The following is a 70,861-nucleotide window of genomic DNA, read 5'->3' as shown; positions in this document are numbered from 1 at the left end:
ACAAGGTCTCTCATGTTCCAGCCTGTTCTACTTTCTGTTCCTCTGGCCAGTCCCAGGCCCTCTGCACTCCTTTTGTGCCTAGTCCACCTCTTCCTTCTGGTCCCAGGCTCTTTTGTCCCCTACCTTGTTGTCTGTGGCTGTCAGTCAAGGGATGACCACTGGCCGTTACTCTGCTCCCTGCTCTATTGGCTAATATCAAATCTCAGAACAATGCTCCAATTAGCTTCTCCTATATCTCTGTCAAGGCCAGTGCTAACCAGAAGGACCTATAGCTTTTCTGGTGTAACCTAAGGACCTCTAGCCTCTGGTCCTAATTCTTATTGATGTTCCTGGAGGAGGGATACAGTGGTGTATTGGTGTGAAATTTGAGAGCTGATTATTAGTTTTCAGTATGAGCATTTATACCTCAGAAATTGTCAAATGCTACAAATCAGAGGCTGATTTATGGTTTTGTTAAATATCTAGAGTTAAGAAAGTAAGGGAGAAGATGTTTCTAATTTAGATAAACTTAAACCTGTGTCTTTTATACTATTTTTTCCCCAGAGAACTGGTCGTTAAACATTTACCAGCACTCCTGGTAACATAATTATTATGTTCAAAATGTGTTTGAGAGGGGAAAAAAGAGATTATCTTTCTAGCTAAGTAGGAAAGGGAAGAGATTAGAAGAAACCTAAGAAAGCAGGAGGATAACAACTGAGTCCTCATTTGGGGACTTTGGGAGAATGGATTTCTATTCGTTTGAGTGGAAGCATTAGGCAGGGTTAAGAAGCCTACTATTCTCTTTCTCTTGGTGAAAGAGGTTTATCAGGAAGAAGCAGCTGAGACCCCAAAGAGAGAAATCAAATGAGTCTTAAATAGAGGGGTGCAAGCCCAGAGATGGGCTCAGAGCTTGGTCTATTTCTAGAGGAGGCATATATGGAGTAGGAGGTAGGTGTGCGGTTAAGTCAGGGAATGAATAGTAGTCAAGAAAATGTTATTTAATTTTTTTTTGGGGGGGGGGTCTTGAGTTGTGGTTTAATCAATGTATGGGAATTTCCCTGTGAGAAAATTTACTCTCCCAATGCAGATCTGCAACTGTTCTTTCTGCAATTTGAAACTTAGACAATTTGCCTGGGGGCATTGAGAAGTTATTAATAATATTTTTTACATGTAAATAAGCTTTCTTTTTAGCATTCATTTAAAATTTTTTTTGAGTTCCAAATTCTTTTCTCCTTCTAATCCTCTCTCCACTCATTGAGAGGGCAAGCAATATGATACTCATTATACTCATTAGACATGTTAAATCATGCAAATTATATTTCTACATTAGCCATGTAGAAAAGATAAGAAAGAAGGAAAAAATATGCTTCAATCTATACTCAGAGTTCATCAGTTCTCTCTGAAGATAGATAGCATTTTTCAACATGAGTCCTTTGGAATTGTCTTGTATCATCCTATTGAGCAGAATAACTTTTTCACAGTTGCTCATCCTTATAATATTACTGTTACAGTGTACAATATTCTCCTGGTCCTACTTACTTCATTTCACATCAGTTCATATAAGTCTCCTTAGGTTTTTCTGAAACCATTTCCCCTTGTCATTTCTTAAAGCACAATAGTATTCTCTCACCAACATATACTATAACTTATTCAGCCATTCCCCAATTGATGGGCATCTCTTGAATTTCCAATTCTTTACCATTAGTAATAATAATATTTGAAAATAATTTTGAAAATATCTTATTTTACAACAATCTTGGAAGGAAGGCATTATTATTTCTTTCTTTCTTTTTTTTTTTTTTTACAAATGAGGAAACTAAGGTCCAAGAGAGGTTAAAGCACTTTGTTCATTTATGCACTGGGGTCTTCCTGACTCACTCTATTCATTCAGCTGCCCAGTTTAAATGACTTGCCTAGACGCACCCAGCTTCAGAGGAGATATTTGAAACCAGATTGTCTCTAAGGCCTATCTCTACTCCAAGTTGACTCACCAGAAATAGACTCGCTGAATTGAGGGTGGGGATTGAATTATTTCTGCTATTTCCTGATAGTCAAACACCAGCCTTATTAGGTTCCTGTGAGAACAGGAAAGAAACATGAGGTCCAGGGATGGGGTAAGACTATGACACAAGCGAAATAGAGCAGGGGCATTATATGACTTCACTCTTTCTTCCATCAACACATTCAAAGACTAGACACCCTCTCCTAGGTGTCTTATTCCCACTCTCTCCCCTTCCCAAAACTGGTTGCCACCATCTAGCTTCGATTGTAGGAGACACAGTGGCCTGTTACCTCTCTCTCTTCCCTAGTGAGCCTGCCTGTAGGTGTCTGAGATATTTTTAAGGGCTTTATGACCAGGCACTTCAGATGGTATAAGGTTATTTTTAAAATATCTTTATTTTAATAATGAATTTACACACAAGTTTTCCAAAGTTATATGATTCATCCTGACTTCCATCCCATCTTTCCCCTCCCCTCCCTGAGTTGACAAGCAATTCATTCTGGGTTATCCATGTATTATCACTCAAAATCCATTTCCATATTATCCATTTTTGTAAGTGAATAATCTTAAACCAAAATCCCAAATCATATACCCAAATAAACAAGTGATAAATAATATTTTTTTCATCTGCATTTCTACTCCAACAGTTCTTTCTCTGGAGGCAGGTAGCATTCTCTTTCATAAGTCCCTCAGAATTGTTCCAGATCATTGTATTGCTGTTAGTAGCAAAGTCTATCACATTTGATCATCCCACAATATTTCAGTTACTGTGTATAATGATCTCCTGGTTCTGCTTATTTCATTCTATATCAGTTCATGTAGGGCTTTCCAGTTCTTTCTGAAGTCATTCTGTTCATCATTCCTTATAGCACAATAATATTCCATCACTGAGATGGTGTAAGGTTTGAGGAAGATCAGAGGACTGGTGTTTTCAAGCCTCCTTGTAGAGAAACAGAGGTTGCCAGGACTAGGCAGTTAAAATGAAATAAGACCAAATCCCAAACTCTTACTGGGGCTTACAGTTCCTTCAGTTTAGTTGTATATTCATTATTGATGACTTTCCATCTTGCCTGCTATCTCCCTGCTCCTTCCACCAGATCTCAACTTTTGTGTGAATGTGACAGAGCAGACTCTGTGGGAGACAATGGACAAGCAGAGCAGAGGCAGTTTTGCCAGAGTAGAAAGAGAACTGGATTTGGAGACGGAACAGCTGCATTGAAATCTGGACCCTGCCATTTATTAGCTGGGTGATTTTGAGCAAGTTGTTTCCTTTTTCTCATTCTTGGTTTCCTTGTCTGTAAAATGGGTCCAAAGATACCTGTACTACCTATCTCACAGGGTTGTTATAGATGTGCACAAAATATTTCTTTAGGATGTAGTCCCAAAGATTTTTATTTATTAATTTAAAAAAACCAAAACAACTTACCTTCCATCTTAGAATCAAGACTGTGTTTTGGTTCCAAGGCAAGAGAGTAATAAGGGATAGGTGATGGGGGTTAAGTGACTCACCCAAAGTCACACAATTAAGAAGTGTCTGAAGCCAAATTTGAACCTGGGACCTCTCATTTCTAGACCTAACTTCCAATCCACTGAACTACCTAGTTACCCTTAATTGGCTATTAAAATGAGTATCAGTTATAAAGTATATTTTTATTCAAATAAACTAAAACTAAAACTTTAAAAAAAAATCTTATGGCCTAAGCAAATACCAAAGAAGATGAGCAAAGCAGAATTAAAAAAGATGGCATGTGAGATCATGAATCTCCCTCCAAGCACATTTGATACAAAGTAAACTAAAACATAACTAAGCTTAACTTTAAAAAAATGAACAATTAAGCTTTAAATTAAAAAATGAGAAAAAATACCAAATTCTCTTTAAGGCATTAGGGTATGCATGGGTACACCTAAAACACCTATTTACACATTTATAGTTTTTGGAAGGTATTCTGCAACTCATTAAACATGGTAAAATTATGAATTATTATTGTTTGCCCATGGTTGCTTGATAAGGGACTCTCTAGTCATCACCTAAGTCTGACAACATCCCTTTCTTTCCTCATGTAGCCTGTTTAGGAGGCTGGACCAGCCTTATATCTAACAACCAATGAGTTCACTCCTCATTATGCTCTGTGACTGGCTTACAGAACTATCTATCTATCTATCTATCTATCTATCTATCTATCTATCTATCTATCTATCTAGCTAGCTAGCTAGCTAGCTATCTAGCTATCTATCTATCCTTCCATTCATCTATGTATCTATGTATCTATCTAGCTATCTATTCTTTCATCCATTTATCTATCTATCTAGCCATCTATCTATCCTTCCATTCATCTATGTGCCTATGTATGTATGTATGTATGTATGTATGTATGTATCTATCTATCTATCTATCTATCTATCTATTCTTCCATCCATTTTCTATCTATCTATCTACCCATCTATCTATCCTTCCATTCATCTATATGTCTATCTATGTATCTATCTATCTATCCTTCCATCCATTCATCTATCTATCATCTGTCTATCTATCTATCTATCTATCTATCTATCTATCTATCTATCTATCTATCTATCTATCTATCTATTGCCCAGTGTTCCCGGAGAAGTTTCTACTAATTGGATTGGTCTAGATCACATAAACCACACTTTTCCCCTAACTCTGACTCATATAGATGAGGCCAGATTGATTAGAGGAGTTCACTAATGTTTGCTACATGCTGCTCCCCTTAACATTCTAGCCTACTGGATATTCTTCACTCTTAATAGTTACTAGCTGTCTTCCATGTCTAAAATGGTTTTTTTCTTCATATTTGTGTCTTACAATCTCTTCTAGACAGCTCAAAAGCAGGAGGTTTTACCTGATCATCCCTTCACTCCACCTCATCCCAGTTGCTAGTGCCTTTCTCTATAAGGTTTCTTCCATTTATTCTGTTTTTATTTTGTTGTTGTTCAGTTGTATCTGACTCTTCATGATCCCATTTGGGGTTTTCTTGGCAAAACTACTGGAGTGGTTTGCCATTTCCTTCTCCAGCTCATTTTACAGATGAGGAACTGAAGCAAGCAGGATTAAATGATTTGTCCTGAGTTGCACAGTTAGTGTCTGAGACCAGATTTGTACTCAGGAAGATGAGCTTTCCTGATTCCAGGTCCAGCACTCTTTCCACTGTTCCACCTAGCTGCCCCTTGTATCTTGTACCTATTTATTTATCTGTCATCTAGCCCATTAACATGTAAGGTCCTTGAAGGGATGGACTGTTTCTGGTTTTTTTTTTTTTTTTGTATCACCAGTGCCTGGCACATAATAAACATTCAATAAATACTTGTTGATTAATAATTAATTTCAAGAACTTACTAAGAATTGAGTCTTTGTTTGAAACTTACTTCTCCCAATAGGCATAGACATGTTCAATGACTCCTAACAAAGTTCAAAAGACACCTCTGGATTCAGCTTCAGTCTCTGGGGCTACCCTGAGATGAAATGATTGGCATGAAACTGCTCATTGGTTCCTCTTAGGGATCAGTTTCAGCAATTTGGGGCTGCCCCCACAGGGACTTCCTTAGTTAGTACTTTTATCTAAGTTCTCTGTGTTGGTCTAGAAAAGATTTCTAGGCTTCCATTTTTAGGATTTGCTTTCTAGTCTTCTAGAAATTTAAGGTGGTTCTGATATAGGAGCTAACTAATCAACATCGTTGCATTTATTTATTTTTATCTTTAAAGTTTTATTGATTGCTTTCAAAATTATATCACATTCATTTCTAAATATATCTCCATTTCCCCTTATCTCACCTCTCCAGTAAGCTTTCTCTATTGGTATTAGAATGGGAGCTCCTTGGGCATAGGGAGCTGATGTTTTAGTTTTTCTTTTTTGTCCTCAGCTCTTAGTGTGGTACTTGGTGCATAATAAACACCAGAAATGCACGTTGATTTTGCCCTCAAACATATAAAATTGGTGAAGTTGACAGAAAAAAAAAAGAAAGAAAAATGACAAAAGTTGGACCAGCAGGAGAAAAACAGGTAACAGTAATATGCTGCTGATGGAGCTGTGAATTAATCCAGCCACTCTGGACAGCAATTTGGAATTATGTCCAAAAGTTACTAAACTGTACATATCCATTGCCCCAAACATATGCAGCTATTTTTGTGGTGGCAAAGAACTGGCAACTAAGAGAGTGTCCTCTTATTGGGGGATAACTGAAGCAATTATGTTATATAAGTATAATGGAATACTCTTTTGTTTAAGTAATTAATTTAGAATATTTTTCCATGGTTCCATGATTCATGTTCTTTCCCTCCCCTCCTCTTTTCCCCCTCCCATAACCGACAAGAAATTCCACTGAGTTTTACATGTGTCACTGATCAAGACCTATTTCCATATTATTAATATTTGCAATAGAGTGATCATTTAGAGTCTATATCCAGTGGAATACTCTTATTCCAGAAATGATAGGGATGGTTTCAGAGAGAACCGGAAAGACCTTTATGAATGGATATAGAGTGAAACAAGAAGAACCAGGAGAATAATTTATAAAATACCAACATTGTAAGGACAGTAAACTTTTTAAAACCCAAATTCCATCTGTATTTTTTTTAGAATTTATGTATAATTTTTTCCTTTCAAAAAGATCTCTTTAAGGTGGGTGATCTAAAGTTGGTCCAATGTTATTTCTAGAGCTCCTGAATTTTCTGAACCTCCACCCTTGCAAATCTTTCACACTTATTTCATAAATACTTTCTAATGCATGGGTGAAGAATTGCTTTTTCTTCCCTTCTTAATTTATTTTCAATAGACCTTCAAATCAAATACCTGTTGCCTTCAATCGTTGATAATAGAGATAATTAATTCTGGTTTTGTGTATATGTGGAACAAAGATATCTCTCAGTGCAATTATTATTTTGTATTTGTATTGTGGTTCATATGTTTCCAAAACACATCTAGTTTGCAATGTGTTTTTACATACTTAAATCCTTCTGACACATAGGAAAGGTAATGTCATTAGTATGATTTGAAGTAGTGGTTTTATTCAAACTGCATTCTTTCCTTTGGGCTAGACCCAATGACTGCATTTTACAAATTATAACTCTAAATAGTGAGAATTCAGACACATGCAACCTCTTCAGGGGATTTATTATTCATTCTCACTGACAAGGATCTGGCTATGTTATTTTCCCTCTTTGACAGTATGAAAGGCAATTCTTGGTTCTCTTTGAGTTCACACTTGTGAAAAGGGAATCCTTTATTCTCTTTGCTTAGTTGGAGTTAACACTTTGGTTAACAATAACTCAAGTACCCCTACTTAGTACCTCACTAGATTGTGAGGACAGGATTAACTCTCCTTTGTCTATCTTTTTTTTTTTTTTTAAACCCTTGTACTTCGGTGTATTGTCTCATAGATGGAAGAGTGGTAAGGGTGGGCAATGGGGGTCAAGTGACCTGCCCAGGGTCACACAGCTGGGAAGTGGCTGAGGCCAGGTTTGAACCTAGGACCTCCTGTCTCTAGGCCTGACTCTCACTCCACTGAGCTTCCCAGCTGCCCCCTTTGTCTATCTTTTGATTGAATCAACACAGGCTTGAACTAGGTGGAGGAACTCACAAACCACTTAGTGAATTCACACCTTACTTAATGCTAGGTGAGAAGCCAGTGAGATATTTGGAGAGTTCCACCCTTTTTTACCAACTCAAACAGTCAGAGACTTGAATTCTTTTAAGAGTTCACACACTCAGAACTGTGTGAATCCAAAGGTGACAACTGAGACAATTTGGAAACTGTGATTGGTCCCTCTGAAAAGGGGCAGGGATAGGAAACCACCATAAAAGCCATGAAAATCCCTGAGCAGGGAGGCTGGTGAAGTTGACTCTAATGGAGAGTGTCTCCTGAAGATAGTCTTCGAGGGAACGTCACTGGAGACTATGACTTTGATTGTGGCATCAGCTTCATTGGGTGAGTGAAAAAGGGCTCACTACTTTCGTAGTTTCCTAAGAGACTAGTTTTCATATTGGAGGAGACCTCATAGTTAACTCACTACTGGCCCTCCTGGTTGAGGACTAATATAAGTATTTTCTCTAACCTCTCTCACGTTTCTCTACTTTATTGTTTCCACTCTGTTTTGTAAACAAACTTATAATAAAACCATCAACCATGTTATTTCACATAATTTAAGTCCAACCACTAAATTTAACCCTTACAACAGAGAAGGAAGTAAAGTCTAAAGATGTAGAAAAAAATTTAAGCCTTACCTTCTGCCTTAGAGTTGTATATATTCTAAGGCAGAAGAGAGGTAAGGGCCAGGCACTATGGGGTAAGTGTGCCCAGGGTCACACAGCTAGGAAGTGTCTGTGGCCAAATTTGAACCCAGGACATCTTGCCTCCAGGTCTGTTGCTCTATCTATTGTGCTAGCTGGCTAGTTGTCCCTGAAGATGTGAAATTTAAATTAGTTCATACATCTTAGAGCTAGGACTTCAGAAGTCATCTAGTTCAACCTGTTCTTTTTACAGATAAAGAAATAAGACCAAAAGAAAATAAATGACTTATTCAAGGATACATAACTAGTAAGAGGAAAGGCCAGGACTTAAAACTTGTCCTTGAAGCCACATCACAGTTCTGTCCATGATAAATAAAGCAGTATTTTTTATTTTTTTATTTTATAAAGATATTTTACTTTTTATCATATAATAAACAAAAGTTTTCCAAAGTGATATGATCCATATTGTCTCCCTTCCTCCCTTCACTACTCCCTCCAAGAACTGGCAAACAATTCAATCTGGGTTATACATGTATTATTAAAAAAAAACTGTGATTTAAAAAAAACAAATGAATAAAAATGATATTAAATTAGTTGAGTTTTTTAAAAGAGAGAAAACCGAAGTTAAAAAAAATTAGAAAGGATAAAGAATAGATGAGAAGGATTGAAGATAACGTATTTTAATCATGTGGGGAACACATTTATACTCCTCCCTTGTTTCTCTTTCTCCTTTTTCCTTTCCCTATCTCTACCCATGTAAACAAAGCCCTGGGAAGACATTTCCAAAAACTCCTTGATCTGGAAGGACCCTCACAGATAACTAGATTGATCATCACCTAAAACATAATTTTATACCCTTTCACAACATATCCAACAAATGATCATTCAGCCTCTCCTCAATGTCCTCTAGTGATAAACTGATTATCTCACCAAGGCAGTGCCCTTCATAACTGGACATTGTTTTCCCTCTTAGCAGAGCCAAAATCTGCTTCTCTAAATCTTCCCCTTACTGGGTCTAGTTCTGCTTGCATGGGATATTTTTTTTTTAAACCCACAAATAATCCCTATGTTACACAAATTGTTTCTAAACATAGGAAAAGATGGAATGCTGCCTGATTTTTTTAAGAGGAAAATGTGGTCTTGATTCCAAAACCCAACAAAGACACTACTGAAAATGAAAATTAGAGGGCAGTCTTTCTTTATGAATACAGATGCAAAAATGTTAAATAAAATTATAGCAAAAAAAAAAAATACAAGGACGCCTCAAAAGACTTATTCATCATGATCAAGTAAAGTTTTGACTCAGGGACAGTTCTTCAGAAGGGACAAGAACAGTTCTTCAGAAGGAAAAATATGACATTAAAAAAATTAACATAAATAAGAATTAAAGTATGTTCAATAAAAATTGTATATATATATATATACATAAACTTTTGCCATCCATCTTAGAAACAATACTATATATTAGATCTAAGGCAAAAGAGTGGTAAGGGTTAGGCAATGGAGGTTAAGTGATTTGCTCAGGGTCACCCAGCCAGGAAATGTCTGTGGTCAGATTTGAACCCAAGACCTATCTTTAATCCACTTAACCACCTAGCTGCCCACCACCCACCCAAATACACATATTTTTTAAATGCATGATTCTATGAATCATAAAATCAAGATCTTCAGAGTTGGAAGGACCTCAGGTTCCAACCCCTTACCTGAATAGCACTTCCTTCTATAATATCAGGGGTGAGTGGTCATCCAAAGTGTGGTTGAAGACCGCTAATAACAGGATAACCCGTACCACTTTTAGACTGCTGTCATTGTTAAACATTTTCCAAATACTGAACACAAATCTGACTTTTCTGTTCATTGTCCCTGGCCCTCATCTCTGGAGTCAATCATATCAATATCAGTAATATCAATATCAGGTAATTGGGAATCATTCAGTAGAACTAAACATTTATTCATAATTCAATTTTTTAACTGAAAAGAGGGCAGCCAGGTAGCACAGTAGAGTGCCAGGCTTGGAATCAGGAGGACCTGAATTCAAATCTGACCTCAGATACTTCCTAGCTGTATGACCCCCGGGGAAGTCACAATCCTGGTTGTCTATCCCTTACAGATCTTTTGCCTTAAAATTGATACTTGGTAAGAGAGAATGTAAAGAATTTTTTTTTTAATGAAAAGAATGAGATTATAGAATTCAGAACTGGAAAGGATCTCAGAGATTATTTAGTACAATTCATCTAACAGATGGGGAAACTAAGAAATTCTGCCTTAACAAGTTCAAAACAAAGGAATACATAGGAATAACACAGAAATATGGGGAAAATAAGGATGTCACTTTCACAACCTTGCCAAAACTTTGTCACTATGGAGGAATTTCCATCCTGGGTCCCCTCTGATAGTATAGCTTGAAGGATGTCTTTGCCAACCTACTGTGTTCTCCTGCCAGGTCAGTTCAGGAATCATGATCTGAGATCAAATTAAATATGCCATTGTTCCTGGATGATGTGTGTTTGTCTGTTCTAAGGATGGCCACACCCAGCTTCCCCAAACCTTCTAAGCCAGTGTATACCTCCCTTGCCACCCCTGCTCTAGGTGTGTCGGTCTTTCCTCCTTGAAAGTACTATTTCCTTTGCATCCTCTGCCTTAGCACAATGCAAGATTAATGAATGCTTTTTTTTCATTCATTTGTTGATGGATGGAAATGGATTGATTGATTCATTCATTCATTTATATCATCGATCCTTTCCTACTCTCCTGAGTGTTAGAACTGTCATCAATTGTAATTACCTTTTTTAAAAAGATTATTTATTTAATTAATTTATTTAGAATATTTTTCCATGGTTACATGATTCATGTTCTTTCCCTCCTCTCCTCCTGTAGCCAAGGAGCAATTCCACTGGGTTTTACATGTGTTGTTGATCCAGACCTATTTCCATATTATTAACCTTGCACTAGGGTGATCCTTTAGTCTACATCCCCAATCATATCCCCATTGAACCATGTGATCAAGTAATTATCTTTTTTTTTTTTTCTTTTTCTTTTTTTAATTTTAAACCCTTAACTTCTGTGTATTGACTTATCGGTGGAAGATTGGCAAGGGTAGGCAATGGGGGTCAAGTGACTTGCCCAGGGTCACACAGCTGGGAAGTGTCTGAGGCCGGATTTGAACCTAGGACCTCCTGTCTCTAGGCCTGGCTCTCAAACCACTGAGCTACCCAGCTGCCCCCTAAGTAATTATCTTTTAAAATAAGAATTATTTTGTTTTTATATGATTCATTTCTTGGTATCACCCCCATCCCTTCTACCATTCAGGAACTGAACCCTCCCTTGAAACAAAGAAAAGAATTAAATGAAAACAGATTGTGACTTTGTCTAAATTACATATGCAACATTCTGTTACTTTTGTACTTTGTGTCTGTGGGGAGGAGATCTGTATGCTTCATTATCTGCTCTATGGGACTGATTGGTTATTACATTTACTCAGAATTTAGCTTCATTTTAGTGTTTTTTTTTTAATTTAATGTGTGTGTGTGTGTGTGTGTGTGTGTGTGTGTGTGTAGGAATAGATATATCTATTTTTCTTTTGGTTTCCTCTCTTTGTTTCAGTTCATATAAATATTTCCATGTTTCTCTGAAATATCTGTTGTTTCTTACTAATAATTACATTGGAAAACATTCAAAGATTACTATCTGCAGGCTACCTGTTGCCATAACTAGAGAAGCCAAGGACTTGATTCAACAGAAATATTCATTAATCACATTCCTACATATATGGATACACGATCATCCAGCTTCATCCATTGGTTCCAGGAAATCAGGCTATTAAGCAAAACACTATGTTACAAGGAAACGGGGTTCAAGGGACTTTCCTTGATGAGTTTGATCTGATGAGTTTGTAAAGCAGAAGATCTTTGTTTGGGGCTTTGGAAGTCACCTCTTTGGGGACTTTATGAACACACACGCTTTATGGGAGTTGAAGACCTGTTTGTCTCAGTGACTGAGTTTACCCCCAATATGAATTGGTTGGCTCATATTCTTAGAGGACAGAATCCTGGAGAAGCAGCCTCTTCTTTATCACAGCCTGTGCAAGGGAGCTGATGCTCATTTTGGCCTTTTTTCCTTCCAAAGCATCAGGGTCGGAGTGTGTATGTGTGTGTGTGGAGGGTGTTTGCATGTGGGCATGCTTGCACACCCTTGGAAAGAGGGTTAGTTCCACAGATATAATGTTTATGAGAATTGGTGAAGCATATTGGAAAGTAAAGGAGACAGACTTGAAATCAGGAAGATTGTATCCAAATCCTAGTTATGTGACTCAGAGCATGTGATTTAGCCTTTCCATCTATAAAATGGGGATAATGAAGTGTATACAATGTGAGTTGTTATTATTTATATGTGATATCTGTGTGAGCAGCCCCACTAAAAATATACAATGGCAATACTCAGTCCTCCTTGGAATGGACAAAGGATCTTGACTAACAATTCTCAAAAGAAAGAAGCATCTGAAAAATATTTATCTGGGCTGATAAGTAAAGAATTGCTGATATATTAGTGATATATTATTGTGAATGGATAGAGATTAGAGGTCCTTTGTTCAATTCAGCATCAGATACCTCCTAGCTGTGTGACCCTGGGCAAGTCATTTGACCCCCATTGCCTAGCCTTGACCACTCTTCTGCCTTGGAACCAATGCACAGGATTGATTCTAAGAAGGAAGGTAAGCGTTTAAAAGAAAAACAAACCAAAACACCTGAAGGTCTTACTTTCTCACTTCCATTAATTAGATAGAAATGAATTTTAAAAAGCAAAACCAGATTATGGTTGACATTGTGGTGAAACAAGTATGTCCATTGCTGCTGGTAAAATTGTAGATGAGAGCCTTGTCTGATTTGAGTGGGGTGTAGTAGAAAGAAAGTTGGCCTGTAGGTTAGGAAAACTGTTCAAAAGCTGGATCTGTCACTGATGCAAGGGGTATCTTTTGGTAAGTCACTTCATCTTGTCAGAACTTAATTTCCCCATGTGTAAAATGGGTAGATTTAACTAGTATCTTTAAAGTACCTTCTAGACATTGCTCTGATTCTATCTGAAGGAAACAATTAAAAAACAAACAAAACCTATTTGTACAGGTATTTATTAGTAGAGTGTGGGCCTTTGGGACACTGAATGAGATCAAAACAGACTCGACTTTGAGTAGCTGATCTTCAGAAGTTGTCCCTATGTTAAGAGGAATAATCACCAGCCCTCCCTCCAGTGATTTGACCCTCCCTACTTAGTTAGGCTCTTCTTCCCCGGATAAGAGCTGCTGAGTTGAGACCAGAATTCTTTCCAGCTTGGTAGTACCTGCCCCAACTTGTTCTCCACTTGTAAAATCTTTGAACATCCAGGGTCGCTTCTATACCATGATGAGGCACTGGACAAGGATGTCAGTACAAATAGCTGTGCTATATAATACCCCCAAATAGAAACAACCTAAGGGCCCTGGGGTTGAGGAATGTCTAAGTGAAACTGTTATACTCTAATGCTGTGGAAATTCTTATCAACATTTTAAGGAAGATAAATAGATTAAGCAATCTTGGAAGTTTTCAAGAGTTCATCCTCTTCATAATAGCAATTCTACTGAAGCCCAGAGAGGTTAAGGGACTTGCTCACAGAGGGAGTAAATAGCAGAACTAGGATATGAATCAGATCTGATTCTCAATGACTTTCTTTAATTTTTTTTTTTTTTACCAATTACATGTAATTGGTAAAATTCCACATAAGTTTTCTGAAGTTATATGATCCAAATTGTTTCCTTCCTTCCTCCCCCATCTCAGAGCTGGCAAGCAATTCAGTCTGGATTATACATGTATTATCATGCAAAGCACTTCCATATTATTCATTTTTTTAAAGTGAATAATCTTATAAAACTAAAACCCGGAAACATAAACCCAAATAAACAAGTGAAAATTTTTCGCAGGTTTTCATCTGCATTTCTACTCCAATAGTTTTTGGGTTTTTTCTGGAGGTAGAAAGCATTATTTTCCATAAATCCCTCAGAACTGTCCTGAATCATTAGATAGTCCCACCATATTGCTGTTAACTATATACAATGTTCTCCTGGTTCTGCTTATTTCACTCTGCATCAGTTCATGGAAGTCTTTCCAGCTCTTTCTGAAACCATACTGCTCATCATTCCTTATAGCACAATAGTATTCCATCACCATCATATGCCACAATTTGCTCAGCCTTTTCCCAAATGATGGACACCCTTTTAATTTCCAATTCTTTGCCATCACAAAAAGAACTGCTATAAATATTTTTGTACAAATAGGTCATTCTCCACCCCCACCCCCTTTTTTAAATTTCTGGGATACAGACCTAGTAGTGGGATTACTGGATCAAATGGTATGCATTGTTTTGTAGCCCTTTGGGCATAATTCCAAATTGTCCTCTAGAATGGTTGGATAAATTCACAACTCCACCAGCAATGCATTAGTATCCCAATTTTGCCATATCCCCTCCATTAAAACATTTATTGTTTTCTTTTGCTGATTGGCCACTCTGATAGGTGGTACCTCAGACTTGTTTTAATTTCTCAATGACTTCAAATCCAATACAGAAGGTATAGAATCATCAAACTGTAGAGCTGGAAGAAACCTTAGAATACAGAACTCAATGTCAGAGTTAGAAGAGTCAGCAGAACATAAAATAGAACATAGAATCACAGGCTCAGAGATAGAAAGGAAACTTAGAGACTAGCTAGTCTAAGTGCCTCTTTTCATAGGTGACACCTCAACTCTCTGATCATCCAGTGGGATGACAGTAAAGAGAGACAAGAACACTGGAGCAAAAGCCAGAGTACCTGGATTTGAATCTTGGCTCTGTTTCATATTTTCTGTATGACCTTCAATGAGTCACTCATACCATTTTTGGTCACAGATTTCTCATCTATAAATTAAGGGGGTTGAATTAGGACACTGGTTCTCAAAATGTGATCCAAGTATTGGTTTCAAGGCAGAAGAGTAGTTAGGGCTAGGCAAGTAGGCTTAAGTGACTTGCCTAGGGTCACAGAGCTAGGAGATAAATGAGGCCAAATTTGAACCCAGGACTTCCTGTCTCTAGTCTTGGTTCTCTATCCACTCTTTGATCCTTCTTCTTTTTTTTTTTTTTCTAAACCCTTACCTTCTACCTTAGAATCAATATTGTGTATTGGTTCCAAGGCAAAAGAGTGGTAAGGGAGGCAATGGGAGTTAAGTGACTTGCCCAGGGTCACACAGCTGGGAAGTGTCTGAGGCCAGATTTGAACCTAGGACCTCCCATCTCTAGGCCTGACTCTCAATCCACTGAGCTACCCAGCTGCCCCCCATCCTTATTCTTCCACTGTATCCAAATAAAATAGACTCCAGTTACCCAGCCCATCTCTCTCATCAGAGCCTGCTAAACATTCTCTTCATCCCTTGGGGGATCAGCCTCTCTCCTTGACCTCTACTCAGCTAGCTCCCTACTCAATCTTTTTCTGAAATCAGCATCTAAGTGGCTAAGTGGATAGAATGCCAAACCTGGAGTCAAAAAGATTCCTCTTCCTGAGTTCAAATCTGATCTCTGACACTTGCTGGGTGACCCTGGGCAAGTCACAACCCTCTTAGCCTCAGTTTCCTCATCTATAAAAGGACCTGGAAAAGGAAATGGAAAATGGCTCCAATATATTTGTCAAGAAAACTCCAAATGGGGTCACAGAGTCAGACAGGACTGAATAACAAAATCAAGACTAACAAACAATAGCCTTGGACTAACATACAACTAGTTCTCTAGAAATTCAATACGGCCCTAAAAGCAATTATGGCAACAAAACAAAACAACTTGTTCTGGCTTATTTAGTTTTAAGATTAAAATTTATATCGTGTATTTACATATTTACTGCAGGTGGGAGACCCTGGGATGTGCTTAGGAAAGGGCGAATCATCTATTTGGCTGGAATATAACAAAAATGAGGATCAGTGATATGAGAGAAGGCTAAAAGGGTAGGTTGGAGGCAGTTTCTCGAGAGCCATCCAATCCATGTTTATATTCTTCCACCCTTCTGGATGTTTGACAAAGCTCTGTCAGCCCTCTCTGATTAAAGCTGTTCAATGAACAATATTAGTCTTTGGTCTGGTTCTTATAACACTCTGCCCTCTCTATTCTTACTTCCTTTTAGAGTCTTAACTATCCCACCCAGCCCTTGCTGCTTCTAGTCTGCTCTTAGTAGGCTTGAAAAACCCTCCTTAATCTCATCTCTACTTGGTGAAATCATACTCATTTTCAAAAGTCACCTCCTCCTTGGAGTCTTCCAAGATCTGATTACATCCTCTGAATCTCCCTTCCCCAAGCTTGCCAGCACTTTGCTTATACCTTTCTCATGACTCTGATTTGTTCAGTCTTCTATTCTGTGATACTCTGAGAGCCACTTATCTTATCTCTGTATCCCAAAAAAGCTTAGTGCAGAACTGGGAACATAATAGGGACATAAAAATAAGGGTATAAAAGATTTGTAAGACTGAATGGTTTCTTCTCAATTATGATCATCCAGGTATTTTTACTGCAAACTTCAGCAGCTACTTACCTATGCCCCACATAAAACAGTAATTAAACAAGCATGGTCTCTGCCCTGTGGACTTTGCAATCAAAAGAAGAACATTGATACACAGAGACAGAAAGCTCCCTCACACACTGGAGCTGAACCAAGAGGAAACTCAACAATCCCTCACTGTGCAAATGAAATAAAGGGCCCCTGTCCAACCAGAGGGATGAGGGGAAGGGTGTGTGCTGTTTGGGCAGGGTAGCTACCAAGGGAATTTCTCCACTCTGTTAGGGAGGGCTTCTTGGACAGGACAGGATGGGCTTTCTATTAACCCCTACAGAATAGGGATGACTTCTAGATTTGTCCTGATTGCTCTAAGCATACCCTCTCCCATTTTTTCTGTTATTTTTTCCAATCCCTTCATCATCCAGAATTTCCATATCTGGGATCCATGCACTCCCAAGGGACACTGGGAAATTGGATGGTGAAAATTGCATCCTTATTTTCACTTACCCCTAAATGAAACAAACATTTCCTTCCAATATAAACAATGAACACTCTAAGAAAGATTCAATAAGTTTCACCAGACTGGCAAAGGGGTCCATATTACAAAAAAGGTGAGGAAGGGCCCTTGATCTAGATCAGTGGTTCCCAAACTTTTTTGGCCTACTGCCCCCTTTCCAGAAAAAATATTACTTAGCCCCCTGAAAATTAATTTTTTTAAATTTTAATAGCAATTAATAGGAAAGATAAATGCACCTGTGGCCATCACTGCCTCCCTGGATTGCTGTAGCACCCACCAGGGGGCAGTAGTGCCCATTTTGGGAATCACTGATCTAGAACATGGAACACAGATTGTTAGAGGCAAAAGATATCTTAGTGTATAGAGAATAGACTATTAAAGCTACAGTGGACTTTAGAAATTATATAATCAGTCCATCCCTCCTGTACTGCAGATGTACTACAGAACAGAAAGGAGGTCAGTGTCACCCTAAGCACCCAGCTAGTAATGTAGGTAATGAATTCCTTGGCCATGGTGGATGTGTGAAACCTCATTCTCCTCCATATACACTGTGATCCAGTGACACTGACCTCCTTGTTGTTCTGTGAACCATCTCTTGGCTCTGGGCATTTCCTCTGGCTATTCTACATATCTAGATTGTTATTCCTCCTTTTCTATGCATTTTGGCTTCCTTGATTTCCTTTAAATCCCAACTAAAATCCCACCTTCTACAGGAAACTTTCCTCAATCCCTCTTAATGCTAGTGTGTTCCCTTTGTTAATACTTACATAATTATCCTATATGTAACCTGTTTGTATATATTTGTTGTTTCTCCCCTTATATTGTGAGCTTCTTAAGGGCAAGGGTTCTTTTTTCTCCTTTTGTATCTCTTAGCACCATGCTGCCATATTGTAGGTACTTAATAAATATTTTCTGACTGACTGGATAGAATATATTTTAATTTCAACAAAATAGTTGACAAAGTCCCCCTCTTTTGCTGTCTTTGTGGAAAATAAATATTACAAGGGGTAGTTTCAGAGGATAATACAGTAAGGTGGATACAGAACTAAATTGAATAATTGGAAAGAATAGTCATTAATGAGTCCACAAATTTGGAGGGGAGCCCTCTAGTGGAGTGCCCCTGGAATCAGCCCTTGGCCTTATGCAATCTTAAGTTTTGTCAGATGACTCAGATGAAGGAATAAATAGAATGCTTATTAAATTTGCAAATGACATGGAACTGACAGGAACTGCTAACACACTAGATGACAGTCAGGATCCAAAAAGGTCTCAACAAGCTAAAATGTTGGACTGATGACATTTAGTATGGATAATATAAGTTTTACACCTGAGCTCAGGAAGTCAGATTGACAAGGACAGGATGGTGGAGGTGTGGACAGAAATGAGTTTGTGATCTGAGAGTTTTTGAGGACTGAAAGTTCAATATAATGATAAAGTGATAATAAGAATAACTACTTTTTGTTGTTGTTCAGTAGTTCCTGACTCTTTATGACCCCATTTAGAGTTTTCTTGGCAAAGATACTGGAGCAATCTGCCATTTCCTTCTCTAGCTCATTTTACAGATGAAGAAACTGAGGCTAACAGGGTTGTGACTTGCCCAGGGTCACCCAATTAGTGAGTGTCTGAGGTCAGATTTGAACTCAGGAAGAGGAATGTTCCTGTCTCCAGGCTTATCCTCTAACCACTGCACCGTCTCATTATTGTTGGTCCTTTGTTTTGAAAGAGAACCAATGATATCACAAATGGGTGATGGCTTGGCAGAGAATTGGATTTAAGTGAGACAGAGTTGCAAAATATTGTCAGCCTCATTCTCTTTCAGAGTCATCAAAGTCCAGTGGCAAGACAAAAGTCAGGACAACTGGTGATGGCTGGGGATGCAGCAGATGACCTTGGCATCTTCCATGTCTAACCAAGCTCTAGACACCACAATACCTGTTTCAGTTGCCTTTATGGCCACTGGAACAATTTGTTCTCATCCATTCATTCTGCCAGGGCAAGTCTTCATGTGCTTGGAGAAGACATCCTCTCTAATCATTGTTAGGTTTGAGGCCTGTTAGTTACCCTCAACCTGATTTAGTCTGTCTGCCTAGAAGGTTTTACTGGGGAATGGCCATTGTTCAATGCTACAACTTCTTGGAGCCACAAGAAAGTTTGGTGGATGAGCAGCCCTGAAAAAGGCTGGGTAAACCTACTCACCAGAGGTGCTAATCCTTCCTGAACATCTCATACACCTCACTGTGCTACCTAGAAAAGTTTGCAAAGCCCTTTATGTTTGTTATCTTATTTAATCCTCACAACAACCCTTAGAGTTAGGTATTATTATTATTATATCTATTTTATAGATGAGAAAACAAATCCTGAGATTTAGGCATATGTGACATAGCTAGTAAGTTTCTGTGGCAAGACTTGAACTCAGGTCTTCTGACTCCAAGACCGGCACTCTATGCATTATGCCAAAGATGTAATGCAATTCTAGACTCATTGAGAGCTATAAAGCTATAAAGCTTAGAGCTAGGGAGAGGATAGTTCCTTTGTAATTTGCATTGGTCAGACTGTAAAATACCATGTTCAGTTCTAGGCATCACATCTTACTGAAATGGAGGGTTTGATTCCACTGTGTAAAGATAAGTAGGGTACAGAGTATCCCATGTATGAAGGAGATGCTGCAAGATGTCTAGTCTCCATGTGTGCCAAGTTTAGGAGGCTTCCTTCTTGTATAATACAGAAATACATGCCCTTCAACCTTGATCTAGGTTCCTTTGAGTTTGGTCAAGGGTTTAAAAAAATGCAAAACTATCTGCTTATAACGTTTCAAAAATCTATTTCAGAACTTTAGCTTATATTTCATCCCTACTCAGATGTTTAAGCTTTGGGAAAAAACTCCCAAAATAGCTCATGCCTTGTTTCCCATTACTAATTTTATCTCTATCCCACTTCATGTGACCTAAAGATAAGCCACTCACATTATAGTTTAGGTATATTTACTGAAATAGAAAGAGGCTAAAATATAGTAGCAAGACTTCCCAGATGGCTGCTTCACTTCCCCAGAAAAGAGGACACCATCTCTTCAGTAACTCCTGTGCTGTGACCCATTAATGGTTTGAGTTTATCTTGCCCACAGCCAAAATCTCAAGGAGATGAATTTCACTTTGGTAAAAATCTCCTTCAGCTTCTATTACCAGGGATTTACAAACTCATGATGCAGGCACTGGTCATGGCACTGGTAGATGTTTCCTACAAAGTTCTGACTGCGTAGTCCAAGGTGGCTGGCTCTCTTTATTTATCTGATTGGGCTCTAGCAGACCTCTGTCCAAAGTTCTTGGATTCTGGAGAGAGTCTGCTATTGTACAAGATAAGCCCCTCTTGTGCTGTTTCACCGCACTTCATCGTAACTGTCCTTGTACTTCTTCACAGTTCTCTTAACCAAGCAATTTGTTTTTTTAAAGTGGCCTGTTTCAGATGACAAGTCACTATACTCTCATTCTGCTTCCTGTAGTGCATAGTTCTGAAGGTAAGAGTGATGAGGTCAGGGAAGGGAGTTAGTGGGAGGAAAAGATCCAATCTTATTGACACTGATTACATCCCACAGGGCAACTGACAAGCTGGAGATGACCAGAATGATGAGAAGAGAAACCATGGCCAGTGAAGATTAGTTGGTAGACAGGCCTGATTGGGTTATTTTGTAGAGAAAACTTGTTTTGAGTACAAGTTGGACTAGGTGATTCCTGGGATTCCTTTCAATTCTAAATGGTAATGAAAGATAGCCCTATTAAAAGGGCAGTCATGTGGATGAAAAATTAGGCATTCTCTGCTTGTTTCCAGAGGGCAGAAACCCAAGCAATGGGGGTGGAAGTTGAGGAGAGGAAGATTTAGGTTTGATATTAGGTGAAAACAACAGTCTTTGTTGTTGTTCAGTCTTTGTGACTTCTCTTACCATTAGAGCCACTGGAAAAAAGTAGAGTGAGCTGCCTTAGGGTGTGTGTGTGGGGGTAATGTATTCCCCTACTTCAGGGAGAATCTGGGCAATATTAAACATATAATAAACTGTTAAAGCTTTTGTAATTTAAAACTGCACACTCGTAGGGACTCCCTTCATAGTATTTTGGTGGCACAGTGCTGGGCCTGGAGACGGATGACTCCTCTTATATTCAGATCTGGCTTCAGACACTTCTTAGCTCTATGACCCTGGGTAAGTCACTTAACTGTTGGCCTCATCTGAAAAATGAGCTGGTGAAAGAAATGGCAAACCATTTCAGTATCTTTGCCAAGAAAATCCCAAACGGGGTTCCAAAGAGTCAGCCTAACGTCATATACCTAGCAAGTATCTTGAGGCTGAATTTGAATTCAGCTCTTCTCCAGGTCCAGCACTACTACATCCACTTTGATAACTCTTTGCCTCTGACTAGGAAGGTAAGGTAGGTCTCAGAACAATAGAGTGGAAGGTGGAGAGGGCCAATTTTAGCTTTGATGTCAGGTCAAACTTCCTAAGGATTAGAGCTGTCCCAAAGTGCAATGAGCTGCCCCGGGATAGAGTTGGTTCTCCTTCATCTTAGGTCTTCAGGCAGAGTCTGGAAGACCACTAGTCTGCTACCGCGGGCATTCCGCGTAGCTGGAACTAGACAGGAACTTTCAGATCCCGGGATGTTCGTACTTTCCAGGGTTCTCACGTGGCTAGCAGAGGACAGCGGAGGTAGCACCACGTGCTGTGCCCAGCCTGGGACCTGCAGGGCTTCTTCCAGGACGCACAGTAGGTGGGGCTCCACAGCTGTCGAGTCCGCCCCACGGCTTCGCTGACGTCGTCCAGGGAGCGGGTAGGCGGAATCTAAGGCCTAGCCGCCCATGTGGGCGGGGGCTTAATGAGGAGCGGGGTTAGAAGCGGCGCCTCTCATTGGTGAATTCATCATACGGAGGCGGGGCTGGAGGCATTCCAGGGCGGGGCCCGCGAGGTTCATTTGGAATTTTTGGCGCGAGAAGGCGCCGCGCGCGCATGGGCCCCTCCCAATGCTACCTACCCCTCGCGCGCTCCAGTTTAGGACCAGCCGACGTCCGTGCTCTCCCCTCCCCCTATCCTTTCTCCCCTCCCTCCTCCGCTGCGCGCGACCCTGAAGGCTGGCCCCCGCGCCGAACCGGCTCATCCGGGGCTACCAGAGTAGGAGGCTGAGCCCCACCTGGTGGCGAGCGTCTGACCCTTGACCCCGAGGAGACCCCTGACCTTCGGTAACAGCCCCAGCCCTGGCCTCCCGAGCTCCAGGTACTGCGAACTCGCTCTTCCTAGTGTCTGCCGTCTGCCACTCCTCCGGAGTCCCTTCCTCTCCCTGACAGCTCTTCCTTCCCCGAACTGTCTTCCCTCTACTCCGCCCCCCAAGCCTCATCCCCTTCTTGACAGCTCCTCATCCCCCAATCTCCTGGCCCGGCCCCTCCTCTCCCTGGTTGCTCTTCCTTTCTCGGCCCCTCCTCTTCCCTTCCCTCGCTTTAACAGCTTTCCTTCAGGACCCCAGCCCTTCCCCTCCTAGTCATCCCTTCTTCCCTCAATCCCTCCTTTGCCCTTCCCCCCTTGATCAGCCATCCTTTCCTGCTTAGTTCTTCCCTCTTTTAGGCCTTTTCAGACTTCCTTAATAGCTCTTCCCCCATCCCTCCGTAGCTCTGCTCCCCTTCCCCTCTACCTTGCCTTCCCTCTCCCCCACCATCCTGCTCCCCTCCCCCTCCAGTCCTTCCCCACTTCCTCCTCCGCTGGAAGCCCTTACGTACCTTTCCAGAAGGACACTTCCTTGACCTCTGAGACATAGTTCCTTTTTTCCCAACTTTGGAGGACCCGAAGCCTGTCCCTTCCCCATTCCTTACTTCTCCCTCGCTGGCAGGACTTCTCCCTTCATAAGACTCCCACACTAAATCGCCTCATTTCCAACGACAGCTTATCTAGAAACCGAACTTCTTCCCAGTAATAACTCCGTAGTCTCTCTGGTTTCCTTTCACCTAAATGACAGACTTTACGTCCTCCAGGAATCGTAGTCCCTTGCACCAAAACCCACCTCGTTTTGTGAAGTATTATTTTAATTGTAGGATTTTAATTTCTAAGGAACGTGTCACCTTTTAACCATCTACTTTTGACTGCATCTTTATAGCATTTGGTTTATCAAGATTTCAAAGACTTAGAAGACAGGTAGGAATATGGTGGAGTTTGTCTCCTTTGATATATAATCATCTCAATGGTAGCTAGGGAGGTTTGATTTGTAGTTTGCTAATGGAGAGGGAAGGACTGGTTCTGAAGCTGTTTATTAGGCTTTACTTGGTCTGAACCAAGTTTTGTGGCCTGATTGCAGAAAGCACCCTTGATGGACTAGTACTATCACTAGAAGCTTTTTGGGCTTATTTTGCCCATTGTGTCTGTCTATGTGTCCGTGTGTTGGTAGGATCTTTTTCTTCAGTTCAGTCTGCCCTGTGCTAGGCAGATTGCCTACTGTCACACTAGGTAGGAAGTGTCTCAGCTTAGATTTGAACCCAGAACCTCCTGTCCCTAGGCCTGGCTCTCAATCCACTGAGCTATCTAGCTGCCCCATTATTACTTCATTTTAGCAAAACATTTACTCTTAAGTAGTTACAATTTCAAGAATCTGTGCTTGTCATTGGGGATACAAAAAAAGCATTACTGACATATTTCTGGTCCCTCTAGAAGCTTAGTCTAGTAGGAGAAAAGATACATATATGGATATCTATAAGTTGGAATGTGATTAAGTGGAAAGGAGGGATCAGATACAGTGACTTTAGACATTTAGGGTTGGGTAGTTGGGAATCATTTTTAGCTGGTTGAGTGGGGAAAATTTCATGAAGAAAAGGGCCCCTTGAGTTGGGTCTCGAAAGAGGGGTAAGAATTTCCACATGCTGAGATATGGAGAGGTTGCATTCTAGAGATAATAGGGTTAGTAATCAGCAAATGTATGGAAGTTGGAGAGAATATATTGAATATGATATTGAAGAATGATTAATAGTCTGAGGTTATTTGGAATGTAGAAAACCAGAAGTGTAGTATAATGAGAAATAATTGGAAATGTAAGTTGGTGCCAGATTTCAGAAAGTCTTGAGTGCTAAAATAATTTCATCTTAGACCATGGGGAAACTGAAGTTTGTGATTTGTAAGTTATTTCTCATGATGACTTAACCTACTTTTAGGAGTTATTGACTGTCCCCTTTGTTTTCTAGGGTCAGCTGTGCTGGTCATGCCAGTTCCAACAGAAGGGGCCCCTCCACCCCTGAGTGGTACTCCCGTGCCTGTTCCTGCATACTTTCGTCATGCTGAGCCTGGCTTCTCACTTAAGAGGCCTGGGGGCCTGAATCGAAGCCTCCCTCCACGGCCCCCTGCCAAGGGGAGTGGTTCTGTCAGTCGATTCTTTCCCCCTCGTACCCCAGGCTGGAGCCAACCCCGACCCAGAGGAGTTTCATTCCGGGGTGGGCCCCCAGGAGCATTGCAGAGTCGTGGCTATGACCCAGACCGGCCTGAGTCTTTCTTCCAGCAGAGTTTCCAGAGGCTTGGGAGATTGGGACGGGGTTCCTTTGGGGAGGTCTTCAAGGTAAGTGGGAGGATAGGAATTCCTGGGTCCCATAATTGAACTCCATTCTTTTATTTTCAATTACTCCTAAAACCTTTCAAGGAGGATAGTTATGTCCCTCCTTTGAGCCCTACTTTTTTGTTCATACTTTGAGTCCCTAAATTGCAGATCTTAAAAGTCAGCTGCTTGGGACTAGTTTTTTCAAATGAAAGTTGATAAGGGTTCTTTTCACTGCTCTTGACTTTGTATCCAGGGCTTTTTCCTTTCACATTGTTAAAAAAATGTCCTAATGATCCAACTCCAGAACCTTAGACTCTGAGTTCCTAGATCTTCCTAATCCCTTCTCTTGTTTGGCTCCCAGAGTTTAGAAATCTACTATCTACATATAATCCCTAAATAACTACTCCACTTTTCCTGATGCTGCTAACACATCTTGGTGCCCATTTCTGACTCACACTTCCTTTTTCCCCTCCTATGTTTCTCCACATATATCGAAACAAAGAATAACAGTTTTTTAGGATTTTTTTTTAGAGGGGAAAAGTGAACATAACAAATTCAGGAATAATATACTCAGAAGCATATGGAATTCACTTCATTTATTAAGCACATATTCTATATAAGGTAATATGCTAAGCATTTAAAGATTTAAAACAAACAGTTCTTGCCCATTCTAGGATGGTATAACATATACACAAAATAAAATAAAATATAAGGTAGGGAAGGGGCAAAAGAGAAATGAGACAAAATATTCTAGGAATATTTAAAGAGGGAGAGTATCTAGTAACTAATAACTGGTAGAATTAAAGAAGTAGTTAGCCCCTGAGCTAAAAGAAACCTACTTTGTTCTAGATTTGTGACATCTAGCTTCCTAAATTGTTCTATCTAGATTCCTAAGTTGGTAATAATACTCTCTCCTGTTGTGTTTGCTTCTTTATAGTCCCCAGATGGGGATAATATCATCAATCCCCCAAAAAAATCACAAAATTGATTTTCAAGGTTACTCATCTTGGCTGAGAGAATGGAACTTACTGGTCTATTTCTTAATGCCAGGTTTATTCTTAGCTAATTAGAAAGTCTCCTGATGGGGGCATCTAGGTGAAGTGAGAGACAGGCCTAAAGATGGGATTTATATTTGGCCTCAGATGCCTCTTAACTGTGTGACCCTGGACAAGTTACTTAACCCCATTGACTCCAGCCCTTACTGCATTTCTGCCTTGGAGCCAATACACAATATTGACTAACACAGAAGATAAGGATTTAAAGAAAGAAAAGAAAATCTCCTGATGGCAAGGGTAACTTGTTGTACTCTCTTCATAATACTAGGGAATCATTTAGTTAATTTCTATTCCCCTGGTCTGAGGAACAAATAAATACAAATGGATTAAAAAAATTATAATATTCCCATGCCCTTAAAAAATTAATATTTGATCTAGCATGATTTGTCATCCCTCCTAAGTAGACAACAAAAGATCCATTTTCATACACACATTCTGTTCACTATCAAATCTTTCCCCACTAGAGAACATTCATATCATATGGTCTACTCTAGCTGGTTCCTTTCCTACCTTTCAATGTTTTTTTTAGATTCTTTTTTACGTAATTTTCTGACCCAGCCACTTCTAATTTCTTTTTCCCTGAGCTTGTAATACATCGGTATTGTATTGATGTTATTTCTTTCCTCCCTGAAGTTAGTCATGTCTTCCCATAGTTGATGGGTATTAGGCACAATTGTAAACTCTTCCCTCTCCAGAGTTGGCAATATCTTAGTGTCCTACTTGCCATCTACTTTTTAGGTTCGCTCTAAGGAAGATGGCCGTCTCTATGCTGTGAAACGTTCAGTCTCCCCATTCCGGGGTCCTCAGGACCGGGCCCTCAAGTTGGCAGAAGTTGGGGGCCATGAAAAAGTGGGGCGGCATCCCCGTTGTGTACGTCTGGAGAGAGCTTGGGAAGAGGGTGGGCTCCTGTATTTGCAGACAGAGCTGTGTGGGCCCAATCTACAACAACACTGTGAGGCTCGGGGGTCTAGCCTACCTGAAGCCCAGGTTTGGGGTTATCTTCGGGACACACTACTGGCCTTGGCACACCTGCACAGCCATGGACTGGCGCACTTGGACGTCAAGCCAGCTAACATCTTCTTGGGGCCTCGAGGCCGCTGCAAGTTGGGAGACTTTGGACTACTGGTGGAGCTGGGGACAGCTGGGCCTGGTGAGGCCCAAGAGGGTGACCCCCGTTATATGGCTCCTGAGCTGCTACAAGGTTGCTATGGGACAGCTGCAGACGTGTTCAGGTAAGGAGGAGGATGAGAATCAACTTTAGGAGTTGGGATAGGGAAGAGGTGGGGAGAGAAGTTGTGTGGAGATTAGCAGCAGTAGTTCATAGATATTTTATCCCATTGGGCAGTTATCATATTCTTAGGGAATAGACTAGGGTTTTCAAAGAAAATAGATGATATTTATTCCTAGGAGAAGCTTTGGAAAGGATTTCTGACTAAAGATGATTGAGCTCTAGATGAATGTTATCCCTAAGAAATTTGGATAGTGTTACCCAAATCTTGCAGAGGAACACAGGTTCATGTTTCTGGAGCCTGAAGTAAATTTTATTGCAGATAAGTAAGAATCTTGGTGAAAAATGAAAATGACTATGGATAAAGGAGTATTAAAACTATCTTGGGAATGGCCTGAAGGAATAATGTCACTTTGTGGAGGTCTCTAAAAATAGACTCCTGATCAGTGTGGAGTTTCTCTCTCTCCAGGTCACCATTAGGTACGGCATATATATGAAGGCAGAATTCCCTCCTCCACTCTGTTCAGGGACTTTAAAAACTGTTAAAAAGCAGCAAGCTGCCCTGAAAGACCCTTTAGAATTCTGGGGGAGTCAGTTGCCTTTGATTCCAGGCTATGTTAAGACATGGCATGCCTAGGTTTCTATGTGTCAAGCCCTCTAGAGAAAGGGTCCAAGGAGTAACCATTCCCAGGAACTTCAGCAATCCCACCCTATTTCCTGCCCTACTAATAATTTTTAAGGCTTTTGTAAAATGAAAAGTTTCTCAGTACAAATGCTGAAACCCTCTGTTGTTATATGCAGTGTATTTACATGTATAGAATAGGAACTGCCATTCTCCTTTTATGCTTTTGGGGATAAGTGGGAATACTTCATCCTAGGCTATAACACAGCAAAGTTAATTTCTGTGGATTAATACTGCTCTTTTCCCCAGCTTGGGCCTTACCATTCTGGAAGTCGCCTGCAACATGGAGCTGCCCCGTGGTGGGGAGGGCTGGCAGCAACTTCGGAGAGGCTATCTGCCTCCTGAATTCACTGCTGGTGAGTAGGGGCAGAAGGGGAAGAATGGCAAGAGGCACTGAGCAAGATATCCTTTTAGAGTCCTGAAAAAGGGGTTTGACTTGAATTCCAGGGTAGATAGAGAGGTTATACCTAGGTTCTTCTATATTAGGAAGGTTGGGGGAATAAAAAAATACCAACCATTTATATCAGTGCTGCAAAAGTGGAGCATGGAGTAATTGAGTTCTAGTTCTGGGAGTAAGTTGTGTTAGGTGTTAAGGAAAGTCTGTCTTGGGTACTTGGAAGAATTAGACTTGGGGTCTGGGAGAATGAGCTTTTGAGAAGCAGGCCAGTTTATCCCTAATTTCATCCATAGGCTTATCCTGCGAGCTTCGCTCTGTCCTTATCATGATGCTAGAACCAGACCCCAAGAAGCGTGCCACAGCCGAATCCCTGTTGGCCCTGGAGGTCATAAGGAAGCTGAGGCACTGGGGGCCCCTGGAAGGCATGGTCAATGAGGTCCTGAGTCGAGGTCGGGCTTTGTGGCAAGTAAGTCCCAAAAACTGCACCTTCTACCAATGTTTCTGAGTTCTTGAAAAGTTCTGCTTTGGGGTTCTCACCTCCATGATTTCACCTTTTCCTGTAGAGTTTCCTTTCTCTGCTATGCTGGTTATGGCACACCTTGGCTCACCCAGCCAGCTGGCTCCGCCCCTTGGGCCCTCCGGCCACGCCTCCCAGCTCCCCACTCTCCAGCCTCCTTCTAGATAGCAGCATCTCCAGTGACTGGGAGGATGACAGCTTGGGGTAAGGCATCTCAGATTTGGGAGGGGGTGGGAAAGGGTAGGCTTACAACTTCCTGGAAAATCCACCTAAATTTGGACTTTTGGCCATTCCAACCAGAGCCTGGCAAGTAGTAGGCATTTAATAAATGCTCATTGACTAGACCAGTGGTTCCCAAACTTTTTTGGCCTACCGCCCCCTTTCCAGAAAAAATATTACTTAGCCCCCTGGAAATTAATTTTTTAAAATTTTTAATAGCAATTAATAGGAAAGATAAATGCACCTGTGGCCAACACAGACTCCCTGGATCGCTGCAGCACCCACGAGGGGGCGGTGGCACCCACTTTGGGAATCACTGGGCTAAACTGTGTCAGGTTGGAGTTAATATTTCTGACATTCTACCCTCAAAGCTTCCATCACATGCCTTGCAGGGCATAAATGGTGATGGCAGTACCCCATTCCAAACTATAGGTAGGATCAGGGCTTTACGTGCTAAATCTCATTATGTAAAATTCCAGTTTGTTTCACACTAGGAGACTGATTTGTTTTACCTAATCTCATAGGATCAAGTTTAAAATATTTTCACACTTTAGTTTTATCATATTTATCCTATTAAAGTGTTATCTAATATATTTGATAGCATCTGATATGGTACAGTTATGCCTTTTTTTTTAAAACCCTTTAACTTCCATTTTGGAATCAATACTGAGTATTGGTTCCAACTCAGAGGGGCTGTTAAGAGCTAGGCAATGGGGATAAGTGACTTGCCCAGGGTCACACAGCTAGGAAGTATCTGAGGCCAGATTTGAACCTAAGACCTTCCATCTCTAGGCCTAGGCTACTGAGCCACCCAGCTGCCCCCCACCTGCAGCTATGTCTAAAGACAATCCAAATACCTAGAAAAAAGAAGCAGAACAAATATTTGTCCAAGCTTTCTGGAGTTGAAGACTACAGAAAAAACGAGAAATTAATATTGACTAGTAGCAGATGGGATAAGGGGGAGGTATCTATTGGTTAGGAAAATGCCAGAAGAGTAAACTGCTAAAGAAAGACAGTTTCAGCATATACAATCCAGAAGTATATGATAGTGTTCACCTGGAGTAAGGAATAGTCCTTAATATAGATTAACCCCTTCCTCAGTAGCTTACAATTTTTTTCTATATGAATTTTTTTCTATATGAACACATTGCTGATTTTATTGGTGGTTAAAAAGATTAAATTTACAAAGTTCACTTAACCTGAGGTTTATGAGCTTGTTTTAAAAAATATTTCGATAAATGTACTTAAATGTATTTGAAATCCATTGTAATACTTGTATTTTATGAATGTAATAACATTATTTTGATAAAGGGTCCATATACTTCACAAGATTACTAAAGGAGTCCATGACACAAAAATGTTAAGAACTGCTACAGAACTAGCCTTGTGCTTCTCTTCTGGAATTTGATGTCTTTCAGGGAAATATTCTCTATTATACTCCTCAGACCCCTTTCCCTATTTTGTTCATCTATTCCCAACAGCCCCCCACTGTCTCCAGCGATGATCCTAGCCCGCTCCCCAGGGGGTACTTCCACCCCTCGAAATGGTTCCCCGGATGTCAGAGGTGGACGGAGGATAAGGTGAGGAATACCCGAGTCTGAATAGGTGGAAGGGGGGAATCCGATCTGGGAGACAGTTAAGAAGTGAATCCTTAGATTCTGGGTAGGGCATCCTTGATGCAAGGTGAGAGAGAGGGACTGGTTGGTGGAATGAATTCTGGCCTTCACTCTTTCCTTCTCTTCATCTTTTTGCCTACAGGGACCCCCTGGACTTAAGTGGCATCAGCCCGGAGCTGCCCCAGGGTCCTTCCTTTGAGCCCCGAAACCTCCTCAGCCTCTTCGAGGACTCACTTGACCCCAACTGAGCCCCAACCAAACCCCAATCTGTTTTTAATCTTTTTATCCTTATTCCTCACTCCAGGGCTCTCTTTACTTTGGGGGCACTTCTGTATTATAGGCCTATGCTTTCCAAAGGTTGGGGGGGAGCACGCAGTTTTCTCTTCTAGGATCCCTTCTGTAAATTTTGGAAATAGCATAGTCAAATAAAAACTATTTGAATCTTGGGGGGCTCTTGATATTCTTGTAATTGAGGCTACAAGAAATTGCCTTTATATGATCTTTAAGGAGTAACACTTCCCACCCCAAAACAATTCCCTGATAAGCTCATCTTCTTCCATTTATTGACTTTATCCTTGGTTCTACCAACCCTAAAGATAGAGGATAGGGTGGGAGACACTCCTGTTCCAAAAGGCTGAAGTCCTCATACAAGAAGACTGGTGATTAGAATTGCATCTTCATGTCAGGAATGGAGAGGTTTCCAAGTCTTAAAGGTCCAACAGTCAAAGAGCACCATCCTCAGGCAAAAAGTGCAGGAGTTTAGACCTGGGCAGTTCAGTCCACAGGTGAGGCTTAAAGATTGCTTGGGCATTTAAAAACCCTCTGGATCCATCTTATGCAGAGTAGAAAAGCCTGAATTCTTGGACCAGAGAGCTAGTCTTTTGCCCTAATTTGGGAGTGGTTTTTATAGTCTTTGTGTGAGAAGCTGAATTTTCTTCTGCAGGGACCACTCTAGCTCAATCCTTGTGCAAAGAGGCCTTGTGCAAGAAGCAGACATCTTGATGTTTGGTATCCTTAAATCCATGGTTGTATGTGTGTGTGTGTGGGTAGTTTTAAGGGGAGAAGGGAAGGGAAGAATCTCAGAGGTGGAGCTTGTACAAAGTTAAATATAATGGGCTAGCATGCCAGGGAAGGAGATTTTAGTTAGTTGTGCAAGTGCTTTCTCAGAGGTGCTGCTTAAGGCTACCCAAATACTGGAGAAGCTAGAGACTCCCTCAGTTCTCCCTATCCAGTTGATCGAAGACAAAAGGACTTCAGATAATAGGCAAGGTTACTATTGGCTCAGAGGAGAGGTGGCTTATGTGCAAACTTCTAGAGTTGGAAACCTAGATGAAATTTTAGTTTCAGAATTGTAAAACTTAAATAACTTGACCCTCATTTTACAGATGAGGAACCCAAGGCCTTAGGAATTGTCTAAGGTCATAGTACAGGAAAATTGGGTAGTGAAAGACTATAACCCATTGTTTTCTGATGTTGTTAGTCATTCACTCACATCATACCACCTCTCTCAGGGTAAGCCCTTGCCAGAGAAATAGTGCTGGAAAATGACAGACTAAGAAAACTTATTTTGGAGTAGATGAAAAAAAAATAAGGAATTCTATAGAGCTGGACAGCCCTCTACAGACCTGAGAAAGGAAAAGAGTACAAATTTAGGGAACTCAATTGAGAGCCTTTGGTACTCTAGAGCTCATGCTTAGGCGACATGAGAAAGCTCTATAGACTTGAAAAGGAAGACCTAGGGAAAAACAAGGCTATAGATTTTGAGAGGCCTTGAAGGAAAAAAGGAACCTTCTACATCTTCAAGGAGTGTGGGGGCATTTTTTTTTTTGCAAATTAAAAAATAGCTCAGTCCTTAGGACACGCATGGCGGGCAGCCCAGAGCAGATCAGGTACAACACCAGCATGCAGTTGTAAGATGGAGCCAACACTGAGCAGATGCATAATTTGATGGGAATTACCCCAGTAGTCAAAGCGACCAGGCCCCCAGCGTTCAGGCAGCCGGGCCACGTTCACTAGCCCCCCCAGCAACGCTAATGCGTCCATTCGAAGATAGCAGGGCAGAGATCCTGGGGCTCCTGCTCCCAGCCCCATCCCTCGAGCCCCAAACACCAGCAGTCGTGCTCCTGCCTGCCAGCCAAAGGCCCGAAGCCGGGCACTAGTTGAGGGGGCAGTGAGGGCTCGCCAGCCTGCCAACCCAGATAAGAGAGTATAGCCCACCAGGGCTGCTGGGCGCAGCCAAGGTCTACACGCCAGGGTACAATGGATGATGGGTAGGGCCCCTAGAAGGAGAAACAGAACACAAGTGAGAAGTGAGAAGCTTTCCATCTTAAGTCCTTCCCAAGCCCCACAAAAGAAATCCAGTAAAGCTAATGCATCCATCTGAAGGTAGCCATTTCTTCCCTCCCATCTCCCTTTTGTCTACTGCCTTAACTCATCAAAAGGAGGGACAGTTCAACCCCAACCCAGCACCCACATTCCCCCTTTTCCCTGCTCACCGAGGGTGTTGACGAGGCAGACCCCACACATGTCCAGGGCAAGGAGCCGGGCGTAGACAGGGCTACCCCCACGGTGGCACATGAAGAGGTGGTAGAGCACAGAGCCTGCAGGGGGCGCCAGGCAGGCCACACAGTGGGTTCCCCCCAGCCAGCCGCCCCCTCCCAGCTGTCCCCAGGGCATGGTCAGGGGCAGCAGCACCAGGAAACCCAGGAGGGCCAAGCCTGTTGGGGTGGGAGGGAAGGGGAAGGTAGAGAGATGTAGGGACAGTATCAGCCAGATTGTTGCGTTATCCAGCTCTTCCCATAATTTCTTCCCAAGTAGAGTCTGGTGAAATAAGAAATGGGGGCCTTTCCACTGATTTTCATAAAAGCCTAGGGAAATTAAGCTAAGGGTGAAAGGAGAGACCTAGTTCTGTTTCTAGTCCCACAGTCTTTTTTTTTTTTTTTTTTTTAAACCAAGGCAGAACTTACAGTAAGGGCTAAGCAATGGGGGTTAAGTGACTTGCCCAGAGTGACACAGCTAGGAAGTGTCTGAAGCCAGATTTGAACCTAGGACCTCCCATCTCTAGGTCTGACTCAATCCCTACTCAGCCACCCAGCTGCCTTCCTCCCCCTTCCCCCTTACTTGGCTCCATAAAAATGTCCTGCTGTTTTGCTATTGAAATACATACAACCTGGGTATGGTTCAATTTGACTTCTTTGTCCCTCCCAATTCCCAATTCCATCCCACGCCCACCCTGGTATTTCATAGTTAAGAGAAAAGACTGAAATGGATCTACTGTGGTATATACAGTGGAAACCTGAATTTGAATTTTCACAAAGCTAGTTCCTTGCTGTGTGACCTTAGATAACAGAACTCATTTCCTTGGCATTTTTAGGTTTCAAAGTGGTTTCCCTCACAACTCTGTACTATCTTCATTTTACAGATGAGGAAACTGGCGAATTGGGAATAGACTTGCCCAAGCTCAACTGATATAGCATACTAGCCAAGCCTCAGTTTCCCCATTTATAAAATGTGGAAATGATCGATCCTGAAAGACATTTCCTACATCAATTAAGTGGCATATGAAATACAAAGTCCCATATTAACATGAGCTAATAATATTATTTCTGTACCTAATCTGACTCTGGCACTTGGCCTGGCCTCCAGGAGCCTGAGAAACAAGAAGCCTGAGGCAGCCTTCTTGGTCCAAGAGTCCATAGGAACTCCTCAGACTAGGGTTACCTCAAGGGAACTCTTTCTTTTCTCCCTGGAACAACTCAAGGACAAGCCTAGTGAGCTCAGCAGCTGTGTCAGCAGAGCTCAGCCCTAAGCAAGGTGGAAGGGGCAGAAGAGGGCAACTGGGCGGTAATAGGCAGCTTACACCACCAGGAGGAGCTGTGAGACAGAGAAACATCTCCAGGCAGGCAGCTGGCTCTGGGGTTAGGAAGGGACACGGGGAGTATTTAACGGAGAAAGGACGGCCAGTTAGAGCTCCCACCGACTCCTTCCCTTACCCCCTGCTTCCTCAAACTCCCCACCGCCAAATCTACAGAAAACAAGTGACTCTAGAATGAACAGTAACTGGGTAAAACTGGCTGTTATGCCAACTCAGCTGACTTGTGGGACCCCCACACACAAGGGATTATGGGATTGATAAAAAACCAGGCTAATTCCCCCCAGGCTCAAGTAGGATTAGCCTGGGATCACAACCCCACTCAGATATGGCTCCGCCCCTGCCAAGGACGCAGGGAGCTCACGGGGCCCCCAAAACTTGAGGTCCTTTGGGGGGGTGGGGGTGGGGCAGAAACTGGCTGAGCCTGGGGTCACAAACAATGGGAGCTTTGTCACACCAGTCCACTGTGCCAAAGTGAATGTCTTCCAGAATCTGGTGTCCTGCCCCTCGTCCCTCGCTCCCTCCATACCAATCTCCATTCCCAGATCCCGGCATCTCTTCCCAATGCCATTTCCCTAAAAGACCCGAGTTCCTTCCCGGAAACTACACCTCCTTTCCCTGGCCTCTATCCCCCACCCCATCCTAATCCTCTCCCTGCTTTCTGAATTCCCTACCCAAGGATAATCCCGATTTATAACTCGGGAGTAGCCGAATGGAGGGACAACTGCAGTTGGGCTAACGGGATTAACCCTTCATCTCCCGGTCTTTCCTTTCCCCCGGCTTTTACCAGCTGGGGACAAGATGGCAGGAAGCCTAAGCTCTGAGAGGCCCCTGGCTTTTCCATACTCTCCCTGGGCTCCACTTGTCCCCTTGGTCCCTCCTTCTGCAGGCAAACGAGGGGATGGCAGTAGGTTCAAAGAATGAAGGGGCCCGCGCAGAACAGAACTGGTGGCAGACTGTGACCGCCTGACGCGCTGCAGGGGCGATGGGGGACAATAGGCGAAGTCAAGTGATGCGTGCCAAGGGAAGAGGCTTCTTCAGCGTTGGAAACGGGAGAAAACCGCCGCGCGGGGATGGGGGATGCGGTAATACGCGAGTTGGGCTCAGGATGCGGGGAAGGAAAAGTGTGAGGAAAACGGAATGCAGGTAATGAAGAGCAGGCTGGGATAAGGAACCTGAGTGGGGGTTGTGCACCCCGCAGGGTGGGTCAGAGCAGGGGAGCCGGGGTGGGCGAGTGGGGCCTGCCCCACCCGGGGGACGCGCTCACCGTGAGTGTAGATGTTGCCTAACTCGTTGTGCAGGTAGAAGAGGCTGCGCAGACAGCCCGAGCCGCTGCTGGCCGGCCGGTAGCCCGTCAGGACGAACTTGTTGAATTGCAGGTGTGGGGGCGAGCTGGCCCAGTCCAGAAGGCGCGGGCCCGATAGGAACGTCATGGCCCAGCCTGACCCAGTCCCAGCGCCGGGGTTAGTACGGAGGCTCGTACGGAGGCGGGGCAGGGGGGCGCGCTCTCAGTGGCACCCGGCCCCCCCACCCAGCAGGTCGCCCCCCCTCCCCCAGCCCCTCGGTCTGCGCACGCGTCCCGCCCCCAGGCCTGGGGTCTCGGACTCTGGCCCACTCCCTTCTCGTGCTGCGCACGCGCGCCTTCCCTCTCGCGAAGAGTACGGGGGGCGTCTCCGCCGCAGCAGCTGCGAGCCCGAAGCAGGGGAAAGAGGATTCCGCAGGCTAGGGTGCAATGAACTGGAGCGCGGCAAAGGGTCCGGGAATAAGGAAGGGCCCTCTTAGGTCTCCTTTAACCCTTCTGCCAGGCTGCCAGTCCCCACGTCTGTCTGTGCCGCTAACGCTGCAGCGGGTGAGGAAAGGAAGCGAGGCCCCGCCCTCATTTTTCTCACCCCCTCAATCCCTCCGCCGTTTCGCGCGCTGGGCTCCCGACGTCACCACCCTTTTGGCCAATCGTTGTCCTGGCCCTCTCCGGTTCTCGAAGCCGGGAGGGGGCCCTGCCTGACTCCCTACAGTCTGCTCAGGATCTGCCGCTCCCTGCAAAATCTCGGTGGCGGCTCTGGGTGTCCTTATTAGCATAATTTGGGCACGCCCCTCCATGAGGGTGGGTTTGCTTTCCCAAACACGTGCTTAGTCTAACCTCTAGGTTTATTAACGTAATCCACATTCTCCTTAGAGAAGGGTCTGGACCCTGGTTCCGCTCTACCTCTCTTACCCCACCCTCACCTAACCTCCAATGGGCCCAATTTGGACTTTGATCCTGTAGTTTCTCTGTTCTACCATCTCTAGGCGGGGCCCAGGGCGCAGCTGTCCCCACCAGGAACAGTGCCGGTGCTCAAGACCTTGGTCCCGATTGGTTGCTGGGGTTGCCACCTTCTGCAAAGATACCCACTACACCCTTCACTCCCAGTACTGGACAGCCAGGTTGGGGACCCCTGGCTGAGAACACCCTTTCCAGTTATTTGATCCCTCTTTCTGCATAAGTTCTCACTCATCACCCAGTGTCCTGGGGAAGGACTGAGAGTGAGAAAGGGGTAAAAGAGGAAGTTGGGACTTTCAGCTACCAGAGGGATGGGGGAGGGAGAAAAAGAGGAAGAAAACATTTGTTCTCTGGCTTCAAAGCTCATCCTGATAGGGGAGGTAGGACCACACCCATATCCCAGCAGAGGCAAACTATGCTGGGCTCTGGGGCAGATGTGGGTCTCTACCCACTTTTTTTTTAAACCCTTAACTTCTGTGTATTGGCTCCTAAGCAGAAGAGTGGTAAGGGTAGGTAATGGGGGTCAAGTGACTTGCCCAGTGTCACACAGCTGGGAAGTGGCTGAGGCCAGATTTGAACCTAGGACCTCCCGTCTCTAGGCCTGGCTCTCAATCCACTGAGCTACCCAGCTGTCCCTCTACCCACTTTTGCTATACTGGTGACTCAAGGTTCGTGCCCAACATTCCCTGCCACGTTGTAGACTGCCCCAGGCCCACCCCCACAGTCCCACGCCCCATCATTGTGGTACCCCTCTCCTGGACTCCCCTCTTTTCGACCCTACCCCCTTCCTGGGGTGTAGGCCGAAATAGCTGGAGGATAGTTACTGCTATGGTGGTTGGGCGGCTCCACATGCTGCTGCCTCCACCCTGCTTCCCTGACCAAACTTGCCCCTGTTTAAGAATTCTCTGATATACTTCTGAACAAAGACAGTCATCAGTGTTCTCAAGGGTCCTAAAGGAGATGGGGATTTGAAAAACGAGCAGGATTAAAACAAACGGAGAGGAGGTGGGAAAACTCCCTAGGCAGAAGAGGGGATGGCAGGAGTAAGCAGTTCAAATCTACCTGTTTCCTGAGATCATGCCCTGGTTAAGGCTCCTTATTGGGTGCTGTGTGGGAGGTAGAGATGAGTCAGACTTGTTTGTGGAGAAGAATTTATTGAAATGGGTTCAGTTATTTAATTCAGAGTAGGTCTTCATAATGGAAAAAACTCATGCCTCCCCCAATACTGAGATATTAAGGATGCTCTCAGACTTTGGTTAGACTAAATGTAGGTGTAGGAAGCAGAAAGATTATTATCCTCCTTATACAGAGGAGGTTCACAGAGGAAATTATTTACCCAAGATTATACAAACACTAGTGTTATTAGCCCTGAGTGTAAAAATTAACTGGGAATGGATAGAGTCAAGCTTGGGAAGCAGCAAGATAGTGAAGTGGATGCTGGACTTGCAGTCAGGAGTGACTTGAGTTCAAAATCCTGCCTCAGATATTTACTAGTTGTGTGACCCTGGGCAAGTCACTTTACCTTTCTGTATTTCAGTTTCCTCCTCCATAAAATTAGTGGAATTGGATTCTTTGATCTCCAAGGTCTCTTCTGACTCTAAATCTAAGATTCTATGAAGTTTCTCCTCCTAGATCCCATCACATTTGCCAGTTCTTAGGACCTCAGGTACTGGAATTAACTGATTTTCAGCCCTGGTCAGTTCTTTGGGTTAATGGTCACTCTGTTTGAATCACTTTTGGCCTCCTGTCCTCCTGACTTCCTTCACTGGCAGAGACTTTTGATTTCATTTTATTTCATTTCAGCAGCATTAAATGCCTATTTAATAACAAAACACAGAGCTTACTTTGACACACTGAATGCCAGAGTCTACCTGCTCTCCTAGCTCCAGCAACTTTTAATTTCTGGCCCTCCTTTCATAACCCTTCCTTCTCTGACTCCTCCCTTTCCACCCCTTATCCTGATCTCCCTTCAAAAGCTCTTACAGAAATATAAAGGTGTTAGAGGGCAAGGGCCACTTGCATCTTTGTATTTGTATCCTAAATGCACAGGGCAGTGCCTTGAATATAGTAGGCATTTAATAAATGCTTGTTGAATTGAACTGAATTGTTGTCTTATATAAAACTTTCATGACTCCTCTCTACCTTATGATGAAATACAACTCTTGGCCTTGGCACTTAAGACATTCCAAAATTGAGCTCCAGCCTTATTTTGCATTATATTGTGTTTTCTTTTGGGGAGGAAGGTAGGTAGTTCAGTGGATACAAAGTTGGGTTTGGAGTCAGAAAGACCTGAATTAAAATCTGGCATTTACTAGCTGTGTGATCCTGAACAAGTAACTTAACCAGTTTGCTTCAGTTTGTTCATCTGTAGAATGTGTATAATAATAGCACCTACCTCCTAAGATTGTTGTAAGGATTAAATGAGATAATAATAATAATAATAATAATAATTGTAAAATACTTAGCATAGTGCCTGACACATTGTTGTTACTCGTTTTCAGCCCTGTCCAACTTGTTGTGACCCTATTTGGGATTTTCTTGGCAAAGATACTGGAGTGGTTTGCCATTTCCTTTTCCAGCTCAATTGATAGATGATAAAACTGAGGCTATCAGGTTAAGTGACTTGTCCAGGGTCACACAGCTAGGAAATAGCTGAAGCTAGATTTGAATTCAGGAAGACTAATCTAGCTTCTTTGCCAGGCAAGTAGTAAGTACTCTATAAATGCATATAGTAATAACTTTTCAGGGAGAGGAAAGGAGTAGCAGGGAGTAAGGGTGGAAAGTAGGAAAAGAATTTGGAATTAAAAAAATTTAAAGACTATTTAAAAATTTTTACATGTTAGTAGAGAAAATAAAATATTATTATGAATAAAATAAAATTGTCAAGTTCCTGAATTGTTCTTGTCCAAATGTATGTGTGTGTATATACATACATGTATATATATACACATACACACACACATATATATTGTTTTGTACTCTAAATCTATTACCCTCTTTGGCAGAAGGAGGGCCAATAAGCTTCATCAGTTCTCTGGCATCATGGTCACTGTGTTGACCAGAGTTCTTAAGTTTGTTTTTTTAACCCTTATCTTCCATCTTAGTATCAAATACTGTGTATTGATTATCAGGCAAAAGAGTAGTGAGGGCTAAGTAATGAGGGGTAAATGACTTGGCTAAGTTCCCACAGCTAGGAAGCATCTGAGGCCAAATTTGACCCAGGATCTTCTGTCTCTAGGCCTGGTTCTCAATCTGCTGAGATACCCAGCTGCCTTAAGTTTTTAAGTTTTTCAAAGTTGTTTTTCGTTACAGTGTTACTGCATAAATTGTTCTCCTGGTTTTGCTCACTTCTCTCTGTATTAGTTCATAGAATTCTTCCCAGTTATCTCTGAAACTATCCTTTTTCATTATTTCTTGTAACACAATCGTATCCATCACACATGTATACATATATAAACACGCATCATAATTTATTTAGCCATTTTCCAAGAGGAGGGCAACTTTTTAGTTGCCAGTTCTTTACCACCATGAAAAGAGCTGCTATATTTTTATTCATAAAGGACTTTTCCCCTCTTTCAATGCTCTCCTTGGGGTATAAGCCTAATAGTGATATCACTGGATGAAAAAATATAGACAATTTAGTAATATTGAGGCCATAATTCCAAATCACTTTCCAGAATTACTGGGACAATCAATCAAAGATCTACAAAAATGCTATAGTGTGGCTATTTTCCCTCAGCCCTCCAACATTTGTCATTTTTATTTTTTGTTGTCAATCTGAAGGGTGTGAGAGTTGTTTTAATTTATTACTATTTTATTATAATTTTACATTATATATAAATATATAATTATAATATTTATTAATATATCTGATTATTTGTGTATATCATCCTTTCCAGCCACATTAGACTACTAGCTATTACTCAGATTTGATGTGCTGCTTTTTATCTCCACATTACTTTTCCTGTGATGTTCTCCTCATCTCTGCCTTTCATAATCTTCTCTTCCTTCAAGACTCAATTCAGGTGCTACTTCCTCAGGGAAGCCTTTCCAAACCCTTGAGGAGAAAGCTTTCTCTTAATTCAATGTCAACAAAATATTTATGTAGCGCTTACCACATATAAGGTAGGCAGCTAGGTGGTATGGGGCATAGAGTGCCAGGTCAAGAGTTAGGAGGACTTGAGTTCAAGTCCAACCTCAGATACTTTCTAGCTATGAGACCCTGGCCAAGTCACTTAACCCTGTTGGCCTCAGTTTCCTCATCTGTCAAATGAGCTGGGAAAAAAAATGACAAACCACTCTGTTATCTTTGCCAAGAAAACCCCAAATAGAGTTATGAGAAGTTGGACACAACTACAACAACCAAACAACATACATAGAAGGCACTGTTCTAGGCACCAAGAAGACAAAGACAAATCCTTGCCCCAGAGAGTTTACATTCTAATCAAGCCATTCCCCAGTTGACAAATGGTCAAGGGACACGAATAGGCAGTTTTCAGATGAAGAAATCAAAATTATCAATAATCACATGACAAAGTGTTCTAAATCCCTCCTAATTAGCGAAATGCAAATCAAAACAATTCTGAGGTACCACCTCACACCTAGCAGATTGGCCAATATGACAGCAAAGGAAAATTATAAATTTTGGAGGGTATTTGGCAAAATTGGGACATTATTGCATTGCTGGTGAAGTTGTGAATTAATCCAGCCATTCTGGAAGGCAACCTGGAGTTATGCCCAAAGGGCTTTAAAAGATTGCCTGCCCTTTTATCCAGCCATACCACTACTGGGGCTGTACCCCAAAGAGATAATAATGAAAAAATATTTGTACAAAAATATTCATAGCCATGCCCTTTGTGTTGGCAAAAAATTGGAAAATGATGGGGTGTCCATCGATTGGGGAGTGGTTGAACAAATTTTAGTATCTGATGGTATTGGAATACTATTGTGCTGTAAGGAATAATGATCTGGAGGATTTCTATATGAACTCGAAAGACCTCCAGGAACTGATGCATTGTGAATGAGCAGAATCAAGAGAACATTGTACAGGAGCAGCTGGGTAGCTCAGTGGATTGAGAGCCAGGCCTAGAGCAGGAGGTCCTAGGTTCAAATCCGGCCTCAGACACTTCCCAGCTGTGTGACCCTGGGAAAGTCACTTGACCCTCATTGCCCACCCTTACCACTCTTCCACCTATGAGTCAATGCACAGAAGTTAAGGGTTTAAAAAATTTAAAAAAAAAGAGAACAATCTTCACAGAAAGTGAAACATTGTGGAATTATCCAATGTAATGGACTTCAATACTAGTAGCAATACAATAATCCAGGATATTCATTAGGGATTTATGAGAAAGAATTCTATTCATATAGAGACAAAGAACTGTAGGAGTAGAAATGCAAAAGAAAAACATATGATTTATCACTTATTTCATCATTTATTTATTTTTAATTTTTTGTGTGTGACTTGAAATCTTTTATTTAATTAATTTGGAATATTTTTCCATGGTTACATGATTCATGCTCTTTGCTTCCCCTCCTCCCACCCCTCTCCTGTAGCCGACAAGCAATTCCGCTGGGTTTTACATGTGTCATTGATCAAGACCCATTTCCACCTTATTGATATTTGCATTAGGGTGATTGTTTGGAGTCGACATCTCCAACCATATCCCCATTAACCCATGTGATCAAGCAGTTGTTTTTCTTCTGTGTTTCTACTCCCACAGTTCTTTCTCTGGATTATCACTTATAATATGTATATATGGGTATATGATTTGGGATTTTGACTTTAAACAATTGCTCTGTAGCAAAAAAAAAAATATGGAAATAGGTATCAAGTGATAACACTTTTACAATCCAGTGGAATTGCTTGTTAGCTCTGAGTGGGGGAGGAAAGAGGAGAGGGAAAAATGAATCATGGAAACATGGAAAAATATTTTTAAAATAAACAAAAATTTTTTTAAAGAATTTACATTTTACCAGGAGGGCAGGATATAGATCATGCATGCATTTAAGTAAATACAAACTAATTTGAGGCAAGAGAGAACATGAATAACTGAAAGACTTTGTTTAGGAAGGGGCACCTGAGCTGGGCCTTGTCTGGAGAGACAATCTAATATATAGTATAATAGTGTAGTATAATATAATAATATAGAAAAGTGCTGGACTTGGAGTCAGGCTGGGTTCATGTTTTGTCTCAAGGCTCACTAGCTCTCTGACCCTGGGAAAGCTATTTAACCTTTCTAGGTTGTTTCTTTGAAATATTAAAGGAACTTTGCAGTTTGATGCAACTTAACCTTCTTTCCTCTTCCTGTTTAATTTTGGGTCCAAGACATTGTCTATGTGTGCTCTAAGATAATATATACCAAAAATATATGTTGTCCATTCATTTGCATGTCAGAACCTGGATGACAGCCATTCTCATACACTTGGTTGTTCCTATGTGAATGGTTAGGTCATCCTCTTTAGAAGGATTATAGATTTATTCCACGAGAGCCTCCAGTGTTACCAGGTTTGCTACAACCATCATTATGTCTTCAGTAAACAGAAGCATCTGGGAGTGAACCATTTGGATTTTCTTCTTGACAATGGTGAACCCTATTTATTTATTTATCTGTCTATCTGTCTGACTGTCTAAAACCTGGACTTCCTAATTTAGAAGATTAGGTTTCCAGTCTCACATTTTTTGGCTCATTAAGTTCCTAAATCCTATGACAGTTGACTCATGGCTCAGATCTAGGGCTTCTCAAAAGAAAGGAGATTAAAAGAGATAACTCAATGTGTAATTAAACAAACAAACAAACAACCCTAGCCTTCCATCTTAGAATAGATAGTATTGGTTCAAGGCCAAAGAATGATAAGGACTAGGCAATGGAGTTTAAATGACTTTTTCATGGTCACACAGCAAGAAAGTGTCTGAGGGCAAGTTTGAACTCATGACCTCCCCTCTCTAAAGCCACCTTGCTGTCCCAACAAGGCATAATATTAATCAAATATGGGACAGGAACTTTATTCCTGCTAAACATGGACAAATCACATTTTGTATTAATAGAATTAAAAGAGTTTAGCAATTCAACTTGTAATTATGCATAGTATAAGTGGGAAGTCAGTATTTAAGCCTCATCATCTTCTAGTCCTTAACCTTGTTCTCCATCTTCCCAATAACTTCCATTCTCAACACTGCTCAGTTCTTTCCTAAACTATCACCTCTGAACTGGCAAAATCTTCTCCTTCTTTTCTATCAACTCGCTGGTAAATCAATACAATTTGACACTGTCCTCCATTTTGTAATACCTTGCCACCTTGTCTTGTTGTTGATTATACCTAACCAAGTACCAACCCTGGGTTAAGCCCAACATCTGCCTCATTTGCTCCTATTCACCAGCTACTGAACAAGGCTAAAGGAGATCATATCACTGATTGATTTCCCTGCAAATGTATGTGATATCATCTCAACTAGGACTTCATTGTAAAAAAGCAAACATTCTATTTTTTCCTTAAGTGATTTCCTCTCCCGCTTGCTATAATGGCTGTTCCAATCCTTCTTATCTTGCTTCAAGCCTCCCATGATCCTTCTCACATCATTCAGATATCTTTCCCCACTATCTCTTCCCTCATTATGGTCACAGATAAAAAGATGGCTTTTTATCAAAGTCAATACACTTTTATCCCATTCCCTCCCTTCTTTCCCAGCTAATTGTCCTCACTGTCATCACCACTCTCTCCCTTTTATCTTCAGTTTCCATCTACTGGTTTTTTCATTTCTGTTTGCAAACATGCCAATATTGTCCGAATTCTTTTAAAAAATCTCCCTTGTTCTGACCATCCCAGATAGCTATAGTCTTATAGCTCTTCTCCTCTTTGTGGCTAAACTTTAAAAAACAATTTGTTTGGTACATTAAAGCTTCCAGGTATCTCTCCCCCACCCCCCCAACTCCCTGTACTAGAACATCATTTGACAAAAAAAAAAAAAAATTATATATATATATATATATATATACACATATATGTATATATACAACTATGTCTTGCTTATTTCTATTTATTAATTCTTTCTTTGGAGGTAGACATACAAAAGTTTCTCCACTTCCTTTCCTCTCACTCTCTTTTAAATCCTCTTCAGTCTGGCTTCTGACTCCATTGTCCAACTCAAATTGCCCTCTTTTTCCTAGATCTAGTTTCTAGATCTAATGGCCTTTTCCCAATCCTAAACCTTCTGAATGTCTCTGCAGCATTTGATATTGTTCCTCACTTCCTTCTAGAACCCTTTCTCATTTGGTTTTTGTGACACTTTTCTCTCTTTGTTTTTCTTCTTTCAGACTATCCTTTCTCAATATTCTTTTCTGGTTCTCCATCCATGTTTTGCCCATTAATGGTGGGTAAACTCCCAAACTCTTTCCTGATCCCTCTCCTCTGTCTATACTCTAGCATCTATAGTATCTCACTTGGTAACCTCAACAGCTCTTATGTTCCATAAGTGTTTTGTTTTTTTTTTTGTCCCATAGGCTTTTGAAACCTACTGTGTGCATCATCATCTTTTCCACCAAGCCCTCATCTATTCTAAAATTCCTTATGAAGAGAATCATCATCCTCCCACTCACCCAGGGCCTAAAACCTCAGGGCCATCCTCAAATCCTCATTGCCACATTAATTAACTGGATTACCTAATCCATTGGCACACCTTGTCTCTTCTCTCTTTGCTACATCTCTTTTCTATGTCCTTCTCTCCATTCAAACATTCATAATCCTACTTTGGACCCCCTTCACCTCTCACCTAGTCAACTGCAATAACCTTCTAATTGGTAAATCCTGTCAGAAGTTCTCCCCCTATTCAAATCTATCTTTGATCCAGATGGCAAGGTGAGTTTTCTAATGCATAGATCAGACCACATCACCTGCCTTTACTTAGAATTCCATGGACATGATCCTTCCATCTCCAGTCTTTGTGCCTTTGCACTAGATGTCTTCTGTGCCTGGAGTTCTTTCCTTCCTCATCACTACCTCTGTGTTTCCCTGGCTTCCTTCAAGCTTCACTTTCCTGGGGCAGCTGGGTGGCTCAGTGGATTGAGAGTCAGGCCTAGAGATAGAAGGTTCTAGGGTTAAATCTGGCCTCAGACACTTCCAAGCTGTGTGACCCTGGCCAAGTCACTTAACCCCCATTACCTAGCCCTTACCGCTCTTCTGCCTTAGAACCAATACCCCTTATTGATTCTAAGACAGAAGGTAAGGGTTTAAAAAAAAATCACTTTCCCAGATCCCACAGTGCTGAAGCACCATCTCAGAGTGTTTTTCCATTTATTCTGTATATATCTTATTATCTACCTAATTGTTTAATTTTTTAGCCATTAGAATGTAAGTTCCTAGAGTACAGAGATTATCTTTAGCTTTTCTTTGATTCCTTAGGCTTACCATAGTGTAGGCACATATTAATTGCTTAAACAACTTGACTTCACTCATTGGAATATAAAACATTTTTAAAATCTGGCTAATTATTTTACATTTCACCTGGGCTTAGCACTGCCCTCTCACTTATAGAACTTGCTGGTAACCTGGGCCAGGCTTGGGCCAATCCTCTTATCCTCTCTAATAATACTTTCCCTGCCATCAGTTACTGCCACTCAGGTACATGTCCCCTGCTCATTTCATCTCCAGCCTCCAATGGGTGCTTTAAGCCTTCTAAACTCACAAGATGTTTCAGATATATCCCTCTAGGATTAGAGTTCTTACCCTGGGGTCCAAGAACTTGGGGGGCAGTGTTTGTTTTGGGAGCCTGAATCCCTTTATCTTGCTCAGGCTGGAAGTTCAATGGCTACTCATAGGCCCAATCCTGGCACAGAAGCTTTAACCTGATACATTTTTCCAGCCTGGGCTGGTTTACTCTTCCTTTAGGAGATTAGAGGTCCCCCCCCCCAAGCTCCTCATTTTGGTGCCAGACTTAGTCTGGACACATAATAGGCTTTCAGCTTCAGTTCAGAATTCCCAAATTCAGTCTGCTAGTTTCAGTTTCCTCCTGAAGTAGGGATTAGAGGCCTGAGGCCCCATACCTGATCCTGTGAACTTGTTTTTATTTTATTTCTTTATTCATTCACTCATTCATTCATTTATTTTAAACCCTTACCTTCTGTCTTAGAATTAATGCTGTGTATTGGTTCCAAGGCAGAAGAGTGGTAGGGGCTAGGCAATGGGGGTTAAGTGACTTGCCGAGGGTCACACAGCTAGGAAGTGTCTGAGGCCAGATTTGAACCCAGGACTTCTTGTCTTTAGGCCTGGCTTTCAACCCGCCGAGTCACCTAGCTGCCCCTTGAACTTGTTTTTAAAAAAGATCTTGGTAATTAGATTTCAATATAATTTGCCTTCTTTGTAATTCTGTATATTTTGGTTTATGCATTTAAAAATATTCTAAGCATCACTATACTGCCTCATGTGAGTGTGAAACCTCCTACCCCTTTTATGATTATAATAGTATTAGCATTTGTGATTATTTTTTATAACACAATCATTAGTTCTTTGAGTTAATAGTCAAATAATGTAGTTTGCTTCATATGAATTATAAACATTAGCTAAGAAAAACACAGTTTAGGGTGGCATCTAATCTTGTTTACATCTTGACCTTAAGCCTATAATCCAAGAGTTTCCACTTAGCCCACCATAACCTTTTTTTGGTATAACAAGATAGTTAGACAGGGAGTGGAAGACTACTCTTTTTTTGTATAACGAGAGAGTCAGATAGGCACCCAACTGCTGACTTCTAGTATTTCGTAATAATTTTCATCAGAAAAACAACTAGCCCTGACCCCCTTATTTCAGAGGCCTTGTATTAAGATTAAAAATAATAAAGGCTGATATAAATATAGAAATTAGTATTCTAATTAAAGCCATGTTGATAGATAAAGTCATTAGACCACGCGCTTGTAAGAATTCAAAACTGCCGCTTCAGCCATAATTACCTCCCCTCTCCTCCTGCGTCCAGTAGCTAAAAAAGAAAGTTCAAAGTCACTACAGGAGTCTATATTCCTTCTCTTACATCATCCCACTTCCTGTCTACCATGAGGAATCATGGGAAATGTAGTTTCAAAGTCTCCCACATGTCCATAGAAAATATATATATATATATATATATATATATATATATATATATATATACTTTTAGATGGCATTTCCCAAATTTCACTTTTACACTTGGAAAGGTCAGCGGTAATAATAAACATAAATTACCATCGGTAGTGATTTTTTAAATACTTTCTAGCTTAATCAGCACTGGCATCACTAATATATAGTGATTGTATTTTCTGTCACTGTGTCATCAGATCTTTTTGGCATAAAAAAGGCTATCTCCCAAGGTTTAGGGTCTCTGGTTCTGATTTTGACCAGGGTCCAGTTTTATTGGGAGTTTAGCCTCCTCTCAATAAACCTTTTTAGATTAGAGTTTCTGTACTAGTGTGATAAATTTTTGCCACCCTAAGGGGCTCAAGATACAAAAAAGGTCTGCTCTAGGATACTCATTTATCTAAAGTCAAGAAAGAATAAACACAAAAAACACAGATAAACAGGGTTGTTAGGGTAGGGGACACAACAGACCACTCAGGGTCTATCATGTTACATTAAAATGCCAAGTCTTTTCAACAACAGGTCACCACATGGGCAGAAGTGATAAAATTCCAAGCTTGGGGGATAATGGCTTATACAGAAGTACAGAGGCCAAAGATGGAATGTTGAGGCTGGGAGCATAGTTTACCTGGTCTGAAATGCAATGTGGGTGAGATACAGTTTGAAAGGCCAGTTGGAGGCAAGTTGTAAAGGCCTTTAAATGGCAGGCTAAAGCATTTGTATTTTATCCTAGTTATTAGAGCGACCCTGAAAGTCTGGTTTATTTTGAAGGGAATTGACATGGTCAGACCTGTGTCCTTAGAAAGATTATATTGTCAGCTGTGTGGAGGATGCATTGGAGAGGGGAGAGACTGGATTCAGGGAGAGCAATTAGGAGGATGTTCCACTAGCCCAATCAAGAGGTGACAATGGTCTAAACTAGGATGCTCTGTTGGAATGATGCCCTGTGGGAAGGGAAGAAAAAGCACTGATCATCTGAAGTTAAGAAACAAGTTTGAGGGGCAACTGGGTAGCTCAGTGGATTGAGAGCCAGGCCTAGAGATGGGAGGTTCTAGGTTCAAATCTGGCCTCAGACACTTTTCAGCTGTGTGACCCTGGGCAAGTCACTTAACCCCCACTGCCTAGCCCTTACCACTCTTCTGCCTTGGAGCCAATATACATTATTGACTCCAAGATGGAATGTAAGGGTTTTAAAAAAAAAGAAACAAGTTTGAAACTCTTCCCAATTGAGAGGAAATTTGAATACTTTGTGAAAAGAATCAGACTTTTTCAGTGGATGGTGATATAGATTCACAGATATTATCAAATAGGAAATCATTTAGAAAGGACTAGAAGAAAAATAGAGAAGGCAGAGAGGCTTAAATCTCAATTTACTTCTGTCTTATCTATCAAGAAGTACCATCTTTGAATTGGAAAGGAAAGGACAGAACAAATATGGCTAATAGGTTGTCAATACCCAGGATAGGTAAGGAGACAGTAAAAGAGCATCTAACAGTGCTTGCTTGATAAGTTCAAGTCACCAAGAGCAGATAAACTACAGCCTTAGAGAACTGAAAGAATTAGGTGAGATGGCCGAGTCACTGTCAGTGATCCTAGAAAAATGGTAGAAAATGGAAGACTGATCACAGAACTGAAGGAGGGTGGAGAGGGGGAAAGGAGTAACTGTGCAGGAGATGGCCCCAAATGCCCATAAAGAGGTCTCTGCGTGCCATCTTTGGCACACCTGCCATAGGTTCACCATCACAGGACTAAATGATAGTGCAGTTAGGTAGATTCAGAACTGGTTAAATGGCTAAACCCAAATAGTAGTCATGAATAGTGTGATGACAACTTAGGAGAAGGTCTTTAGTGGGGTTCCCCAGGGATCTGTGCTTGTCCTGTGCTATTTGATATTCTGATTGATGATTTGGATAAAGGCATAAGTAACAAGCTTATGAGATTTGAAGACAACACAAATCTGGCTAACACATTGGATGGCAGAGTCAGGATGCAAAATGATCTTACTGGGCCAGACTTTGGAGCTGAATTTAACATAGTGAGATCTAGCATGTGTAAATACAATACCTTATATTTGAATTAAAAAATGTTACAAATCATAAAAAAATGTAGTCAATTGTAGGCCGTTATATCCAGGAAGTCTAATGTGATCTTGTTATTGTTCAGTCTTAGTCTTCATGACCCCATGGATTCAAAGCATGCCAATACAGGCCACAAGGTTTTCATAGGAAAGAGTTAAGTGACTTGCCTAGGGTCACACAGCTAGTAAGAGCCTGAAGCCAAATTGAGCTCAGTCTTACTGACTGTAGGCTCAGGTGTGCTCTATCCACTGAGTTATTTAGTTGCACTGATATGATCTTAGATTGTATTAAAAGAGGCATAGTGTTCTGAATAAAGAAGTGATAGTCCTAATCTATTCTGCCCTGGTCAAACCATGTCTGAAATACTGTGTTCAGTTTTGGATGCCATACTTTAGGGAGTATGTAGAGGAGGCTAACTAGTGAGTGAATTCAATTACTTACATAGAAGTCATTGAATCCATAAGAGTGACTCAGAACAAGCTGAAAATATAGAGAAAACAAAAGGATTCAGAACAGAAAATGGTTGATGAACCAGCAAAGAAGAGTGAAAATGATAGACAGGTAGGAGAAAAGCAAGCATAAAAAAAATGTCATAGAAGACAAGGGAGGATCCTGCATTTGAATCTGGACTCAGACAATTCCTAGCCATGCTACCCTGGACAAATCACTTAACCCCCATTGCCTAGCCCTTACCTCTTTTCTGCTTTGTAAGACAGAAAGTAAGGGAAGGGGGGCAGCTGGGTAGCTCAGTGGATTGAGAGTCAGGCCTAGAGATGGGAGGTCCTAGGTTCAAATCTGGCCTCAGACACTTCCCAGCTGTGTGACCCTGGGAAAGTCACTTGACCCCTATTGCCCACCCTTACCACTCTTCCACCTAGCAGCCAATACACAGAAGTTAAGGGTTTAAAAGAAAAAAGAAAAGAAAAAAAGAAAAGAAAGGGAAGAAAGAGGAGGACAAGGAGAAGGAGAACAAAGAGGAGGAGGAGAAGAGGAAGAAGAGTAGAAGGAGGAAGAGGAAGAAGAAAAAGGAAGAGGAGAGAAGGAAGGAAGAAAGAAGGAAGAAAGAAAGGAAGAAAGAAGGAAAGAAAGGAAGAAAGAAAGGAAGAAAGAAGGAAAGAAAGAAAGAAAAAAGAAATAGGAAAGAAAGAAGGAAGGAAGCTGCTGAGGGAACAGAGAGTATCCAGGACAGGGGGTGTTGAACAGAATCAAAAATTGTTCAGGAGTCAAGGAGGATGAAAATTTAACAAGACTGAACTGGGCAGTTAAGAGATCACTGATCTCCCACTACTGATTATGGTGAAAGTACTTTCAATGGAACACTAGTATCAGAAGCCTGAATGTAAAAAAAAAAAAAAAAACAGAAGAGAATGGGTGGTGGATGCAGCAAGACAGGCAACTCTTTTCAAGAATGGCTTACCTTAAAAAAAAAATAAAGAATTAAAAAATATAAAAAGTAAAGAAAAAAGAATGTCTTACCAGTGGAAACCAATTTCAGCATTGAATACCATGGGAACAAGAATGATGAGGAGCAATGGTTTGGAGAGGAATTGCCAGGGAGGGAGTGGCAGTAGGATAAGGAGGAAAGGGTTTCCAGGGTGTATCAAAGTGGACTTAACAGCTTATAGGTGAGCCAGTCAACCATAGGATCAAACTGTGAAGAGAAGAAAGTGAGGCCAGAAGCAGAGATGAGAATAGGGGTAATGCCTATGAGAACAAGGAGGGACAGGAGAATGGATGCAGAGAGGCCCAAGAATAGGTTTAGGAGGAATGAGGCAGGTAGAGAGAAGGAGCAGTGAGTTTATGATAAAAAATTTTAGAATTTGAAGTGTAGAAGTAACACAATTTTGATTAGTAATATTTAACCCTTTGGTGTCCAATGTGAAGTGGAAGTATAGAAAGAACTCTTTCTGACCAAAACTGTATATCCTTTCATTTTCTTTCTTTGTATTTCACTTCTCCTAAAATTATTTTTTTGTCTTTACTCTAACTCTTGGTTAACCTCACCACCTATTTTCTCTAAACCTACATATATGTTGTTGAATGGTGCTAGAGGAAGTCTTACAACAATTAAAAACCTTTTCAGGAAAGACCTACATGAACTGATGCAGAGTGAAATAATTAAAACCTGGAGAACACTGTACACAATAACAGCAATATTGTGGGGTGAACAACTGTGAAAGACTTAGTTACTCTCAGCAACATAATGATCCAGGATAATTCTGAAGGACTTATGACAAAGAATGCCATCCAGCTCCAGAGAAAGAACTGTCAGAGTTGGAATGCATAACAGAATAATTTAGTTTATTTGTATTTTTACCTCAAGATCTATCTATCATCTCTGATAATCTGATAAGGATGGCTTAGTCGATAAGGAAATAACTAGACATGGGAAAGAGTCTTGACTGTTAACTCATAGCTGTTTCTCTGAAGTGCCATTGAGTCACAAGTTTATTATATAAGAAATTCAAACTCCTTTTCATCCAAAAGCACAAGGATAGTTTCCCACAACTACACAGAGCTGTATTTTTAACATAGACAATACAACAGGCTTAGAAGCTTCAAGGTGAAGATAAGAACCAGGCTGGACTTTCAGCTATATTTATCACCAAGCCAAGTCTGAGAATACTTTTCTCAGGGACAAATGCCCCAGCTAACTAAGGTTTTGGCCTTGGCTGCATTTCTGACCAAAGGGGAAGAATGTTAACCTTTTAACTGCTGATTTGCTAGGAACTTAAAGCTTTTCAATAAGGCCACAATACCTTTCAACAAGAAATCACAAGTATCACAAAAGGGGTCAAAAGAGGAATCTCAGATTTTTATCTATTCTCTTATTGGCTTCCCACATATTTCCCCCTTTTCTTTAAAATGATTTATTACACAGGAAAACTTTTAATAAAGAAAGGAGTCATCAATTAGTTATAATCATCAGCTATAGCTGGATCTGATAGGATTTACAGATTAAACTATTTATGGCTCTCTACATTTTTATTTTGGGGTTTTGATTTTTTATATGAGTATTTCTTACTACAATGAAAGTTAAAAAATATATTAAAACCCTTTTTACTCTCAACCCTCCTTCATTGTTATTCTCTATTTTCTCTCAATAGAGTACCTCACCTTTTACTTTACAGAGAAAATAGAAGCCACCAGTCACCCTCTCATTCTCCCCTTTTATACACCTCTGGACACCTCAACATCACACTTTATTCCAATTCTTCTAGGCTCATTCCCTTATTCCACTCTAATGAAAAAGTGGCCCTTCTAATCAAAACTTACTTCTCTCTACCTGTGTTTTTTATCCCATATGTGGTGGGAGCAATAGTCTAGCAAAGTATAGACTAGTTTTTCCTTAAACAGTATTGAAATTGTTCTTGAGACTTAATTGCCCCATGAGACTAAAGCTAGAACCACTGAAGTAGACTCCTAGTGTCCTAAGTACAAAAGTCAGAACAGGACCTAGGGACAGGTAAGACTGTGAGAACAAGGGACAGATGAATGGATGGAGAATCTGTATAAGGACTCAATGGCTCCTCCCTCAGGCTTCTGAAAATGGACCAGCAAGATCAAGGGAAGATATGCCTTCTATATATAGCAGCTAGGTAGTGAAGTGGATAAACTGCTGGACCTGGATAGACTGTTGGACCTGGAGTCAGAAGACCAGAGTTCAAATCCAGCCCCAGATACTTACTAGCTGTGTAACCCCTGGCATCATTTATTTATTTATTTGAAAATAGTTTTCCATGGTTACATGATTCATGTTCTCTCCTTCCCCTCTTCCCTCCCCCATCCTGGAGCTGACAAGCAATTCCACTGGGTTATACATGTATTATCACTCAATAACTATTTCCAAATTATTCATTTTAGTAATAGTCTTTTAAAATCCAAACTCCAAATCTTATACTAATATAAAGAAGTGATAAATCATGTTTTTCTTCTGTGTTTCTGCTCCCACAGTTCTTTCTCTTGATGTGGATAGCATTCTTTCTCATAAGTCCCTCAGAATTGTCCTGGATCATTGCATTGCTATTAGTAGCAAATTCAACTACATTTGATCATTTCATAATGTTTCAATTACTGTGTACAGTGTTCTCCTGGTTCTGCATCAGTTCATGGAGGTCTTCCCATTTTTTATAGAAATCAAGCAGTTCATCATTCCTTACAGCACAATAGTATTCCTTCACTTCAACAAAATTCCATCACAATTTGTTCAGCCATTCCCCAATCGAGGGACTTCCCCTCATTTTCCAATTTTTTGCCCCACAAAGAGTGCAGTTATAAATATTTTTGTACAACCATTTTTTACAATCTCTTTGGGGTACAAACCTAGTAGTGGTATTGCTCGATCAAAGGGCATCAGACAAATCACTTTAACCTCTGTTTGTCTCAGTTTCCCAAAATGTAAAGTGCCTCCCAGGGTTGTTGGGAGGACCAAATAAAATCACATTTATAAGTAAACCTCCTTTTGCTAATTGTTAGACATGTGTTTCATTTCCTTTCAATTCCAAAAGGAGTACCAGACCAGCCAGAATCAGGCCCAGCCTACAGTGCTATCCCCTCCAAAATTCTTAGGGAGGTCCTCTCTTTAATCATCCCCTTTCCCTCTCAGTAAGCTTCATTATTTTCCATACATACTGAGTCCTTTCTTGCTATCTACAGACATGCCTATGTCTCACCTTCAGAAACCTTCCCTTGACCATACCATCTCTCAAGACATCAGCCTATATTTTTCTTCTTCTTCACAGCCCAAATCTTAGAAAACACTATCTATTCTCAAAATTTCTACTTCCTCTACTCCCAGACATTCTAGTCTTAACCTCCAATTTAAACTGTTCTCTCCAAGATAATCAACAATTTCTTAATTGCTAAATATAGTGGCCTTTTTTTAGGTAACCTATGTGAAGCAATTTCTGTGTTCAGATAATACTTGTTTCCACCACCACCCCTCAAATTTCAGGGTTATTTTACAATCCAGAAAGTATAGGGAATGCCATGCAGAGGTGATATGAGGACAAATAATATACATGGAATGTCTGAGAACATTCTAATATGGTGTTATATGGGTTTATTTAAAAAAAAAAACAGTCACTTTGCTTTATGGGGAAAAAAAAAAAAAGATGGCATCTGAACATAGACCTTCTAGTGGTGACCAGATTGGAAGAACACTGAATAACCAATGAAGGCACTGAGTGGCAGCCATTCCAGGAAAATTGAATAGAGGAGGCTAATAAATTGGCCTGAGATAAAAGACTGAATTTCATTCTTTACCTTTGAGAACAAAAGGCTTTGGGGAGGAGGTGGAGCAATCCTTAATATGTGGTCTTTGGGTATCCCTGGGGAAAATCTGGAACAGAAGTCTAGGTACAAAGTGCTGAGATTTCAGGTTTTGCTCACGAGCTGCTCTGCTGCCCCAGAAGTCTAACCCTGTACTTGTTCATTTTAGTTCTTTAATAAGTGAATTCTGATCTTCAGATGAGTTAGTCATTAGTTTAGGGTCATTCAAATTGAGAGATTAGAATCTAAATGGGATAAGGGTGGAGCAGTGAGAGATTTATGAGTTTTTGTTTGAGTTATTGTATCCCTAGATAGAGAACCTGGAAAAGCACTAGGAAGACCCAGGGCTGGTAGAAACTGGCATTTCCTGTGCACCCAGCCCTGACTCTTCCTAGTGCTTGTTGTTGTTGTAGGTTGTAGTGCTAGGTTGTAGAGTGTAAGCTCTGAGAGCTTCCCAGTGGCTTCATCATATAGTGCAGTGATGGTGAACCTTTTAGAGATGGAGTGCTAGGCCCTGCCCCCACCCCACCCCCAAACCTAGTGCCATGCCCCTCCCCTGCACTGAGTGCCAGGTGCACCCTGTCCCCCCCAACCCCATTAGCCCACACAGGGAGAAGCACTCCCCTTGGGCTGCTGGGTGGAGGGTTGGGTGAAGTGAAAAATGTTCTCAGCAAGTGTAGAGAGGGGGAAGGGAGTAGCCTAAGTGCTCTGCTCCCCTCCAGCTCTGCCACCTGTGAACCACCTACCTCACCCTTTGTGCACTCCCATTGGGCAGCTGGGCAGGGGGTTGGTGGATGGGAAAATATGTCATCAGGCACAGTGGAGAGGGGGAGGGGAGCAGCTCTGCCCCAGTCCCTCTGCCTTTCTATTAACGAACAATGGGAGAGGGGTGAGGGTGGGGTGGGGTGGCCATGTGCCCACCGAGAGTACTCTGTGTGCCATCTTTTGCACCTGTGCCATAGGTTCACCATCACTGATATAGAGCAACCCATCTGTATGGTTATGTCCTTCCCACATGCCAAGGATGTACAGAGGCAGCTCTGGCCTTAGAGCATCACCTGCTGGCCTTTAGAGCATAACACTCAGAGTAGGCCCCTACCACCATGCCCCTAGGGCAGTGATGCAAATCTTTTAGAGACTGAAGGCCCAGAAGATATTCAGCGTTTTGAACAAGGACTCGGCTCTCAAACTATGAGCTCCCTGAAGCATCAGCCCTCCAGAACCTTTGGTTCCTCATTACTGATGGATATTAGACTTTCTTGGGACTTTCTGTTCAAATTTTCTTAGAGTTCTTTGCCTAGATAGTTCCTTTGTCTCCATCGTTGTATCTTGCATTATGTTAATCTGTGTACCCCTTATTGTTCACCCTGGTAGAACACAGCACTCCTTGAAGGCAGAAACTCCAATTTGGGTTTCTTGCTTTTACATTCTTTTTTATTCCTCATGACAATCCTGCAAGCTTGGTATTGCATGTGTAGTAGTATCTGTTTTACAGTTGAAGATACAGAGGCTAAGAGAGTTTAAGTGATTTGTCTAAGGTTATTCAACTAAGTATTACTTTTCTCTCTCTCTTTTTAATCCTTATAATCTCAGCACTTAATGGCAGTGCCTGGCAGATAGTACATCATGTAAATATTTGTTGAACTGAATCTCTACCCTCTGTTATAACTATCTTGGGACACAGATATTTTTCTTTATTGCCCAAACAATTCCAATGTGTGTTCTCATCTCTTATTCTTTTTTTTTTTTTAAACCCTTACCTTCCGTCTTGGAGTCAATACTGTGTATTGGCTCCAAGGCAGAAGAGTGGTAAGGGTAGGCAGTGAGGGTCAAGTGACTTGCCCAGGGTCACACAGCTGGGAAGTATCTGAGGCTAGATTTGAACCTAGGACCTCCCGTCTCCAGGTCTAGCTCTCAATCCACTGAGCTACCCAGCTGCCCCTCTCATCTCTTATTCTGAACAATAAACACCAGTCCCTTCCCACCCCAACTGACTCTCATACCCCACTCTCCATTATTATAGCACCAGACTCCAATGTCCTTTGACAGATGGACTTTTTTTTTTTTTAAAGCAAACAAAATCCTAAACTATTCTCTATATTGATATTAGAGTGAAAACCTCCTATCCTAGGGCCCAGGGTAACAAAAAGATGTTTGCAGGGGCCGATCAGGAGACCTGTGTTCTAGTGTCAAGTTCTATCAGACTCATTGTGAGACTTGGAAAAATTCATTTCCCTGCTTTGGACCTCAGTCTGAAAAATGAAAGCATTAGATTATGACCTCTTCCATCTTTATGGCACCCTGACATTCTGGCCTATTAGGCATCTAGCTACTCTTCCTCCCTCCACAATCAAATCAAATCCATGATGTCCCCCTTTCCCCTCTTCCAGATCTCCCCCTAATATCTCTCTCTCCCCCCCTTCCTCTTCCTCTCCCTCCTTACCTTCCCTCTTCCAACTCTATCTGTTCTCTCACCTTCTTACTCCTCTCTCTCTTGCTCTCTCTGTGCTCTCTTTCTGTCTCTGTTTCATCTGTCTATCTGTATCTCCTTCTCTCATCTCCAACCCCTAGATCACTTTCCTAGACCATGGTATCTAATCCATATCTGCAAAAGAATCACTTCTACAATACGAAGTGCCAAGTGGTCACCCAGTCGTTTTGTTTGCAAATCTCCAATGAAATAGGCATCTTTCCCTCCCAAGGTAGCCCAATCCATTTTTTGGTTGCTCTAATTGTTAGAAAGGTTTTTTCTTATGGCAAACCTAAATCTGCCCCTGCAGTTTCCACCCTATTACTCCTAGTTCTGCCTTTTGGGACTAGAAGGAATAAATCGAGTCCCTCTTCCAAGTGACAATTCTCAAAATTCTGAAAATATTTGTAGATAGTGCAAATCTTTACAATAGTTACCCTAAATCCCTTTCATATAGATACAACAAACTTTCTCTAGGATAAACATCCCTGTACCTTCAACTAGAGTTCCCAAAGTATAGTCCAAAACCTCTGAAGGTCTTTTAAGATTCTTTCAGGAGATCCATGAGATCCAAGCCATTTTCATAATAATACCAAACTCATTATTTGCCTATTAAAATATGCCTCCTTTCCCAACTACAAATCTGTGCAATAATGAATTTTCTTCATGCATCTCAACCAAAATAACAGATCTCAACAGATTGAATGTAGAAGCAGACCTAGGAATCCAACTGTCTTCTATTAAACCATTTATTAAAGAGATTTGCAAGAATACGTAAAGCAATGCCACTTCTCTCATTACATTTTTATGTTCAGAATTAATTATTTTTCATGAAAATTGTTTTATTATTACTGTTAAATGAAAAAATATTTCAAAATATTTTCACTTTTAATTTCTAATATGATAAATGTCAAAAGATATAATCCACATAACCAAAAGCTCTTTGAGGTCATCAATAACTTTTTTTTCCTTAAAAGAAAACCCTTATCTTCTTTCTTAGTATCAGTTTTAAGACAGAAGAGTGGTAAATGCTAGGCAATCAGAGTTAAATGACTTGCCTAGAGTCATACTGCTAGAAAGTGTTTGAGGCCAGATTTTGACCCAGGTCCTCCTGACCCCAGACCCATCAGTAAGTTTTAAAAGTGGAAAGAGGTCCTAAGAACAACAACTTTGAGAACCTCTGCCTTAGACTGATCCTCACATGGCATGGACTTTAGGTCCTTCACTATCCCAGTCCAGAATTGGTGTGAGGATCAAATGAGATATTTGTAATATTACAAATGCCTAGCACATCATATGTGCTATATAAATGTTCTTTTTCTTATTATATTCCTAGACATGATACATTTCTTATGCAGTTTAAGATTGAGTTACCTTTCTGAGGTGCTTTTTTATACTTTCATTCAAAGACCTGGTGGTGGTAGTGGTGGTCCTTTGTTTTTTCAAAGAGGACCAATAACATCACAGGGTAATGTTTTGATTTGTTCATGAATTGAATTTAAGTGAGGCAGCATTGTCCAAAGTCACGAGCCTTACTTACTCTTCCATAGTCATTGAAATCTAATGGCAAGACAAGTGAGAACGACTGGTGATGGCCTGGGAAGCAATGGATGACTGACCAAGCTCTAAAGCACTCCAACAGCACCTACTTTAATCACCTTTTGGCCATTAGAACAAACTCACCTATTCCACCAGAGAAAGTTTTCACATGCTTAGAGTAGACAAATTCTGGACTCATTGATGGGTTTGAGGACTGTCAGTTACCCTCAACTTAGTTTAGCCTATCTAAACAGGCTTACAAGTAAACCTGAAGATTCCTGCCCCCTCCCCCCTCATGTTTACAATTCCTTCATCTGGTACATGGAAAGCTTATTTCTTTTATCTATATTAAAAGATTAAGTGCCATTTTGTTAAATCTTGCCCTAATCTGCTGAAATATTTTTGGAGCCTAACAATGTTATCCATTTTGTTAGTTATTTCTTCTAGCTTTTTGATGTTTATAAATGTTATATACATCCCATTTTTGTAAATTTGTAAAAAATGCCATCCTAGAGAGGTAGCATACCAAACTGGCTAGAGTTCTAGATTTGGAATCCAGAAGATGCAAGCTCTTGGTCCTAGATACTACTTTTGAGACTATCTAGAAGACTTCGAGGAAGTCAGTTACCTCATCCATAAAATAGTGATACATACCCTATAGGATCACCACAGAGTTGTTGATAAGTTCTGAGATAAAAGAGGTAAGTTGCTTAAAAATCTTAAAATGATATCTAAATGTCAAGTATTATTATCTTTTTATTTAAGTCATTGATTCACTAGAGACTTCCTAATATTGAGCAATGAATGACTGGTCTATAGCTCTAGCTAGCCATTCAATTACTTGTGAATCCAACTAACTTTTTTGTCATCTTGTTCCATCCTTTCCATCTATAAAATGCTTTGAAAATTTGGAGGTTTACATAAAAGTAAGGGGGGTCTGTAGCAGTTAGGTGGTGTAATGGATAGAATTCTAGTCAGGAAAACCTAAGTTCAAATCCTGCCTCAGACACACTAGCTATGTGATTCTAGGCAAGCTATTTAACCTCTTTTAGCCTCAGTTTTCTCATCTGTAAAAAAGGGATAATAATAGTACCGCCTCACAGGGTTCAGTGAGAATCTAATGAATACATATATATCACTTTGCAGCTACATATATATGTATATATAAATGCTATTAGAAAGGAGATAAAGGAAGGAAAATGTAAGAAATGAGAAAGATGGAGAAGAGAGTATAAGGAAAAAGTAAAAAAAAAAAAAAAAAGACAAGAATAGTAACGATAGTGTCAGCTGTAGGAAAGTTTCTAACACCAAATCTTAAGATTTCCAGTCTACCAGAAAGAAGTTCAATCCATGAGGGTTATAGACTCCCTTCCCTTTCTATCTTATTGAAGCCCTGCCTTGCCTCCTCTATTCCTTTCCTTTCATTCTCATGAATCATTTCTAACAATCTCCTTTGCATTATTTCTGCATGGCCCAGCTCCATACTTCATATTTTCTTAAACTCTTTCCCCCTCTTTTAATAATAATTCCAGACCTATGTCCAATAATTCTCCCATATCCAGTTCCCTGGAATATTCCCTTTTCCTCCTGTGCATAACATCTTTAAACCATCCCCTCTCTTTCCCAAGGAAGTAGACTACTCCAGGGTCAGTACAAAAATATGTCCCTTTATTCAAAATCTATGGGTCAGGTCCTTGGCCACTTGTTCTTGACCTGTAACCTCTTCATCAGGTTCATGGAGATTCCTGAAGGGGGAACCATTTTCCAGGAATCTCAGACCTACCCCCAGTTTAGTACATATCATCCTGGATCTTGTCACATTAAGGGATTGCCCCTTACTTCTGGACCTACTGTCTTTTAGCTGTTGTTATATGGTCCTACTGGAGCTGAGTAGAGGGTCCACAGTTCTGTATTTCTTATTGCTTTCGGACTTTAATCATCCTGAGATCACCAGCAAGGCCAATGGTTCGACCACTTCCTATTTGATCTCCCCGCCCCACACCTTCCACTCACAAGTGGGGATGCAGATGTCCAAGGTTTCTATCTCCTTGTTGAACTCTGTCTCCATTTTAGGCGGTCAGTGGAAGGAATAGGAGATAGGACTAGTGAGAAAACCTGGGATGGTCCGAAATGGGCAGATTTCAGAAGATGTGTGGCATTTTGCCCACAGAAGCTAAGTTTCTGGGGGTAAGAGTGGGGTTGCCAGTCTGAGTCAGAGCGCCGAGATGAGGGATCGTAGGGAGCTCTGACTGGAGGCACTGAGGGGCCGGTAGCCCAGAGCTGGACCCTCAGGTGTAGGGTCTCCAGTGGTACAGGGGACAGCTACCCCACGGGGACGGCGATACCAGACGACCCAGCTTCTCCCAGCTCCCCTGACAGGCCCCAGCACCAGTAGTCGCCCCATCAGCCCCTTCCCTGGTGCCAGCATACAGCTCCTGAGAGGGAGGGAGGAGATCAACAGGGTCCTGCCTCCTCTCCCAATCACCAAATCTCCGTCCTATCCCCTCCCAAGGCCCGGGTGATCTGCATTATTCCCCTCCCACAAAGCCCCTATATCCGGGACCCATCCCCCAAGGACCCTGCAGCCTAGCCCCCGGCCCTCCTCAGGGTTTCCCCTAGACTCTGATCCAGACCCTCCCCTCCCGCTGGGGCTGGCCTGGGTCTCTCCTGGGTCTCAGAGGGTCCAGTCACACACCGTTTCCGCAGCAGACGGTAGAAGGAGAAGAGGACGAGAAGCAAAACAGACACCACCGTCACCCCGTAGAAGACCCCGGCTGCAGGGGGATGGAAGAGTCACAGTGAGAATGAAGAAGGGTTTATAGAGACACCACAGAGCAACGACCAACCCAGGGGCAGGTCTGACCCTCTGGAAGTTTAATCAGACTCCCTCCCAATTCCCAGGGCATACAGACTTCTCATCCCCCAGGCCTCTCACCCCCTATTCCAGGGTCCGGATCCCCAGGCCCAGTGCTGCAGTTAGCTCCATCCATGGGGACTGGCAAGGTCTGGGCCAAGCTTTGAGGGGATCCCATGTCCTCAAGAGGATCCCAAAGCCCTGAGGAGAGAAGATCCGGACTTGGAATGGAATCCTGGGCAAGACTGATGTGAGTAATCTGGTCTGCGGAGGCTGAGGGCTAGAATGTACTGGGAGGGGGACACACAGGCTGGGGTGAAGACCATGTCTCCTCACCTCGGTAGGTGAGGGCGAAGCCCTGGGCATGGCCTCGGGGGTCGCTGTGGAAGGTAAGCAGGAGGGCAGCTGTAGGAAGGCGCAGGGGCCCAGGGGGAGGTGGCCTTGTCCCATCAAAGTCCCTCAGTAGCCTGCCGGAACTAGCATCCCGAAACTCCAGCCGATCTCCAGAGTCAGCCAGCTCAAAGAGGCGGAAGGTGAGTTCCAAAGCAGATCCTGGTGGATCTAGAATCCAGCTGCAGTTTCGGTCTGGGCCGTACTCATCAGGAAAATCCGGGGAGTAGATGACACCCTGGGGGGCAGTCCAATTCCCCTGGCAGGAGCCCACGGACACTGCCGGCAGCGGGGGAACGAGGTCTAGTCATCACACAGCTTATGCCCATCCCCTGAGCCCCAGAGTAGTCCAGCCCAGGAGAAAAAATTCAAGTCACACTTGTCTAGGGAGACTCCCCAGGCGGCTCCCCCGCAGGCTTACATTATTCCTTTGACCCCTTCTATCTTTTGCCCCTTCCTCATCCATCAAAACCCAGGCTCCTCCCCCTCCTTAAAAGTCCCGGCCCCCTGGCCCCTAGGCCCCTTACACCGGACCTCTACGGTACAGCTCTTTAACAGATCCGCTCGCTTGTCATACTCACCTTCGTAGATGCCCAGCCTCCCGTCTCCACCGCACAATTGTCCCGGGTGGCCGAAGCAGATCTGGTCACAATCTGTGGCTGGGGCTGGGCGTCCCCTGGCTAGGTCCCCCTCCGAGCCACAGAAACAAGCGTAGCCTGCCTCCACCCCAGCTAGCTGCAGGAGAAAGGTCAGTCACCTTCAGGGCTCTCCCCAAGGCTCCTGGTCCTCACAGCTTCAGGGCTGGGGCAGGAGGGTAGGGATTAAGGGAGAGGGAACCAGGCCAGGTCGGCGTTACCTGGTATCCCTTCATGCGACAGAAGCGCAGGCAGACCTGTACTGTGAGTTTGGTGGAGGTACCACTGGGGCCACTCAAAGCTGGGGGAGCCCCGGAATCCACAAAACAGCCTAAGTAGCCCGGCACTGGAGAAGGAAAGCAAAGGAGAATGGAAACAGGATCAATCCCCAACTCTGACTCCCCTGAGTTCCACTCCACTTACCCCTTCCTATTCTCCCAGCGTGGGGCCTGGGGACTCTGATCTCCGGGTCCCTTCTCCCCCTACCCCCGGGGTCCCAAGTGTTCCGACTGAGCGGTCCCACTTTTAAGTTCCCCAAGCATCAGGTTGTTTCATCCCAACTCTGAACCTACGCATCCCACCCGCTCAGGACCTTTCCCTGCTTCGCCTTCAAGCTATCTTATCCCCTCTAAAGATCCGGTGCTGGCCCGTCTCCCCAGAGCGGGGCTCACTGTGGCATGTGGGGATGTCGCAGTATCGCCAGTAGATCCCTTCCTCTGTTTCCGCGACATAACACCAAGGCTGTACATCTCCATCTGGATTCCTAATGGGGATTGGGGTGCCTATCAGGCCTCATTTCTTCCCCTTGTCTTCCCCTTCTCTCCTCCCCGCCACCCAAGTCCTGGTAAAGTTCACCATCCCCAGAGTCTTCCACAGCAACCAAAAGCGCGCCCCGCTGCCGCCCCTGGCCCGCTCCAGCCCGAGTCCGCTCGCACCGGCAGAAGTTGTGCGCGCCGAGTCCCCAGCGGCCCTGGGGATCCTTGCTGCTGCTGTAGCTGTGCTGTTGCGTCTGGTCCCAGAAGAGGCAGGGCCGGCCACTGCCGCGGGGCCCCGTGCGGTTCTGGCGGCCTCGGTAGTCCGCCCCATTCACCTGGTAGCACTCCGACGGCGCTGATTGCAAGGCCGGGGTTAGGGGCGTCTTGGACCCGCCGCTGTCTAGCAGAAAGCCTTACTCCCTCTTCAACCCTCCCCTCCAGAGGTCCAAACCACGCCTCCACCGCCAGGCCCGAGGGCAGGCAAGCTGACAAGTCAGACAGACAGACATAAACCGGAAAGTGGATCTGGGGGTGGGGACGGTCAGCTAACAGAAGCGTAGTAGGTCAGGAGGTCCTAGGAAGGGAGGGTTAGGGAGATTGGACACCTGGACTCCAGGACGGAAGGAAGCTGCCGTACTGGATGACTGGAGGGAAGGGGGCAGGGGAACTGGAAGGGTCTGGGCGACTATCTTGGATGTTTCAGCCCCCAGACTAGAGGAAGCAGGGAACTGAACCCCTAGATATTGGGAAGGGACCGTACCATGAGATTCCAGAAGGGGAGCAGATTGGGAGCCTGGAGATGAGAATCCCAGAAAGGGAACAAAATACGGAGGTGCTCCAAGAAAGGAGAGAGGCAATGGGGCCAGACTCCCGAGTCCTAGCCAAGTAGGGGTTGGGGAATGGACAGCTCAGTCCCAGGAAAGGAGGACCCGGGGGAACTAAATGCTTGGTTCCCAGAAGAGATGTTGCTTGTGTTGTTTCTGAGGACTCACCTGGGCTGTGCAGGTTCCCCCCGAGGGGCAGGGGCAGGATAGGGGGTAGCAGCGGCAACAACAGCAGGAGGCTCCAGAGATCCAAAGGTCCCATGACCCCCTTTATGGGGAGACCCTCAACATCAGAGACATGGGGCCCTCTAACTGGTGATCCTCCTCCCCAACTGCTTCCAGTCCTGGCTCTCTTATCCTTCACCCACCTCCCTTCCCTTTCCCAAGACCTGGCACCTGCTTTTCTCAATTCCCCCCAAAACTCTCCTCACTCTCTCATGTCTCCTCCTTCACTAAGCTTTTTGAACTCGAGTTTCTTTGGGATTGAGCACTGCCCCCATCTCTGAGTCTTGCTAATTTTATCAACTGGTTTCTGAGGCTCTTCCTCCTCACTACCTCTGACTCTTCTCACTTATCTAAACCTACCTTTCCATAATCTGAGTCTCTGAATCTGCCTTCCTTTATCTTTTGTGTCTCTTCTGAGTCCCTGTCTTAGCTTTCCCCCTGTCTGTCCTGGGTGCCTCCCGCCTGGCTCCTGGGCCTCCCTCTCATTCTCTGTCTCTAATTCCCTCCCTCTCCAGCTCCCCACCTGGGATCTCCCTCCCTCCCTGGGTGGGTCTCTTTCTCGCCCTGGGGGGGAGCCCGGGAAGCCCCGCCTGAGAGGGTGAAGGACAGGCCCAGACACCTCCCCCTCTCTTCCACTCCTTTGCCTTCTTCCCTCCTCCTAGCTTTGAGTTGCAACCTACACACACACACTCCCCCTCCCTTGTACCTAGGTATCCTCTTCTCAGGCTTAGCCTGCTTCTCTGAGATCCAAGAGTCCTGTCCCCTCCCTGCATTTCGGGGCCTAGGGGGAGGGGGAATGGTACTGAGGCATCTGGAGCTGTCTGAGCAGGTCCAAGCCCAGGGGGGATTGGGGGGATTGGGGAGAGAGAACAGACAGAGACTCAGAGACTAGCAGAGACCCAGAGATATAAACACTAAGACATGCGAAGACATAGACACGGTATGGAGTGGGAACATTCACAGACATGCTGATGCTCCCATAGGCACCATAGCAGGCTTAGGAACTCACAGACAGGCGCTTGGGCTAGCTTAAAACAGGGCCGCCCTCTCAGATGGGCTCCCATGCTCCCAGACGTGGACCCATTGCCTGAGAAATCAGCTCTCCAGATCTCAGATCTAAGGATGAGGATTTTAGGGTCCCAAGTTTTCTGGGAGAACTTTTCCTCTCTGAGCCTCAGTTCTCCCTGCCCTGTTCCCCTGCACATGGACATTAAGAAAGGAGCCCTGCCCTGGTTCTGACAGAATGAAACAGTTGTGTCCCAAAGTCTCAAACCCCGAACTTCTTCAGGCATCAAGGCATTATGACTCCACTTTCTTTGGGGATCCAGGTCTCCTGACCTCTAGTCCTTGCATCTTGATACCTAGCCCTCACCTTTGCAGGGGATGCAGGCACCTGGCCCCCAGGCCCATTCTAGGCCCCAGATGTGGAATTCCCCAATGCCCCCCACCGGGTGGTGTAGGGGGAAGGGGAGATCAGGCCCAGACAGGTGTGGGGGGAAATTCCCAGCCCCCTCCTCAGCCTTCCCCCAAGAGGCCCCACTCGTCTGATCTTTGAGGCCCTCCTCACAGCTCCTCCCTGCTCAGCTCAGCTGCCCCTAGGGCTTGGGGCGAGGCCAGCACAGGTGTGTGGAGATGGGAGGAGAGCTGTGCTTGGAGAAGGCTGGGGTCAAGTCACCTGGGTCCTTGGGGAGGGTCAGGCTTGGGGGTTAGGATAACTAGATTCTAAGACAGAATAGAACTGGAGGTCTGTCTAGAGAGATTGGAAGATGGCAGATTTCAGGTAGAGCCCAGCTAAGGCGATAGAGGAGGAAAAAAAGCCTCCAACTCTTTAGCCACCTTTTTTTCTTCCTTAAACTTGAACTTCCCAGAGACTGAGACCCAAACTCAATTTGTCCTGATCACCAAGACTTTTTCTAGACCTACACCAAACCCAGACCTACTAGAACATTAAATTACTCCTCATACCCCTATCTTGCCCATCTTGCCCAGCCTCAGAAATGAGAACCCTAATCTACAGTCTGGGTGCCGAAGGCATTCCAGTAGGGGGAGAGGGGAGGCCTGGACTTTCTTGTACTCAGTTTCCTATGTTCTAACAAACTCTTCTCCCTCCCAGCTAGCCTCCTCCTCCCCTGCCTCTTGCAGCTTCCCCACACAAGAGCTTCTGGAACATTGGTTGAGTTTCAGTGGGCAAAAGCCCAAAGCTAATGACTGGAAAATTGAACTTTCCCTATCTTCATCTAAAGCCTCATTTGCTTTTTTTTTTTTTTTAACCCTAACCTATTGATTTAATAGAATCAATACTAGGTAAGGGGTAGGCAAGTGACTTGCCCAGGATCACTCAGCTAGAAAGTGTCTGAGCTTAATTTGAACCCAGGACCTTCTGTCTTTAAACTTGGCTCTCTACCCAGTGAGTAGCTCATTGCCAGCACTTTCTCACTTTTGACACTAAACCAACCCTTCCCCCAACTTTCTCACATGCCAACCCAGAATCACGGATCCTGGAGTCTCTGAATGTCAGAGTAGGAAAAGATCTCAGAGGTGATCTGAACAAGAATCTCCTCTTCTATCCTTGACAGGTGAGGGCTGTTCAGCCTCTGTTTGAAGAGATGTGCTTACTTCTGCACTTAGTTCTGTGCATTTCAGGTTAAGAAGGACATTGAACATGTGCAGAGATCATTCCAAGCTAGAGATCATTCGATCTGAAGATTGGCTAGAGGAACTGGAGTTATTTAGCCTAAAGAAGAGAAGACTCGAGAAGGGTGATAGCATCCTTCAAATCTTTCGGAGACTGTTACATGGAAGAGGGATAAAATGCTGATCTCAGACTGTTGGTCTGAGGGCAGAACTAGGAAAAATGAATGAGTGAAAGATGAGGTAGATTTTAGATCAACAAAAGGAACAGCCAGCTGCCTACTAGAACCTACTTGAACCCAAGCTTGAGCTGGCCAGAAGAAAAACCATTACTAGGGGTGTTCCAGCATCAATGAGGGATGAGGAGTTGGGTAATATCAAAAATGAGTAAGTGAGGCTTTGGATGAAGATAGGGAAAGCTCAATTTTCCCATCATTAGATTTGGGCTTTTGCCCACTAAAACTCAACCAATGTTCCTGAATTTTTGTATGGGGTGACTGTGGCCAAGGTGAGTTACCACACTGGAAACCAAGTATGGGAGGTGGACTCTCATCTCCCACTTTGGACTCCTGTGGGAGCCCAGATTGTAGATTTAGAGTCCTCAATTCTGAGGCTGGGGAAGATGAGCAACATAGGGTCAGGAGGAGCAAGCCAAGGTGAGTTTAGGTGCTAATCTAATATCTGGGGGAAATTAAAGTGTAGGGAAGAAAATAAAGAGCCTAAGAGTTTGACTACGGCAGAGTACAATGGAATGACCACTTCCCCTCAATTTAGAAATTATTCTTTTATTAATGCAGTTCAATGAACTTTTTTCAGCTGCCATGTCACACTGTTAACTCATCAGCTTGTAGAACACTAAAACTCCAGTTTTTTATAAGAATTATTATCTAACTATTCTCCCTCATACTTGTACAGCTGGTGTCTTTTTTTAACCCTTACCTTCTGTTTTAGAACAGATACTAAGTATTGGTTCCAAAGCAATAGAGCAGTAAAGGCTAGGCAGTTGGGGTTAAGTGGCTTGCTCAAGATCATACAGCTAGGAAGTATCTAAGGTCATATTTGAACCCAGGACCTCCCATCTCTAGGGCTGGCTCTATCCACTGAACCACCTAGCTGATCCACAATAGGTTTCTTGAACTCAAGTGTAGGACTATTAACTGAATAGGGATAAAAGCAATCTTATGAGGTTTAGCTATAATTTTAGCTTTCTCCTAGCACAGTGCAAATTGGGAAGAGAACTGGATCTGGAATCTAGGAGACCTGGGTTTTCAATTCATACTAGACACTTACTAACCATGTGACCCTGGGCAAGTCACTTATCTTTAGCTTCTCTGTATTTGTTTTCTCACCAAAAAAATCAAAATAATGATAATGGTAGTACCTATCTCACAGGATTGCTTCGAAGCTAAAATGAGATAATGTATACAAAATTTAAAGCAGCATATAAATGTCAGCTATTCTCATTAGCCCATCAAAATAATTTGGGATCTTTATTCTCTTGTTCTGACATGTTAGGTATCTCTCCTACCTTCACATCATTAGCAGATTTGACAAGCAACTAAGCTTTTAATTTAGTAATTGATTTTTTAAAAAATCATGAACAGGACCAAGGACAGATCCTTGAGACTTTCCATTGGTGACCCCCAACCAGTTAATGCTGATCTTTTATTGATTATCCTTTGATTAGAGATTTCAACCCTTTCTGAATCTCCCTAACTGTACTATTATCGAGTCCACATCTTTCCATCTTGTTAATAAGGATTTAATGAGAGATTTTCTTCCTGAAAATCCAGGTATGCTATGTCTATTACATTATCCTACCAATCTAGTAGAAGTACTGTTTGCATTTTGTTGTTTTTATTTATTCATTCATTTATTTATTTATTTTTATTTAAGAGAAGAAGTTTACAGGGGAGTTAAGTGATTTGTAGACAAGGAAAAAGTGCTCTGGAACCAACTTATTCATCATCTTCTTTATCATCACAATTTTCTTCCTCCTCATTTTCCTTATCTTCTCCATCTTCTGCTTTTTTCTTGCTCTTCTCAGCTTTGACAATCAGATTTTCCATTAATTATGGACACAGAAAGACTAGGGTGTTCCTCTTTGATTTTTTGGATGCTCAAAACAGGATAAGAAAAAAGTGTTTTTTAAGATGTATTAGAATCATTAAAATTCTATTTTGTCTCTCCATTAAGTGGTACATGGGTTTTCATTTGTTTTTCATGATGAACTTTACTGACTTTTGCCATGTCCTCAAATTTTCTTTTTTCTTTAGAAGACATTATCTTTCAACTTTCTTTATTTATTCATTTTTAAGTCCTTACCTTCCACCTTAAAATCAATACTATGTATTGGTTCTAAGGCAGAAGAGTGATAAGGGTTAGGCAATGGGAGTTAAGTGACTTGCCCAGGGTCACACAGCTAGGAAGTATCTGAGGTCAGATTTGAACATAGGACCTCCCATTCCCTAGGTCTGGTTCTCAATCCACTGAACTACCTAGCTTCATCTTCTACCTTTCTGAGCTGTTTTAAGAAAACTATGAGAAGTTCATAAAAACATGTAGGTATTTCTTTTTGTGTTCCTTTCAGCAGATTCACACAGAGAAGGCATACAAAGACATTTTACCTTTTAGCTTCTTTGCCCAGTTTTGATTACTTTCCCTCCTTGCCACACAGAGTAGCCCAATGCCAATCTATACTGTCTTCATGGAGTTCAATGTACTTCAATGGCTATGAGAGTACAAGCCAGACAGACCTAAAAGTACTGTGGAAAATGGGAATAAAGTTAGTCCTTAATGAAATCATGCTAACAAGGGATAACCATTTCTTTTTCTAAGTTCTCATAAACCACCTAAATATACATTCTTGAATTTTGCCTGGGATCAAAATCAGGCACATTGGCTTATAGTTCTCTTCTTTTTCTGGGACTGAAGAAAACATTTGTCCCACATCAGTTCTGAAGCAGCTCTCCAGTTCTCCATTTGCCTTTAAAAATCTACACCCACTGGCTCAGGAATCACAAAGATCTTTCCGTACCTGGGATATAGTTTATTCAGGCCTGGTGCCTTGAATTCACTGAAGAGAGTTAGATATTCTTATATTACCTTTCATTTATCTTGAGTCTGAACTCTTAGTTAACCGTTTTAATTCTACTTGGTAGGGAAAGCTGGAAACATCAAAATAAGAGTTGAGTAGTTCATCCTTCTCTATTTTTTGTCATTATTATCCCATCTATCTGAGCAGCAGCAGCCAATCCATTCTCTGATCTTCCATTTATGTTCAACAAAGACTGAATGGTCTTTGCCACTCATCACTAGCTTCCATTCATTTTTAGATTTAGCATTCCAGAACATATTCTTACAGGACAATGCCATTTCCTTGCATTTATTTTTAGTTCCCTTTTCTTCCTTCCATCCTTTA

At 42.3% G+C, this 70,861-nt stretch overlaps 3 protein-coding genes across 6 annotated transcripts; 1 reads left to right on the top strand and 2 right to left on the bottom strand.

Annotated features, from left to right (window-relative positions):
* The first annotated feature begins 24,493 nt into the window (after positions 1-24,493).
* On the top strand, positions 24,494-30,985 carry PKMYT1 (protein kinase, membrane associated tyrosine/threonine 1). The gene is made up of 7 exons (XM_044657807.1): positions 24,494-24,847; positions 26,620-27,113; positions 28,041-28,147; positions 28,482-28,654; positions 28,752-28,909; positions 30,406-30,504; positions 30,683-30,985. Exons 1-7 carry the CDS (start codon positions 24,497-24,499, stop codon positions 30,786-30,788), a joined length of 1,488 nt encoding a protein of 495 aa, XP_044513742.1. The 5' UTR covers positions 24,494-24,496; the 3' UTR covers positions 30,789-30,985.
* A 1,226-nt stretch (positions 30,986-32,211) lies between these two features.
* On the bottom strand, positions 32,212-35,928 carry PAQR4 (progestin and adipoQ receptor family member 4). Of its 4 annotated transcripts, XM_044657836.1 has the most exons (4): positions 35,679-35,928; positions 33,036-33,257; positions 32,648-32,819; positions 32,212-32,467 (listed from the first exon to the last, which is right to left on the bottom strand). In XM_044657836.1, exons 1-4 carry the CDS (start codon positions 35,842-35,844, stop codon positions 32,386-32,388), a joined length of 642 nt encoding a protein of 213 aa, XP_044513771.1. In that variant the 5' UTR covers positions 35,845-35,928; the 3' UTR covers positions 32,212-32,385. The 4 variants fall into 4 exon arrangements, with proteins under 4 accessions (XP_044513771.1, XP_044513755.1, XP_044513762.1 ...); XM_044657820.1 differs by having other exon boundaries at positions 32,212-32,819; XM_044657827.1 differs by having other exon boundaries at positions 32,212-32,819; positions 33,036-33,140.
* A 25,410-nt stretch (positions 35,929-61,338) lies between these two features.
* On the bottom strand, positions 61,339-64,846 carry KREMEN2 (kringle containing transmembrane protein 2). The gene is made up of 9 exons (XM_044657157.1): positions 64,753-64,846; positions 63,941-64,115; positions 63,677-63,768; positions 63,227-63,351; positions 62,952-63,105; positions 62,317-62,649; positions 62,062-62,181; positions 61,822-61,900; positions 61,339-61,561 (listed from the first exon to the last, which is right to left on the bottom strand). The coding sequence occupies exons 1-9, from the start codon at positions 64,844-64,846 to the stop codon at positions 61,339-61,341; spliced, it is 1,395 nt and encodes a 464-aa protein (XP_044513092.1).
* Positions 64,847-70,861: the final 6,015 nt, after the last annotated feature.

The sequence above is a fragment of the Gracilinanus agilis genome, chromosome 1 (genome assembly GCF_016433145.1).
Source record: "Gracilinanus agilis isolate LMUSP501 chromosome 1, AgileGrace, whole genome shotgun sequence".
NCBI lineage: Eukaryota > Metazoa > Chordata > Mammalia > Didelphimorphia > Didelphidae > Gracilinanus > Gracilinanus agilis.
The sequence above is the reverse complement of the archived record's forward strand: the minus strand, read 5'-3'. Positions and strand labels throughout refer to the sequence as shown.

What these genes read in the sequence shown, in the direction of transcription:
- PKMYT1 (XM_044657807.1), top strand. Translation starts at nt 24,497, where the DNA reads ATGCCAGTTCCAACAGAAGGGGCCCCTCCACCCCTGAGTGGTACTCCC. An exon ending in GAGGTCGGGCTTTGTGGCAA is followed by an intron (nt 28,655 to 28,751) that starts GTAAGTCCCAAA and finishes CTTTTCCTGTAG; the next exon opens with AGTTTCCTTTCTCTGCTATG. An exon ending in TGGGAGGATGACAGCTTGGG is followed by an intron (nt 28,910 to 30,405) that starts GTAAGGCATCTC and finishes TATTCCCAACAG; the next exon opens with CCCCCCACTGTCTCCAGCGA.
- PAQR4 (XM_044657820.1), bottom strand. Translation starts at nt 35,844, where the DNA reads ATGACGTTCCTATCGGGCCCGCGCCTTCTGGACTGGGCCAGCTCGCCC. An exon ending in AGGCAACATCTACACTCACG is followed by an intron (nt 33,258 to 35,678) that starts GTGAGCGCGTCC and finishes CCACCCCAACAG; the next exon opens with GCTTGGCCCTCCTGGGTTTC. An exon ending in CTGCCTCGTCAACACCCTCG is followed by an intron (nt 32,820 to 33,035) that starts GTGAGCAGGGAA and finishes TTCTCCTTCTAG; the next exon opens with GGGCCCTACCCATCATCCAT.
- KREMEN2 (XM_044657157.1), bottom strand. Translation starts at nt 64,846, where the DNA reads ATGGGACCTTTGGATCTCTGGAGCCTCCTGCTGTTGTTGCCGCTGCTA. An exon ending in CTTCGCCCTCACCTACCGAG is followed by an intron (nt 62,182 to 62,316) that starts GTGAGGAGACAT and finishes TTCTCTCCTCAG; the next exon opens with GGCTTTGGGATCCTCTTGAG. An exon ending in TACCGTCTGCTGCGGAAACG is followed by an intron (nt 61,562 to 61,821) that starts GTGTGTGACTGG and finishes CCTCCCTCTCAG; the next exon opens with GAGCTGTATGCTGGCACCAG.